Source organism: Leptodactylus fuscus, chromosome 1 (assembly GCF_031893055.1).
Source record: "Leptodactylus fuscus isolate aLepFus1 chromosome 1, aLepFus1.hap2, whole genome shotgun sequence".
NCBI lineage: Eukaryota > Metazoa > Chordata > Amphibia > Anura > Leptodactylidae > Leptodactylus > Leptodactylus fuscus.
The window spans coordinates 363,630,288-363,702,376 of record NC_134265.1 but is presented as its reverse complement, the minus strand read 5'-3'; the positions used below and the strand labels follow the sequence as shown (position 1 = coordinate 363,702,376).

Here is a 72,089-nt window from a genome sequence, read left to right as displayed (position 1 = left end):
AAATTTGTATCATAAAGTAGCTGTGAGACGGAAAAATAGAATAATAGATGAAGTTAGAGTAGGGAGCCGAGATCGTGCAAAGGGGCACAGGCGAGAGAGAAGAGAAAATAGATGTGAGGGGAAAGGGAGGGGGGTACGTGGGGGGGAGGATCAGCCACTATCTCACAGACGAAGGGTTTTGCAAGCAGACCATGTCTTTAGGTACTTGTCATGGGCTCTGGCTTTCCAGCTGGAGAGTTCTTCAAATCTAGAGACCTCATTTACTTTTGAGATCCATTCACTTTTCGTGGGAGAGTCAGGACTAAGCCATTTCCGTGGGATTAGCTGATTTGCAGCTAAAATGAGGTGGGAGACAAGATTTTTCCTCTAAGGCACGTACTCCGAGGAGTGCAGAGAGAGCAGGACCATTTCAGGGGTAAGTTTAAACGAGGTAGAAGTAATCTTACACAGTACATCCTGAATATCATTCCAATAACCCTGTAATAGGGGACAGTACCACCAAATGTGGGACAGAGTACCACTACCCGATTTACATCTCCAGCAAAGGTCAGAGTTAGTCAAATTTAGTTTGTAGAGACGAGCAGGAGTTTGATACCATCTCGTAAGAAGTTTATAGTGTGTCTCCTGGAGGCGAACGCAGGGGGAAAAGCCATGGGAGTGGCCCAGTACTTCCTCAACTTGAGCTGACGATAGAGATACCTGGAGTTCATCCTCCCAGGCGTAAAGAAAGGCAGGTTTGGAATCTCCGGAGAATTGACATATTTAGCGAGGACGAAGGAGGTTTTAGAAAGGCGTTTAGAGTTAGCCAAAAGAAAGCGTTCAAAGTTAGTTAGGTTGTAGCGGAGACTGTTCGCTTTCATCCATTTGTTGACAAGAGCATGAAGGTCAATCTCATCCAAAAAGGAGAGGGGCCGATTAGTGAACATCGTTTCCAGTTTTGGAAAATCCACACCCACCGCGGTATCCAACACATCAATAAGTCTACAGGGCAGCAACCTCACCCATATATGTGGGTACGTATTCGTTTCCCTACTTATAAAACTGGGGATGAGACCAATCGGAACAATCAGGGAGGGAGAAGGAGCAAGGCGGTCCCTAAGCAGACTCCACGTCTTGCAAGCTCCAGGTAAGTTCATCGGCTTGCGCAGGGGTTTCTGTTGCGTGGACAGTTGCTTGACGTGTAGCCTGCTGAATTCTTCTTATTTCAGCCTGAGCTGAAGTTTCTTGACTGTGTGCTAATTTCATTTTTTTTTTTTTGAATGTTGTGAAATATTCGTTTTTTGTTTTTTTCAGCATTGTCACCAATGGTTTGTATCCAGGTGAGTGTGTGGAGACGCTGCGTTCACAGTGAGACTGTGAGCTTCTCTATGTCTGTGTGGACAGCAGCCTGCGAGTGAAGAGAAGCGTTAGTGAGATGAGATAGGATGCATGAGGATGGAGAGAAAGGAGGAAAGAATGTAAGGTACGCAATGTAGGCAGACGTATGCGTAACATTATAAGGGTCCATTGACACAGAGTAATACGGGGTTTTTTTTTTCCGCTGTGCGCTGCGTTACGGAAGCGTTTGCACTGCCTTTTTTACGGTGTGCCTTTGTGGTTGCATGTACGCGGTGTAAAGACGACGGCAAACACACACCGTGAAAAACGCGACGTAACCGCTACCGTAACGCGGCGCTCAGCGTAAAAATATGCATACATTGAGCGCCGCGTTACTGCATGTGAATGGACCCGAATCTTGGTTTTATTCCATTCCTCCATAAAAAATCCACATATGGAGTTAAAAGAATTAGCTCACAAAACAGGGCTACGTTTTTCAGGAACATGTCCGTTAGTGATGTCATGAGGAAGGGACATGTCGTGGAAAGGCATAGCCCTGTTTTTTTAGTTGATTCTTTAAAGTGGATATGTGACTGGAAGCATGAAAGTGTGATGTATGAGAGTGTATATGTAGGACGGGATTTTTACTTGGGTATGTATTGTAGTGGCTTATTTTATTTATACAAAGTGTTTTGTGTGACTTTTTTTTTCCTGTAATTTTGGGGTTTGAACCTGCAATCATGTGATTGCAAGTCCCCATAGACGGCAATCCAAGTGTATTGCCGTGTATGGGATATAGAGTGTTTTACTCTTGCGGGAGCCTTCAGAATGCTCCCGGCTGGCAGCGGAACAGGTCGGCTCCTGCAAGGTCGGCAGACAGGAGCCGGTCTGCAATGTTGAAGGGTTGGGGGTGGGGATGGGGGTGGGGGGGTTAAGTGTTCATGCCTGCAATCAAACTGCATTTTGATTGCAGGCATTAGGTGTAGACGGCAATCGAAGTGGATTGCCGTGTATGGGAGAGTGTGTGTCTTACTATCGCAACTGGTCATAGCCCAGCCGCGATAGTAAGAGTTAAGTAACTGTACACGGAGTCTTGAATATGTGTCACGTTCGTGTCTAAGTCCAGACCCAGATTCCGGACTACAGATTGCACCACAAAGGAAACAGGGGAAGGAGACTACCCTGACACTATGGTGGCTAGCTAGGCCCTGCCTACAGGTGGTGGTCAGCTGTCCCCAAGCTAGCCTTGGCCCCGACAACTCCTGGCTCTCTAGCACGAAGGCCTAGCTGACAGATAGGGCAAGAGCTACAAGAGAGCTAGGGACTGGGGATTCTAAGGTGGTGACTCCTACGGAAATCCGGGTGCAGCTGCAGACAAACAAACAGGATGGGATGTGCTGGACAACGGACACGCAGCACAACACCATACAAAACAAGAGAATGAGGAGAGGGACAGTGGAGAGGTGAGGAAAGGGTTAATACAGGACTGGGGCAAAATAAACTGGAACCCACCTCAAACAACCAGATAGTGCCAAGCAAACAGAAGTGAAGGACAGGGCAGAGTAGAAGTGTGGAGGGGAAAACCAAACTCACACACAAACAACACTCAAACTCCTTCCTAGACAGTTGCAGCACAAGCAAAACACTCCTCCTCCCAGGGCCACGAATTTTAGGTTGGGACAACAAAAACCGGCAATTAGTGGAGCCAGTCCTCCTCCTAATAAAGGCCCCAGAAACCTCCCATAGGATGATGGCAATAATTAACACCTGAGGTTCGATTCCTGGAACCTCAAGTATGCTCAGAGGACTGACACCAAATACCCAAACTGATGGTCCAGTGGCAAAGAAACCACCAGCAGAACACAGGAGCCCGGATCAAATCCCCAATAGAAACACACACCAACATATACAATCAATTAGGTCATGACAGTACCCCCTCCCCCCCTCAACAGGAATCCCCCGGATTCCTGGGCCGAGCCCTATCCGGATATCTCTGGTGTAAGGCAGCCACCAGTCTGGGTGTAGACACCTCAGAAGCCTGAACCCACGAGTTGTTATCCACACCATACCCTTTCCAGGCAACCAAATACTGAAGGGATCCCCTCAAGTACCGTGAGTCGATGATCCGGTAGATCTCGTACTCCCTATCAATATGAAGGGGTGGTGCCACCACAGATGTATCACCTGAAGAGCTCACCTTCTTAAGAAAGGACACATGAAACACAGAATTGATCTTCCATGAGGGGGGAAAGTCCAGTCTGACCGAAACATCATTGATGACCTCAGTCACCGAAAAAGAACCAATAAATTTAGGCCCCAATTTTTTAGACGGAATCTTTAGCTTAAGATTCTTAGACAGCAACCACACTCGGTCACCCACCACAAAGTTTACCTTTCTCCTTTTCCTGTCATCTTAGTTCTACGTGAACAGGCTACCAGATTTCTTCTCACCCTGACCCAGACATCCTCCATCCTATTCGAGAAGGACTCCTCCTCTGGTACTAAGGACTTTACTCCAGAAAAGGGGCCAAATATAGGGTGCTTACCACCGCAACGAAAGAACGGAGAGCAGCCCGCCGCAGAAGAATCGTGATTATTGAGAGCAAATTCAGCCAAAGGCAAGAAATCTACCCAATCATCTTGGTTGTCAGACACCAAACAGCGAAGGAACTGCTCAATATCCTGATTCTTTCTTTCTGTTTGCCCGTTGGACTCGGGATGGTACCCAGAGGAGAAGGATAGATTTATACCCAGCCTGCAACAAAACGCTCTCCAGAACCGAGCCACAAACTGAGAACCCCTGTCGAAAACAATGTCTACTGGAACCCCATGCAAACGGACAATATTTTTAACAAATTCCTTTGCCAGAGTCTTAGCTGTGGGTAGCTTTTGAAAAGGAATGAGATGGCACATCTTACTGAATCTATCCACCACAACCCATATCACTGTGTAACCTTCCGAGCGCGGTAGATGAGTGATAAAGTCCATAGTCAAATGTGTCCAAGGACTACCGGGAACAGGCAACGGGTGTAATAGGCCTGCCGTCTGAGCATGTGAAGCCTTAGACCTAGCACAGACTGCACAGCCACCTCTGCCCTGCACCCTGGCCACCAAAAATTCCTTGTAATTAATCTTTTAGTCTCGGCGACCCCAGGATGACCCGCTAGCCTGGAATCATGACACTCCAGCAACAACTGACCCCGTAAATCTGGAGGAACAAATAATTTACCCCGTGGGGTACCCCTAGGAGCTTTGTCTTGGGCTGCTAGGATCTGAGCTTCTAATTGAGTGTCTAACGCTGCTAGCACAACTCCCCTCTTAAGTACAAACTCAGGTTTATCAGCTTCATGGTTAGGAGTCCCACTCCTTGAAAGAGCATCTGCTCTGACATTCTTAGTACCGGGGACATAGGTGACTGAAAAGTTAAACCTGGCAAAGAAAAGCGCCCACCGAGCCTGTCTAGCATTTAGGCGTTTAGCCACATCCAAATAGACTAGATTTTTGTGATCCGTAAGGACACTGGGACAGCAGGGGAAGCATGTCTGGGGGCATAAAAGTCACTTTATTTCATGGAAATCCCTGTCAGTTTGCGATTTTTGCAAGCTAACTTTTCCCCATAGAAATGCATTGGCCAGTGCTGATTGGCCAGAGTACGGAACTCGACCAATCAGCGCTGGCTCTGCTGGAGGAGGCGGAGTCTAAGATAGCTCCACACCAGTCTCCATTCAGGTCCGACCTTAGACTCCGCCTCCTCCGGCAGAGCCAGCGCTGATTGGCCGAAGGCTGGCCAATGCATTCCTATGCGAATGCAGACTTAGCAGTGCTGAGTCAGTTTTGCTCAACTACACATCTGATGCACACTCGGCACTGCTACATCAGATGTAGCAATCTGATGTAGCAGAGCCGAGGGTGCACTAGAACCCCTGTGCAAACTCAGTTCACGCTAATAGAATGCATTGGCCAGCGCTGATTGGCCAATGCATTCTATTAGCCCAATGAAGTAGAGCTGAATGTGTGTGCTAAGCACACACATTCAGCACTGCTTCATCAAGCCAATACAATGCATTAGCCAGTGCTGATTGGCCAGAGTACGGAATTCGGCCAATCAGCGCTGGCTCTGCTGGAGGAGGCGGAGTCTAAGGTCGGACCTGAATGGAGACTGGTGTGGAGCGATCTTAGACTCCGCACTAGAATGCATTGGCCAGCGCTGATTGGCCGAATTCCGTACTCTGGCCAATCAGTGCTGGCCAATGCATTCTATTAGCTTGATGAAGCAGAGTGTGCACAAGGGTTCAAGCGCACCCTCGGCTCTGATGTAGCAGAGCCGAGGCTGCACAAGGGTTCAAGTGCACCCTCGGCTCTGATGTAGGAGAGCCGAGGGTGCACTTGAACCCTTGTGCAGCCTCGGCTCTGCTACATCAGAGCCGAGGGTGCGCTTGAACCCTTGTGCACACTCTGCTTCATCAAGCTAATAGAATGCATTGGCCAGCACTGATTGGCCAGAGTACGGAATTCGGCCAATCAGCGCTGGCCAATGCATCCCTATGGGAAAAAGTTTATCTCACAAAAATCACAATTACACACCCGATAGAGCCCCAAAAAGTTATTTTTAATAACATTCCCCCCTAAATAAAGGTTATCCCTAGCTATCCCTGCCTGTACAGCTATCCCTGTCTCATAGTCACAAAGTTCACATTCTCATATGACCCGGATTTGAAATCCACTATTCGTCTAAAATGGAGGTCACCTGATTTCGGCAGCCAATGACTTTTTCCAATTTTTTTCAATGCCCCCAGTGTCGTAGTTCCTGTCCCAGGGGAATCGGATTTTGGCGCACTTTACCACGTGGTGTTCGATTCGATTCGAACATGGCGAACACCCTGATATCCGATCGAACATGTGTTCGATAGAACACTGTTCGCTCATCTCTAGTCCTTCTGCCTCGCGGCACCTATCACGCTGTGCTGTGGAGCCAGGAGGAACGCCCCCCTCCCTCTCCTGATAATGCTCGTCTACGGACAAGCTGTGTGAGCAGAGGGAGGGGGCGTTCCTCCCGGCTCCACAGCACAGCGCGATTGGCGCTGCAAGGCAGAAGGACGTCTCTGGCCAATGGTCAGAAACGCCCTTCTGACCATAGAAGAGCTACGGTACCGGGCCGTAAGCTCTTCACACCGGGCACAGATCGGGAAAGCCGACAGTGCGCTGAATTCAGTGCACTGTCAGCTTTCTGGCAGTATATAGAACTGCCTGTGCCCGGACATGGTGAAAGGTCCTCTTTAACTTCAAAGAGCTGTCTTGTTCAAACTTAGCGTCAATAAGGTTCAACACCGAACCACAATCAATAAGGACATCAATCTCCCCCCTGTTACTGCACAGAGAAGATTTGGCCTGAAAAAGAACCCCAGAAGATTTTATAAACGCCAATCTAACCGGACTAGATACAGACGTGTCATTGGGAGAAGTAAGTCTTTCCCTTTTTACATCCCCACCAGGTCTGCGATTAGGACGTTTCTCATAATATTCAATAAAGTGGCCCAATTCTCCACAGTAGAAGCACCGACCAGTCTGACGGCGCCTTTCTCGCTCTCCGTTGCGATTGACCATACCACCTTGCTGCATGGGCTCATGATAAAATTCAGCTGGGCGAGAAAGCTCAGCCGCCCTGAAACGCCAGTCAGTATCCTCAGTTTGCCTCTCCCTGAGACGCCTGTCAGCCCTTATCGCCGACAGCATGGCGTCCTCCAGAGATTCAGGCTTGGAGAGAGCGACCATAAGATCCTTAATCTTATCATTCAACCCAGTCAGGAAAAAACTTTTTAATGCTGAAGAGTTCCAAGTGGTGTCTGCTGCCCACCTACGGAACTCCGCACAGTAGGTCTCAGCGTCAAGGACCACAGCATAGATTCAGCAGTAGACTCCCGATCATATAAAAGATCAAGAGCCCTGAAAAATTCCTCCACAGACTGTAGGCAAGGAGCAGAGGCTGTCTGTGGAGACCCCCTAAGCAGAGACATGATAATGCCAACCTGTTGTAATGCATCACCAGAGGACTGAGGCCTGAGCCGGAAATACAATTTGCATGCATTTTCAAAACGAAAGAAATCCTGCCGGTCCCCAATAAAAAGTTCTGGCAGGCCCACCTTAGGGTCCGTTGTCCAAGGAACGACTACAGGCATTGCTTCCATACGCTTGTCCAATTTGATGACCTTCGCAGTTAGCCTCTGCATCTGTGTCAACACATCTTCCAGGGAGGCCATGATACAACGGACCGATGGGTATTTTCGGCCGGTTTTACTGTCACGTTTGTGTCTAAGTCCAGACCCAGATTCTGGACTACAGATTTCACCGCTAAGGAAACAGGGGAAGGAGACTATCCCTGGCACTACGGTGGCTAGCTAGGCCCTGCCTACGGGTGGTGGTCAGCTGCCCCCAAGCTAGCCTTGGCCCTGACAACTCCTGGCTCTCTAGTATGAAGACCTAGCAGACAGATAGGGCAAGAGCTACAAGAGAGCTAGGGACTGGGGATTCTAAGGTGGTGACTCCTACGGAAATCCAGGTGCAGCTGCAGACAAACAAACATGATGGGATGTGCTGGACAACGGACACGCAGCACAACACCATACAAAACAAGAGAATGAGGAGAGGGACAGTGGAGAGGTGAGGAAAGGGTTAATACAGGACTGGGGCAAAATAAACTGGAACCCACCTCAAACAACCAGATAGTGCCAAGCAAACAGAAGTGAAGGACAGGGCAGAGTAGAAGTGTGGAGGGACAAACCAAACTCACACACAAACAAACTCAAACTCCTTCCTAGACAGTTGCAGCACAAGCAAAACACTCCTCCTCCCAGGGCCACGAATTTTAGGTTGGAACCACAAAAGCCGGCAACTAGTGGAGCCAGCCCTCCTCCTAATAAAGGCCCCAGAAACCTCCCATAGGATGATGGCAATAATTAACACCTGAGGTTCGATTCCTGGAACCTCAAGTATGCTCAGAGGACTGACACCAAATACCCAAACCGATGGTCCAGTGGCAAAGAAACCACCAGCAGAACACAGGAGCCCGGATCAAATCCCCAATAGAAACACACACCAACATATACAAACAATTAGGTCATGACAATATGCTCCCAGCTGTCAGCGGAACAGGTCGGCTCCTGCGAGGTGGGCAGACAGGAGCCGGTCTGCAACGTTGAAGGTATGGGGGTGGGAGGGTTAAGTGTTCATGCCTGCAATGAAAGTACATTTGATTGCAGGCATTAGGTATAGACGGCAATCAAAGGGGATTGCTGTGTTTAGGACAGTATGTGTCTTACTATCGCGGCTGGTCCTAGGGCAGCCGCGATGGTAAGATGTGAATGACCATGCTCGGAGCCTTGAATATGCTCCCGGCTGGCAGCGAAACAGGTCGGCAGGCAGGAGCCGGCCTGCAACTGTTATGGTATGAATGATATGGATGGGTGGGTGGGTTAATTATTAATGTCGGCCATGAGCATCGGGCCTTCGCGTGTGGTCACCACAGGGCAGGAATGTGTGTTACTATCGCGGCTGGTCATAGACCAGCCACGATGGTAAGATTTGAATGACCGGGCTGCCCAGTGGCGTAACTAGGAATGGCGGGGCCCTGTGGCGAAACTTTCACATGGCCCCCCCCCCCCCCCCCCCGGCTGACGCCGAAAACCCCGCACGACCCCACCCCCCGCATTCCTACGCACACTATTACGCTCCATAGTGGCCCCTGCGCACATTATTATACCCCATAGTGGCCCCTGCACACATTATTATACCCCATAGTGGCCCCTGCACACAGTATTATACCCCATAGTGGCCCCTGCACACAGTATTATACCCCATAGTGGCCCCTGCACACATTATTATACCCCATAGTGGCCCCTGCACACATTATTATATCCCATAGTGGCCCCTGCACACACTATTATGCACCATAGTGGCCCCTGCAAACAGTATTATGTCCCATAGTGGCCCCTGCACACAGTATTATGTCCCCATAGTGGCCCCTGCACACAGTATTATGTCCCATTGTGGCCCCTACACACAGTATTATGCCCCATTGTGGCCCCTTCACCCACTATTATGCCCCGTTGTGGACACCCATTAACAATTATTATACTCTGGGGTCTTTTCAGACCCCAGAGTATAATAATCGGAGACCCAGGGGAAGAACACTATAAAAAAAAAAAAAAAACACTGTAACTTACCTGTCTCCCGACTCCCCACTGGCGGCCATCTTCAATGACGTCAGGGACGTCATGTGACCGGGAGCCTGCGTCGCGACGCATAAGGACGCAGGCCCCGATCATGTGACGTCTGAGACGTCACACAAGTAGGCCGAAGCCTGCGCGGAGCCTGGAGAGGTAAGTAACACAGTTTTTTATGTTCAGTTACCTCTCCTGCACTTCCGATCATTATACTCGGGGGTCCGAGAAGACCCCGAGTATAATAGTGCTTGTGGGGCCCGCAGTGTCACTTACTGATCCCGGCCCCTGCCAGGATCGGTAAGTATATAGGGCCCGTTAGCGGCTGGAGTAACTCCAGCCGGAAACGGCCTATTAAAAAAAAAAAAAAAAAAAAAAGCAGCGGTAGCGGCTGCCACCGGGCCCCCAATGTCCCGGGCCCTGTGGCAGCTGCTACTGCTGCTACCACGGTAGTTACACCACTAGGGCTGCCATGAGCATCGGGCCTCCGCGTGTGGAGCCCTGGTTGCTATGGTGACCAGACGGCAGGAAAGTGTCCGCCGTGAGTTTGACAGTGGCGGTGGATGTGGTGGAGGGCCGTGCCGCCGCAAGAAGGTTGCGATGGTGGTCCTGTACGCCTTGGGGCACTGTATACCTGGCGTAAAAGAGGTTTTGATGTTTTTTTTTTTTAATTTTTGAAGGGGGGGAAGTGGTGTTGTAGGCCGGAGGTAATGTAATGTGTCGGATGGCCGGGCGGCTGTGTTGAAAGGCTGGGGCGGAAGACAGAGGAGAAACAGCAGGGCAGCTTATGTGTGTGCTGCGAACTTACCGCTGAGTGTGCAGGCAGTGAAGGTAAGTTGCCGGGTCAGGGATGAGTGTATAATTGCGGCGGTGCGGGCCAGACTGTGTGTGCGCGCTCTGCGGTCTGAGGTGTACGAGGGAACTGTGCGTGTGGCGTCATCAGTGAAGTGCAGTTAGTGTGAGTGGCCAAGCCGTGGCGCACGGCTGTTGAGAAAAGATGGCGGTTGCAAAGCGTCACCTTTGTTACTGTGCTTATCGTGAGTGTGTAAGGTCTGGAAATACATGTAAATGTGACGGAGTGGGGTTAGGGCTACCGTAGAGGCGATAATATGGAGTGTGCAGGTAGTTTGGGGCTGGAAATGCAAGGAAGTGTGTGTGATTGTACAGCTGGGGCTAGGAGTCCTACTTTTGGGACTGTCCTGCTAAGCAGCCATGTTGTTTAGCGGCACGAAATGTAGCCTAGGTTTCAATCCCAAGGAAAAACTATGTTTCTGGAAAATTTGAGGGAAATCCGTCCAGCCGTTTTAGCGTGATTGAGGAACAAACATCCAAACATCCAAACACACTATACTATACTATACTATACTATACTATATACACCACTATATATAAAATACTATATACACCACTATATATACTATACTATATACACCACTATATATTATACTATATACACCACTGTATATACTATACTATATACACCACTGTATATACTATACTATATACACCACTATATATACTATACTATATACACCACTATATATACTATACTATATACACCACTATATATACTATACTATACTATATACACTACTACTATACTATATACACCACTATATATAAAATACTATATACACTACTATATATACTATACTATATACACCACTATATATACTCTATACACTACTATATAGCCTCTCTGCAGCCATGAAATAGCTGTTTTTTAATGTAATTCTCCAAAAATCAATTCGGGAAGAATCAAATCATTTGAGAAATCCGGAGAAACAGCCAAATCAAATTTTTCAAAACTTCACTCATTTCTAGTCTACAGCATAAGACATTGCTTATTGAGGAAATAGTGGATGGAGGATAAGACCACCCGAGCTATCTTAGCCAACGATTTCCAACATGGAAGAAGCTTATCACAGTTTCTAAATTTACTAACTCTTCTCTGCCGCTCTCTGATCATAACCTTCTGTCTCTCACCATCAGTGCCCTCTCCCCTTCACGGGATACCCCTACCCATCACAAATATAGGAATTTGCGTGCTATCGACACCCAGCACCTCTCAGATACTCTACAGTCCTCTCTGTCCCCCATCTCCTTAATCTCCTGTCCCAATCTGGCCACCAGTCACTATAATGAAACCCTTAAAAATGCATTGGATGAGGTGGCTCCCCCCTCCACTTGTAAAGTCCCACATAGGAGGCAGCAACTCTGACACACGCCACAGACACAATTTCTTCAGCGCTGCTCTAGGTCTGCCGAACGTCTCTGGAGAAAATCACGTTCACCTGCAGATTTCCTCCACTTCAAATTTTTTTTTTTTTTTTTAAAGTCTTATTTTATTAAATTTTTACAAATTTTTTACAAGTACAACTAGAAAACAATATCAGAAAAGTAATTGAGAACAAAAATCCACAGTCTAAACTTGTAGTCGAAAAGCGTTAAACAATATTACATTCTGAGTCCAAGAAAAAGAATACAGCAATTATACAGAACAACAAAAATACACATATCAAATCGAGTATCCTGATGAATTGTTCTTTTATACAATCCGCTTATTGTAACCTAAAACAAAATACAGGGAATTGAAAGTTAAGGCACAAAATCTCCGGGTAGAAGACAGAAAATATTGAGGGGGGGGGGATCAAAATGAGCAAATATAATCAGTATTTCCATCCACAGTATTCGACAGTGCAGTTCAAGACTCAAATCTACACCTACTAAATATGTCTTCAGCAGGTCTAAGATTCAACAGACAAAGAGGTTTTCCTATATTGCAGCCACGGGGACCATACTTTCAGAAATTTATGATGCGAGAAGTTAGCCCAACTCGACAATTCTTCGAATCTCGCTACCAGATCCATGGTCGACAGAAATTGTGACATTGGTGGCGCTGAGGTCTGTAACCAGTACAAAGGAATGAGAGACTTGGCGATTTCTATCATGTGGGTCTCTAGGTTAGATTTAGAGGGGGTGAAAGTAGTTGACGGTACAGATAGGCAAACTAATGCTGGTGTCTCCTCCACTTCAAATTTATGCTTAAAACATATAGTTCTGCCCTTTACCTCGCCAAACAAGACTATTTCACCGCCCTCATCTCTTCTCTCTCCAGCAACCCTAAAAGGCTTTTTGAAACTTTTCACTCCTTACTCACACCCAAGGTGCAGACGCCATTCACAGACCTTAGTGCTGATGACCTGGCCACTTATTTCCATGATAAAATTGATAAGATCCGTCAGGAAATTACTGCCCAAGCCCCAGGTGGCATTGATCCCATCACCTACCATAGCAATGATCCCTTCACCAACCGCACTTCAGACTGTCTATTCTCATCTTTTGAACCTGTTACAGAAGAGGAAGTCTCCCAGCTACTTTCTTCATCTCGCCCTACAACTTTCAGTTTCAAAACTTCTCCAATCTCTGTCGCCTGCGGTCACGACTTACCTTACTAAAATATTTAACCTCTCTCTCTCTTCTGGAATCTTCCCATCCTCTTTCAAGCATGCTGTTATAACCCTGCTATTGAAAAAACCCTCCCTGGACCCGTCCTGTGCTGCTAACTATCGACCCATCTCTAACCTCCCCTTCATCTCTAAACTTTTGGAACGCCTGGTCTATTCTCGTTTAATCCGCTATCTCTCTGCTAACCCTCTACTTGACCCCTTACAATCTGGTTTCCGCGCTCTGCACTCTACTGAAACGGCTCTCACAAAAGTCTCCAATGATCTCCTAAAGGCTAAATCCAATGGTGACTTCTATCTTATTATTCTTCTGGACCTCTCTGCAGCTTTTGACACTGTTGACCATCATCTCCTCCTCACTATGCTCCACTCAGTCGGCCTCAATGACACTGCGCTCTCCTGGTTCTCCTCTTATCTCTCAGACTGCACTTTCAGTCTATAATTTGTGGGCTCTGTTTCTTCCCCTCTTTCCCTTGCTGTTGGGGTTCCTCAGGGCCCGGTCCTAGGCCCCCTGCTCTTCTCTCTCTACACAGCCCCCATTGGACAAACCATTGCCAGATTTGGCTTCAGGTACCATCTTTATGCTGATGACACCCAATTATACACATCTTCCCGTGACATCACCCCTGCACTCATACAGAACACCAGTGACTGTCTCTCTGCTGTCTCTAATATCATGTCTTCGCTGTATCTGAAACTAAATCTCTCCAAGACTGAACTACTACTGTTTCCACCATCTAACAGATCTGTCCCTGATATATCCATTGCAGTCTCAGGCCTTACTATAACTCCTAGGCAGCAGGCCTTTCCTCTGTTGGGGGCACAAGACCCCCAGAGCTATGTTGTCTGTAGTTCCAAATTAAATAACAGGCCTGGATAAGCTACACCCATGCTTAAGGCCTGGAGAAATCACAAAGACACAGCTGGTGGTGTATCAAAATGAATTCCACTTTATTGTTACAAAGAGGTAGTTTTTATACAATACAGACAAGAGCAGGTTGGACTATAACATAACATAGTTGGCATAACATGATTGGATGTGGAGTGGTAACATAATCCTAGCCTGTGACCATTGGCTAAAGCCTACTGTAATTTCCATCTCATTATTACTATCCAAACTGGGATAGACTTTCTCATTAAACAAAGCATATATCATGGCAAGAGAGATACGCTGGTCAGACCACTCTAGCCTTGGGGTTAACAATCAATAGACTATAGACATCCTGTGTTTACATCCTCCTTGAAGACTATTAGTTAGATAAGGATTCATTAACATTCCATCTCCTTATCACCTAAAGAAGGGTTTCTCATCTTTGATCTTTTGTTTAAAGTCTCAATAGTACAGCCCATAGCGTCTCCACGTTAATTAGTCTAACCAATTCCTTTATGAGACAAACCTACTTATCTCTGACTGGAAGGACAAGTAATCTCAAACCCCACTTCATGTAATTTATCATATATAATTTCCAAAGATATTGTTGGCCCCCCACACCTTTACCCCTCATATTGAATCACTCGCACGTTCATGTCACCTCCACCTCAAAAACATCTCCAGAATACGCCCTTTCCTTACCAGAGATGCACTAAAGACACTTATTGTCTCTCTGATTCATTCTCCCCTTGACTATGGTAATGCCGTCTTCCCCTCACTAAACTCTCCCCTCTACAATCTATTCTGAATGCAGCGGCCAGGCTCATCTATCAGGCTAGACGCTACAGCGAGGCCTCCGGTCTGTGCCAGTCACTACATTGGCTGCCTATTCATTATAGAATAAAATATAAAGTTATCACTCTCATCCACAAGACTCTCCATAATGCTGCACCTCCATACAGTCATGGCCAAAAGTTCTGAGAATGATACAAATATTAATTTTTACAAAGTCTACTGCTTCAGTTTTTCTAATGGCAATTTGCATCTACTCCAGAATGTTATAAAGAGTGATCAGCTTAACAGCAATTACTTGCAAAGTCAATATTTGCCTAGAAAATGAACTTTATCCCCCAAAACACATTTCAACAGCATTGCAGCCCTGCCTTAAAAGGACCAGCTAACATCGCTTCAGTGATTGCTCCATTAACACAGGTGTGGGTGTTGATGAGGACAGGGCTGGAGATCAATCTGTCATGATTATGTAAGAATGACACCACTGGACACTTTAAAAGGAGGCTGGTGCTTGGCATCATTGTTTTTCTTCTGTTAACCATGGTTATCTCTAAAGAAACACGTGCAGTCATCATTGCACTGCAAAAAAATGGCCTAACAGGGAAGAGTATCACAGCTAGAAAGATTGCACCTCAGTCAACAATCTATCGCATCATCAAGAAATTCAAGGAGAGAGGTTCCATTGTTGGCAAAAAGGCTCCAGGGCACCCAAGAAAGACCAGGACCGTCTCTTAAAAGTGTTTCAGCTGCAGGATCGGTGCAGAGCTTGCTCAGGAATGGCAGCAGGCAGGTGTGAGTCCATCTGCACGCACTGTGAGGCGGAGACTACAAGAAAATGTAGTGCGGGCATGCGCAATCAGCTCTACCCAGGCCCGATGCCTGGCAGAGTGAATTCACAGCCGGAAGACGCCGCGGGGAAGCTGCACGGAGAAGAATTCTAAAGGTAGGAGAAGAACCAGCGTTGATTGGACAACTGTATAGCATTCGGCCAATCAATGCTGGTTCTGCTTTGAACTTTTCCATTTGAATAGCGAGTGGTACTCGATCGAGTACGAGTATTTCGAATACCGCAGTATTCGATCGAATACCTACTCGATCGAATACTACTTGCTCATCTCTAGTTATTATTATTATTATTATTATTATTATTATTATTATTATTATTATTATTATTATTATTATTATTATATCATAAACCACAGTAATATGACATATTTCTAGCTTTCATATAAACTATTGTATTGTATATCCATTATATTATTCCATATGTATCTATAAATATTTAGATGTTATTATATAACATGATCTAATTTACTAATGAGCAAAGAAATTACTGGAGACAATTTATATATTTCATTTATACAGTAGACAAAGAAGAACTTTAATTTTAGTATAATATGGTCTCTAAGTGTTCAGGGTCTATCCCTATTATCAGGAGGTTAATATTCTGCAATTATTTCCTATCTTCTCCCCAGCAGATCAGTTTTTCTGTTCATTTCAGGTCTAAATAAAATAATAAAACATTTTGGGAAAAACACACAAGCTAAAAGTCCAGAACTGGAAGCCATTACTGCAAATATCTCCACGGCCACCATGTATTTCCCTCTGGTGCTCAGATAAGCCGGGATCATGGCCATCCAGACACTACAGAACAGCAGCATGCTGAAGGTGATGTACTTGGCCTCATTAAAACTGTCCGGTAATGTCCTCACCATGAAAGCCAGAAGAAAGCTGACAGCGGCCAGGAGCCCCATATAACCCAACATGGAGTAGAACCAGAGATCTGAGCCCTCATTACACTGAATGATGATCTTCTCAGGATAAGACTGAGTGTCCAGGTCCTGGAATGGGGGAGAAATAGACAACCACAGAACACAGATGACAACCTGGAAGGATGAACACAACCACACTATGGTATAGGGCAGCTTCACACTCAGCCATTGTCTCCAGGGACTTCCAGGATTGGTGGACTTAAAAGCAACACAGACCATAACAGTCTTGGCCAGAAGTGAAGAGACGGCCACTGAGAAGAAGACTCCAAAACTGGTTTCACGTAATCTACAAGTGACATCACTGGGACGACCAAGAAACAAGAAGACAGAGAGGAAGCTGAGGATGATGGAGACCAGGAGGAGATAACTCAGGTTCCGGTTATTAGCTCTAACAATAGGAGTGTCCCGGTAGGAAATAAATATTCCAAATATGGAGACAGTCACAAGACATCCGAAGAGCGAGACGGAGGAAGATACAGAAGCAATGGTGTCATTATAAGAGATGAATTCTATTACTTTGGGCAGACATCGGTCTCTCTTCTCATTCGGCCATTCGTCACTTTCACATTTCATGCAGTTCTCGGCATCTGTAGGTAAAATACATAGCATATCACATGTTATGTAGCATCTACTTAATATCTATCGATGAGATTAAATGGTGTGTAAAATGGGTTTTATGGGCTGTAAGTTGAGAAAGTGGGTGAAAACAACAGAAAAAGTTTAAACTAATGATTAGAGATGAGCAAACAGTAAAAGATTCGATATTCGTTATTCGTTTCGAATAGCCGCTCAATATTCGACTATTCGATTTTTGGCCCTTAGGGTGAGTTGAGCCTTGCACCAGCACGTGTTCCGTAACATCAGGCGGGCCTTAAGTTCTGTGCTAAGTTGCACAAAGTTCCACTTGACCACCGAAGCGTGGACAAGTACATGCGGCCAGGGACGCTGCAACTCAATCGCGGCACACTGGCTGAATGTAGTTGAGGCTGGGACCGGGTTGCAAACTGTGGTGGCCTGCCTTGTCTCCCCACCCAATATTTCTGGCAGGAGTGCTGAAACACTACCCTCCTCCGCTGTTAAATCGACCCCAGCTACGAGCTATAAACGCTGCAACACTGGCGTGGGGAGACATCAGCAGGATGTGCTGAAGCTCATCAGCTTGGGGGACAGACAGCACACTGCCTCCGAAGTCAGGGATGCCATCCCGCATGAGATGGCAATGTTTTTTGCCCAGGTGCAGGTTGGCATATGAGATAATGGCCGGAACCTGATAGCAGATCTAGAGCTTGCCAGATTCAAACACGGTCCACACATAGCCCACGTTTTCAAATTATTGATTCAACGGTTTAGTCTACAGTACCTGGTGCTAGCCTTAATACACTCCAGCAATGCCTACATCTGCCTGAAGCAACGACTGTTGTGCGAGGTCACCACACGCTGAAACCCTAGATACCGTTTGTTGAGCGGGGTGTGTGAGCAGCAGAGACCTTTGATGGAGTTTCTTCTACAAAACCCAAGGGTTCATCAATGTCAGCTCCCTCAGTTTCTGCACCATGAGTTTTCATGGGTGGCAGACTTATGTGAAATCCTATCCCATCCTTTCCACTGGACAAGAAACATTAGCATACGCTCATCACAATTACTGATATGACAGTTGCGTTAAGCAGGGTGCAGGGTACAACGCAGACCAGGCCTGAGCACCAGGAACAGGTGTTACAATGGCTAGCGGATAATGCTTCCAGTTGCTTTTCCAGCAGCCGGTCAGCCACTACCTGCAGTCGTGTTCATACCCAAGAGTCTGCCCCTCCTTCCTCCCAACATGCCCAATCTTCCCAACAGAGTCATCCCACCCTTGTCCCCTCCCAGGATCACTTTTCGGGTCCTTTTACTGTCTCGCCCTCTGTTGAACCACTTCCTGAATCTCAGGAGCTACCAGACGACTTTGTGTGTACTGATGCCCAAACACTGGAGTATCCGCCATCACCTGGCAATTTTGTGGTTGTGGACCCACAACCAGCATTTTCCGTCCTCAGTGATGATGATGAGACATAGTTGCCATCAGGGCATTCTGTTGTCAAGTGCGGTTTGCAGTAAGAGGAGAGTGAGCAATTGGAAGAGGAGTTGGTGAACAACGAGGCCACCAACCCTAAATGGAAATGAGTGATGTATAGTGGGGAAAGCAGTGTAGATGTGGAGGCAAGCCAAGCAGGAAAAAAGGTGGCTACAGACAGAGGCATGACCAGAGGCAGCAAGGCCAAAGATTTTCCGTGTATTAGCCACTCATGCAAAACTCGCCCATGTTGCCAGACTAATTCCTCCAACAGGCTAACAACTGTCATCCGGTCCACACCCACTAGGGGCACACTCTCCAAGGTCTGGGACATGTTAATGACACCTCCTGGCCAAACTACCGCCACTGAGACGCCTAGTGTCACCAGGAGGGACAAGTATAAGCACATGTTGCGGGAGTACCTGGCAGACCCCAGCCCTGTCCTCTCCGATCCCTCTGCACCCTACATTTAGTGGGTCTCCAAGTTGGATTTTTGGCTGGAACTTGCGCTCTATGCATTGGAAGTCCTTTCCTGCCTTGATGCCAGTGTGCTATCGGAAAATGTCTTCAGCACAGCCGGTGGCATCATCACGGATAAGCGCAGCAGGCTGTCAGCTGACAGTGCTGACCAGTTGACGCTAATCAAAATGAGCAGCCACTGGATAGATTCATCATGTTCATTTCCAGCAGTGTCAAGCACCCTGACATGAAGTTTCTCCTCCTCATACTCCTCCACCATCAGCGTTGCACAATTCTGCTCCTACTGGGTTCAATTCACATTAATGCGCCCAAACTCTTCTGGTTAGAGGTTCAATCCACCCCGATTCCCCCAACTGTGCTGGTTAGAAGCTCATTATAAGTCTTGCCAAGTAACACACTGGCACATATGGCTGACTTCATGTTAGGTTGCTTTTCAAGTGACAAAGGCATAGTTCACATCATGGAGAGCAAACAATAATGCATTTTTGCAATCCTCGGCCCCCGGTATAAGTTAAAAATCACATCCTTTGTTCTGGTACAGGAGAGCAAAAGAATTGCACAAATGATATGTAATAATGGAGGCAGGCTAAGCAGCAAAAAAGATGGCTACAGGCTGAGGCGTGGACAGGGGTGATGTATAGCGGGGAAAACAGTGTAGATGTGGAGGCGACCTAAGCAGGAAAAAAGGTGGCTACAGGCAGAGGCATGTCCAGAGGCAGCAAGGCCAAAGTTTTACCATATACTAGCCACTCATGCAAAACTCGCCCATGTTGCCAGACTTATGCGAGATCTCTCCGTGTCTTTGAGGAGTCCACCAAGAGGGTCAGCTTTGACGAATGCATTAGTGATTTTAACAATCCCATTCCTGTGTGTGATGCAAGAATCCCTCATCACCATCAGGGATAAGGCATTGTACGCTGAGGAGTCGGGCATAGGAGCAGAACCATTCCAGCAGAATAGTCAGTGCACACTCCTGTCCGCTTCACAGCGTATATTGATGGAGGAAGTGGCAGATGATTTCATTGTCACACAGGAGGCTAGCAGCACCCCTGGCCAAACTATTGCGACTGAGGTGCCTAGTGTCACCAATTACATGACAAATTTAGTACTATATGACTGTGATATACATACTTTTTTCACCCTAGACCTATATACTATTTATTACCACACACCACCTGCCTCTTTGTGAAGCATTTACCCCCTGTTGTTTATGTGTAATTTATGTTTTCATATTTATTATCACTTAATAAAAATTGTCATTTTATTTATTGTGTTGCTTCTGTCCCTTCTTGGACATAGTCACACTGGCACACATGGCTGACTTCATGTTGGGTTGCTTCTCAAGAGAAAAAGGCATAGTTCACATCATGGAGAGCAAACAATACTGGATTGACCAAAAATTGGATTAAGCTGATATAGCCTGATTGAATTGCTGTGTATCACACTTTGCTTTAGGGGTTAGACCCTTAAAAATTGGATTGAGCTGATATAGCCTGACTAAATTTCTTTCTCTCCCACCTAGGTTTTGGGCGTAAACACCCTGTATATCTGGATTGAGTGTACATAGCCAGACTGAATTTCGGTGTCTCCCACCTAGGTTTTGGGGGTACACACCTCGGATATCTGGATAGTGCGTACATAGCCAGACTTAATTTCTCTGTACACCTGTTTGGGGGTTACACACTGCCTGAAAAGCAATTTTTCACATATATAGCAAGAACTGGCTGCTGTGGATTCCTGCTATTTTTTTTGGGGGGACCCCAGAGAAAAGCTGTTTGTCACGTATATAGCAAGAAGTAACTGCTGTAGATTCCTGCTATGTTTTTTGAGGGACACCCTTAATAAAAGCTGTTTGTCATGTATATAGCAAGAAGTAACCGTTCTGTATCCCTGTTTTACACCGTCCGGGGAAAGTTGGACTGATGTCCCTGCAGTGTATAGCTCTGAGAAGAGCTGTTGGTTTTCTTCTTTAGTTCTTGCCTCCCTATCTGAAGGTAATCGCTATCTAGCCCTCAGCAGATATGTTTCTCTCCCTATGTCTGACCGCAAAAATGGTGAATAGGACGGCGGCTGTGCTTATAAATTCGTAGGTCACATGTTTTCGGCAGCCAATGGGTTTTTTCAATTTTTTTCACTGCCTCCGTTGTCGTAGTTCCGGTCCCACCTCCTCTGCACAGTTATTGGAGCAAAAAAAAACACCAGGAAAGGTGGGAGGGGATACAAATTTTTACTGCGTATGCTGCGTGGTATTTGATTGGGAACGAATACTTCGAACGGCCTGATATTCGATCAAATACCTATTTGATCGAACGGTGTTCGCTCATCTCTACTAATGATAATTTTCCTTTGAACACATATAAATATAAACTTGTTTCATGCGAGCCCAGATCCCTGATACCATAAGGGATGAGGACTTGGTGACAGTGGGTGGGAGGTGAATGTTCCTTCTGGCCATTGTTAATCTAAATTATATATGGGGGGACTAAAGGAAAATTATACTGTAGGTGGGGGGATACTTGGTAGCATACTGAGGAGGCACAATAATGGGGCATTATACTGTGTAGGGGAATTAATGTCCCATTAGTGCCCTCTGCAGTACAAAGTTTCTTAAGTGGTCACATTGTAATGCCACATTATCCTCCACACAGTGTAATGCCAAGTTAGTGCCCACCACACAGTATAATGTCACATTAGTGCCCACCGCACAGTATAATTCCAAATGAGTAAACCCTGCACAGTATAGTGCCACGTTAGTCATCACCCGCACTGTAATACCATGTTAGTTGACCTGGCCTAAGCCTATTTTTTTTTCTATGAACCTGGGATGTGTGATATAGTCAGATGCGTCTTTGTCTGAAAAATACCATAAATACTGAGTGTGTTCTGCTCGGACCTTTACTTGATGGTGGACCCCAGTTAAAGGACCTTTACTAAAAGTAGTGGGGTACCCCTGCTCTTTTGGCCTCAGCAGCCCACTATGCCTAGCGGACCATCATGGTAAAAACTGATGATTTTTTTAGTAAGTTTTGGCATCAATTGTAATGACTAAGGGATACAAAACGATAATGATGTAACTGATATGTGTGAACATACCCTTAGGCACAACATGGCTGCTCTGCTCTTGCCTTTGCCTATAAGTCGAATAGCCTGTTCCACAAACCAGTCAATTTCAGGTCTGAATTTTCCAAAACTATCAAACGCGACAGTTATACAAGATTGTGGCAGATATTTGTCCTATAGAAACCTATGGGAACATTACGGTGGGCGTTTGTATGTCTTGTCTGATAAACTGCACACAAATCAGACTCTATGTGAATAAGGAGTTACTAGGATGAATAATAGGTAGAGATGGGAGAGAATAAGGAGATTCATTAGATAAATATTCTTGAGGTTTGTCCGTCAGGTTAGTTTTGGGCCAGAAGTGCTATACAAAACTTTTGGAAAATTCATCTTGAATCTGGTTTGATCTGAACTTGTTTGCTCATCTGTAATAAGTGATGCATGTGTAGTTATACAGAAGTGTCCTGTACTATGTAGAGGGAGTCAGTCAGCAGGATCACGAGGCTTTATCTAGAGGTGTCTGATATCTAGGAACATTCTGGGGTTCAGAGGTTGATGAGATTTCTTACAAAGAAAAGTCATTTGTCTTTTTTTTATTTTGAATCATGGAGATTTTGGGAGATTTCTAGTTTTGTGTTATAGATGATTTATTCTCTAGAGTAAGATGGAACAAGCGACTGAGAGAATTGGTGTTTTATCAGTCCCAAAAAGAAGGTGAAGTCTGGTTTAGGTTTTATGGTCGTCTTGGAAATGAATTATATTAATACAAAAACTGTTAGTGATAAGAACACTGAGTATAACAAAACCAGAATGATTCATTGTGCCAGTTGTGGTCTGTACACCCCCCAGAAAATACTCACACTGGTAAGACAGTACTACCACTCCTACTAGAACATCATCACACTGGTAAGACAGTACTACTACTCCTACTAGAACATCATCACACTGGTAAGACAGTACTACTACTCCTACTAGAACATCATCACACCTGTAAGACAGTACTACTACTCCTACTAGAACATCATCACACTGGTAAGACAGTACTACTACTCCTACTAGAACATCATCACACTGGTAAGACAGTACTACTACTCCTACTAGAACATCATCACACTGGTAAGACAGTACTACTACTCCTACTAGAACATCATCACACCTGTAAGACAGTACTACTACTCCTACTAGAACATCATCACACTGGTAAGACAGTACTTCTACTCCTACTAGAACATCATCACACTGGTAAGACAGTACTACTACTCCTACTAGAACATCATCACACTGGTAAGACAGTACTACTACTCCTACTAGAACATCATCACACTGGTAAGACAGTACTACTACTCCTACTAGAACATCATCACACTGGTAAGACAGTACTACTACTCCTACTAGAACATCATCACACTGGTAAGACAGTACTACTACTCCTACTAGAACATCATCCACACTGGTAAGACAGTACTACTACTCCTACTAGAACATCATCACACTGGTAAGACAGTACTACTACTCCTACTGGAACATCATCACACTGGTAAGACAGTACTACTACTCCTACTAGAACATCATCACACTGGTAAGACAGTACTACTACTCCTACTAGAACATCATCACACTGGTAAGACAGTACTACTACTCCTACTAGAACATCATCACACTGGTAAGACAGTACTACTACTCCTACTAGAACATCATCACACCTGTAAGACAGTACTACTACTCCTACTAGAACATCATCACACTGGTAAGACAGTACTACTACTCCTACTAGAACATCATCACACTGGTAAGACAGTACTACTACTCCTACTAGAACATCATCACACTGGTAAGACAGTACTACTACTCCTACTAGAACATCATCCACACTGGTAAGACAGTACTACTACTCCTACTAGAACATCATCACACTGGTAAGACAGTACTACTACTCCTACTAGAACATCATCACACGGTAAGACGGTACTACTACTCCTACTAGATCATCATGTACACTGGTAAGACAGTACTACTACTCCTACTAGAACATCATCACACTGGTAAGACAGTACTACTACTCCTACTAGACCATCATCACACTGGTAAGACAGTAGTACTACTCCTACTAGAGCATCATCACACTGGTAAGACAGTACTACTACTCCTACTAGAACATCATCACACTGGTAAGACAGTACTACTACTCCTACTAGAACATCATCACACTGGTAAGACAGTACTACTACTCCTACTAGGATATCATCACACTGGTAAGACAGTACTACTACTCCTACTAGATCATCATGTACACTGGTAAGACAGTACTACTACTCCTACTAGAACATCATCACACTGGTAAGACAGTACTACTACTCCTACTAGACCATCATCACACTGGTAAGACAGTACTACTACTCCTACTAGAACATCATCACACTGGTAAGACAGTACTACTACTCCTACTAGAACATCATCCACACTGGTAAGACAGTACTACTACTCCTACTAGAACATCATCACACTGGTAAGACAGTACTACTACTCCTACTAGAACATCATCCACACTGGTAAGACAGTACTACTACTCCTACTAGACCATCATGTACACTGGTAAGACAGTACTACTACTCCTACTAGAACATCATCCACACTGGTAAGACAGTACTACTACTCCTACTAGAACATCATCACACTGGTAAGACAGTACTACTACTCCTACTAGAACATCATCACACTGGTAATACAGTACTACTACTCCTACTAGAACATCATCACACTGGTAAGACAGTACTACTACTCCTACTAGAACATCATCACACTGGTAAGATAGTACTACTACTCCTACTAGAACATCATCCACACTGGTAAGACAGTACTACTACTCCTACTAGAACATCATCACACTGGTAAGACAGTACTACTACTCCTACTAGAACATCATCCACACTGGTAAGACAGTACTACTACTCCTACTAGAACATCATCACACTGGTAAGATAGTACTACTACTCCTACTAGGACATCATCACACTGGTAAGACAGTACTACTACTCCTACTAGAACATCATCACACTGGTAAGACAGTACTACTACTCCTACTAGGACATCATCACACTGGTAAGACAGTACTACTACTCCTACTAGAACATCATCACACTGGTAAGACAGTACTACTACTCCTACTAGAACATCATCACACTGGTAAGACAGTACTACTACTCCTACTAGAACATCATCACACTGGTAAGACAGTACTACCACTCCTACTAGAACATCATCACACTGGTAAGACAGTACTACTACTCCTACTAGAACATCATCACACTGGTAAGACAGTACTTCTACTCCTACTAGAACATCATCACACTGGTAAGACAGTACTACTACTCCTACTAGAACATCATCACACTGGTAAGACAGTACTACTACTCCTACTAGAACATCATCACACTGGTAAGACAGTACTACTACTCCTACTAGAACATCATCACACTGGTAAGACAGTACTACTACTCCTACTAGAACATCATCCACACTGGTAAGACAGTACTACTACTCCTACTAGAACATCATCACACTGGTAAGACAGTACTACTACTCCTACTAGAACATCATCACACTGGTAAGACAGTACTACTACTCCTACTAGAACATCATCACACTGGTAACACAGTACTACTACTCCTACTAGAACATCATCACACTGGTAAGACAGTACTACTACTCCTACTAGAACATCATCACACGGTAAGACGGTACTACTACTCCTACTAGATCATCATGTACACTGGTAAAACAGTACTACTACTCCTACTAGAACATCATCACACTGGTAAGACAGTACTACTACTCCTACTAGACCATCATCACACTGGTAAGACAGTAGTACTACTCCTACTAGAGCATCATCACACTGGTAAGACAGTACTACTACTCCTACTAGAACATCATCACACTGGTAAGACAGTACTACTACTCCTACTAGAACATCATCACACTGGTAAGACAGTACTACTACTCCTACTAGGATATCATCACACTGGTAAGACAGTACTACTACTCCTACTAGATCATCATGTACACTGGTAAGACAGTACTACTACTCCTACTAGAACATCATCACACTGGTAAGACAGTACTACTACTCCTACTAGACCATCATCACACTGGTAAGACAGTACTACTACTCCTACTAGAACATCATCACACTGGTAAGACAGTACTACTACTCCTACTAGAACATCATCCACACTGGTAAGACAGTACTACTACTCCTACTAGACCATCATCACACTGGTAAGACAGTGCTACTACTCCTACTAGAACATCATCACACTGGTAAGACAGTACTACTACTCCTACTAGAACATCATCACACTGGTAATACAGTACTACTACTCCTACTAGAACATCATCACACTGGTAAGATAGTACTACTACTCCTACTAGAACATCATCCACACTGGTAAGACAGTACTACTACTCCTACTAGAACATCATCACACTGGTAAGACAGTACTACTACTCCTACTAGACATCATCACACTGGTAAGACAGTACTACTACTACTCCTACTAGAACATCATCCACACTGGTAAGACAGTACTACTACTCCTACTAGAACATCATCACACTGGTAAGATAGTACTACTACTCCTACTAGAACATCATCACACTGGTAAGACAGTACTACTACTCCTACTAGAACATCATCCACACTGGTAAGACAGTACTACTACTCCTACTAGAACATCATCACACTGGTAAGATAGTACTACTACTCCTACTAGAACATCATCACACTGGTAAGACAGTACTACTACTCCTACTAGAACATCATCACACTGGTAAGACAGTACTACTACTCCTACTAGAACATCATCACACTGGTAAGACAGTACTACTACTCCTACTAGATCATCATGTACACTGGTAAGACAGTACTACTACTCCTACTAGAACATCATCACACTGGTAAGACAGTACTACTACTCCTACTAGACCATCATCACACTGGTAAGACAGTAGTACTACTCCTACTAGAGCATCATCACACTGGTAAGACAGTACTACTACTCCTACTAGAACATCATCACACTGGTAAGACAGTAATACTACTCCTACTAGGATATCATCACACTGGTAAGACAGTACTACTACTCCTACTAGAACATCATCACACTGGTAAGACAGTACTACTACTCCTACTAGATCATCATGTACACTGGTAAGACAGTACTACTACTCCTACTAGAACATCATCACACTGGTAAGACAGTACTACTACTCCTACTAGACCATCATCACACTGGTAAGACAGTAGTACTACTCCTACTAGAGCATCATCACACTGGTAAGACAGTACTACTACTCCTACTAGAACATCATCACACTGGTAAGACAGTAATACTACTCCTACTAGGATATCATCACACTGGTAAGACAGTACTACTACTCCTACTAGAACATCATCACACTGGTAAGACAGTACTACTACTCCTACTAGACCATCATGTACACTGGTAAGACAGTACTACTACTCCTACTAGAACATCATCACACTGGTAAGACAGTACTACTACTCCTACTAGAACATCATCACACTGGTAAGACAGTACTACTACTCCTACTAGATCATCATCACACGGTAAGACGGTACTACTACTTCTACTAGATCATCATGTACACTGGTAAGACAGTACTACTACTCCTACTAGAACATCATCACACGGTAAGACGGTACTACTACTCCTACTAGATCATCATGTACACTGGTAAGACAGTACTACTACTCCTACTAGACCATCATCACACTGGTAAGACAGTAGTACTACTCCTACTAGAGCATCATCACACTGGTAAGACAGTACTACTACTCCTACTAGACCATCATCACACTGGTAAGACAGTAGTACTACTCCTACTAGAGCATCATCACACTGGTAAGACAGTACTACTACTCCTACTAGAACATCATCACACTGGTAAGACAGTACTACTACTCCTACTAGAACATCATCACACTGGTAAGACAGTACTATTACTCCTACTAGGATATCATCACACTGGTAAGACAGTACTACTACTCCTACTAGATCATCATGTACACTGGTAAGACAGTACTACTACTCCTACTAGAACATCATCACACTGGTAAGACAGTACTACTACTCCTACTAGAACATCATCACACTGGTAAGACAGTACTACTACTCCTACTAGAACATCATCACACTGGTAAGACAGTACTACTACTCCTACTAGAACATCATCCACACTGGTAAGACAGTACTACTACTCCTACTAGAACATCATCACACTGGTAAGACAGTACTACTACTCCTACTAGAACATCATCCACACTGGTAAGACAGTACTACTACTCCTACTAGAACATCATCACACTGGTAAGATAGTACTACTACTCCTACTAGAACATCATCCACACTGGTAAGACAGTACTACTACTCCTACTAGAACATCATCACACTGGTAAGACAGTACTACTACTCCTACTAGAACATCATCACACTGGTAAGATAGTACTACTACTCCTACTAGAACATCATCACACTGGTAAGACAGTACTACTACTCCTACTAGAACATCATCACACTGGTAAGACAGTACTACTACTCCTACTAGAACATCATCACACTGGTAAGACAGTACTACTACCCCTACTAGATCATCATGTACACTGGTAAGACAGTACTACTACTCCTACTAGAACATCATCACACTGGTAAGACAGTACTACTACTCCTACTAGACCATCATCACACTGGTAAGACAGTAGTACTACACCTACTAGAGCATCATCACACTGGTAAGACAGTACTACTACTCCTACTAGAACATCATCACACTGGTAAGACAGTAATACTACTCCTACTAGGATATCATCACACTGGTAAGACAGTACTACTACTCCTACTAGAATATCATCACACTGGTAAGACAGTACTACTACTCCTACTAGACCATCATGTACACTGGTAAGACAGTACTACTACTCCTACTAGAACATCATCACACTGGTAAGACAGTACTACTACTCCTACTAGACCATCATCACACTGGTAAGACAGTACTACTACTCCTACTAGAACATCATCACACTGGTAAGACAGTACTACTACTCCTACTAGAACATCATCCACACTGGTAAGACAGTACTACTACTCCTACTAGAACATCATCCACACTGGTAAGACAGTACTACTACTCCTACTAGAACATCATCACACTGGTAAGACAGTACTACTACTCCTACTAGAACATCATCACACTGGTAAGATAGTACTACTACTCCTACTAGAACATCATCACACTGGTAAGACAGTACTACTACTCCTACTAGAACATCATCACACTGGTAAGATAGTACTACTACTCCTACTAGAACATCATCCACACTGGTAAGACAGTACTACTACTCCTACTAGAACATCATCACACTGGTAAGACAGTACTACTACTCCTACTAGAACATCATCACACTGGTAAGACAGTACTACTACTCCTACTAGAACATCTCTCACACTGGTAAGACAGTACTACTACTCCTACTAGAACATCACCACACTGGTAAGACAGTACTACTACTCCTACTAGAACATCATCCACACTGGTAAGACAGTACTACTACTCCTACTAGAACATCATCCACACTGGTAAGACAGTACTACTACTCCTTTATGTTGGAGAGACCGGACAACAGCTTAGACTGCGTATGAACTCACATCGCCATACTATTAAAGAACAAAGGATTGACCTTCCCGTGTCTAAGCATTTTTGCAGTGGGGACCACAACATCGCCGATCATATGAAGATTTTGATTTTGAGAGGGAACTTTTCTTTTTTTTTTTTTTCTTATGGTAGAGTTGGAAGGGACCTCAAGGGCCATCGGGTCCAACCCCCTGCGAGTGCAGGTTTTCCTAAATCATCCCAGCTATATGTTTATCCAGATTCTGCTTGAAGATTTCCATTGATGGAGCGCCCACCACCTCCCGTGGCAGCCTATTCCACTCTCTCACTACCCTCACTGTCAGAAAGTTTTTCCTAATGTCTAATCTGTATCTCTTCCCCTTTAGTTTCATCCCATTGCTTCTTGTACTTCCTTGTGCTAATGAGAATAGGGTAGATCCCTCTGCACTGTGACTACCTTTCAGATATTTGTAGACTGCTATTAAATCTCCCCTCAGCCTTCTCTTCTGCAAACTAAACAATCCCAGTTCTTTTAGCCGCTCCTCATAGGACATGGTTTGCAGACCTTCCACCATTTTGGTTGCTCTTCTCTGGACTTGCTCCAATATATCGATGTCTTTCTTGAATTGAGGCGCCCAGAACTGTACACAGTATTCCAGGTGTGGTCTGACCAGGGAAGAGTACAGCGGAATAATGACCTCTCTTGATCTAGATTCAATGCTTGTCTTAATACATCCCAGAATTTTATTCGCCTTTTTTGCAGCAGCACCGCACTGTTGGCTCATGTTGAATTTGTGATCTACTATTATGCCCAAGTCCTTTTCCCCTATGCTATCACTTAGTTCTATTCCTCCCATACTATATAGGTTTTTTACATTTCTGTTACCCAGATGTAGAACTTTGCATTTGTCCCTGTTAAATCCCATTTTGTTCGCCTCAGCCCATTGTTCCAGTGTGTCTAAGTCCTTTTGAATACACTCTCTCTCCTCTCTAGTGTTGGCTATTCCTCCTATCTTCGTATCATCTGCAAATTTTATGAGTTCCCCAATAATTCCATCGTCCAGATCATTTATAAAGATATTAAAAAGTACTGGGCCCAGAACAGAGCCCTGCGGCACCCCGCTTTTGACTTTCTTCCAGTTGGATGTGTAGCCATTTAGTATTACTCGTTGTGTCCGATCATTAAGCCAGTTGTGAATCCACCTAACTGATTTTTTGTCAAAGCCATACTTAATCATTTTTTCAATAAGAAGGTTATGTGATACTTTATCAAATGCCTTACTGAAGTCAAGATATACTATATCCACGGCATTCCCTTGGTCCAACCATTCAGTGATTTTGTTGTAGAAGGAAATCAGGTTAGTCTGACAAGATTTATTGGTCATAAAGCCGTGCTGGCTCTGGTTAATTAATGCCTTCCCATCCAGGTACCGAAGTAAATGTTCCTTAACAATTTGCTCAAAGATTTTTCCTGCTATCGAGGTCAGACTTACCGGCCTGTAATTTCCTGGATCGTCCCTTTTCCCCTTTTTGTAGATGGGGACAACATTTGCCCTTCAGATCAAAGAGGGAAAGGCGCATAAATGAGTATAAGTTCATGACACTGCTTCAGACACTAGAGTGTGGACTTAATGCATCACAGGGTTTCATGTCTTTTTACAGTAACGTGTGAACTGATAAGGACCTGTAAGTGTTTACATTGTCTCTACCAATTACTAACAACCCCCCCCTTCCTCCTGAACTCTAACACCTTTTGTGCCTGCTCTGTATATATACATTCATCCTTCAAAAATGTTTTTAAATTTACTTTGAGAAAGGAGCCAAGCGTTCCGAAACGTCGTAATTTGTCATCATTATGAGATAGCCATTAAAAAGGTATCAACTACTGAAGATCAACAAGTTTTCTTGTTTTTTTTTTTTATATTTCTAACCCACTGGCTAACATGGTACAACAACAAACATTTTCCTTATACTAGAACATCATCACACTGGTAAGACAGTACTACTACTCCTTCTAGAACATCATCACACTGGTAAGACAGTTCTGCTGCTACTACTAGAACATTATACACACTGGTAAGACAGTACTACTACTCTTACTATCATATACCGGTTATATTGGAGACCTCTCCTTCTGAACATGGCACGCAGTCATAGCAGCAGGCGTGAATTGTTGGTCCTGCTATCTTCCTGCTTCCTGGTACACATGGCTCTGAGCAGCGGGATACTGGGACCTGAATGAGAAGACAAGAACCTTTAGTGGAGTGACACAGAATGGACATGTATGATAGAAGTACTGAGGTGATCTCGGAGGGTGGACTATAGAAGGTAAAGTGTCCATTCATATAAAGTAGATCATTCTGACCTCTTTATAGGTATCTGGATGGAGAAGGGTTAATGATCAGCTATTAGTGGTGGCTACCTGCTATGGCGTATACATGGGTCATTCTATGGGAAGGGGATAAGAGATCAGAATTTTTGTATATGTCAATGCATAGTGTGTTCAGACAGGAAGCCCTTATAAATGAGAATATCATATACTCGTGAAATTCAGTCCAGGAGTATACTGTATATGAGCACTTTCCATTACATACATATAACTGGATGACACTATGCCTGATTCCTGAGTGGTGTTGGCTGAATCTCTCAAGTTTTGTTTTGTGTTCCACCAGTTCATTCCCAAGACTGACCTGTATGAATGTGTTCCTAATTTACATTATAGCTTCCCAAATGAACATTAGAACCAGTATACTGTATCTTCATAGGAGCCCCAATGAACGTTTGTTAGTGCCACTATACCATAAAGCAGGAGGTGATGAAGGACTGGTGTAAACTGTCTTAGTTGTATTTTGTTAGAGCCATTATTCTGTATCTATGTAGCAGCCTAAATAAATGTTCCTTACAACCTCTATAGTATAGCGCAGTGGTTGGTGCTGGATTGGTATAAACTGCCCTAATGTCTTTCTTAGGGCCATTATACAATATCTATATAATAAACCTAACAGAAGTTTATCAGGGTCGCTATACACCTCCCCCTGCACCACACGCTGCACTTGATCAACAGTGGTTAGCAGCATTTCACGTTACTCCCCAGTTGTCTATGTAATTGATGGAATCCATGATTGCCAGAGAAGGGGTTCATTGCAGTGTTGTCATAATTCACCTCTTGACAGGAAGGACCTCTTCAGCCATAGTAATGGCTGCTGTCTGACAGCAACTCTTACTAAGGTTGTTGTTAGTGCTATTATCCTAGCACTCACTGCCATCAGGGGTACCGGAAACAGTTTGCTATGGTTGAGTATCTGACCATCTAGTGATGAATGGATACTGGAACATGTGCAAACAAGTGGTGCAACTGGGAAAGCCAAAAATCCTGAGCGTTACCATTCTAGTTATGTCAGGCTTCTGCTGCTTTGGGTGGCTATGAAATACCAGGAAGACGCCAAGTGCTTTTCTTTTTTAAAAATAAATAATTGAAAAAATAACTACCTCGGAACAGTTGGCGATCCCCATGGACTATCTTATATACAAGAGAAAATGGATGAAGATGAGGGACTGGTCTGTGTCATGGTGTTCCTTGAATTCCAGGACTTTATAAGAAGGAGAAGAACTCTTTGTGGATACAGATGTGGGGATATTTCACAATCAGAGGAAGAGTTTATAGCTTACTTGTGTGGAGATGATGATAATGATGGCAATGTCAACCACACTGGCTTAAACCAAATAACAGGGTCCTGGGTGCATGCACACACTTACAGGCATAAAAGACTATAGGGTTCAATGCTTACACATTGACAAGTGTATTCTTAGCATGAAGGAATGCGATAAGTTATGCATTGCAGTACCTTTAAACCCTTGCTATAAACCCAAATTGAGGGAATTTTTACTTCCCTCTACATATTTTGAAGATATTCTGTATATCTAGCTTTCCAAAGTTTTTAGTAAGATGACTACCAGTGTCAGTCACATGTCTGCCCAGGAGGCCTCCACCCATTCCCAGGCCATCTCACTCATTCTCCTCTGGCAATGCTACAGCTACAAGAAGTAGAAGGAAAATAAGCAGAACCAGCAACATCAGCAGTCACTACCATATCTAGGTCACTGGCAGCAGATTGTGGACCAGCTTTGCTATCAAACCAGTTTGGCTTGTGGTTAACTCTAAGGACCTTATCACAGCAGTATGTATGCACACAGATTCAACTCAGAAACCACGTAACAAACAAAACAGATAGACACCAGGATAAAACAGAATTCATGAATGTTCACATCATATTCCTCAGCCAGAGTGGGACTAAAGGTATAAGGAAATTGTGTCTACAGGTCTTAAATAGATATAGACACTGAGGGATAGGCGGGAGGAAATAAGCAGGTACAAAACCAATAATTAAAAAGACAGGAGAAGAAACACAACAGAGGTAGTAAATAAACTAGGTCTACTAGGAGGTTCAATCGTACCTAGAGTTCTCCTATTTTCCAGCAGATAACTTTGAAACCATGGAGTTCTGAACCAACATTTTGGTATTCTGTGCTGCTAGTGGAGGCATAACACCTAGGCAGACTAACCTGTCCACCATATGTGTGTGCAGCAACCCACTGGGATTACTGCAAAATGTATTTAGTTCATGTACAGTGTAGGAAATAACTATTTGATCCCTTGCAGATTTTTTAATTTTAAGGGTGGGTTAATTTAACAGTGAGATGCTTTTTGTAGTTGTTGATGAGGCTTGCGCACATGTCAGGAGGAATTTTGGTCCACTCATTAGGTTTTTGAGGGTTGTCAATTGGCAACTTGGACCTTCAGCTCCCTCCATTAGTTTTCTATGGGATTAAGGTCTGGAGACTGGCTAGGCCACTCAATGACCTTAATATGCTTCTTTTTGAGCCACTGTTTTATTGCCTTGGCTGTTTTGAGTAGTCTATGGTGCATTTAGATGTGAGTTTAGAATCATTATACATTGGTAAAAGCCATCTTCTTCCTCCTCCTTCTCCTCCTCTTTTCAATTTCAGCTTTTTTACAGATGGTATTACGTTTGCTTCAAGAATTTTATTGAATCCATTCTTCTCTCACCTATGAAATGTTTCCTATGCCATTGGCAGCCCCACAACCTTAAGCATGACTGAGCCAACCCCATGCTTAATGGTTGGAGAGATGTTCTTTTTTTGAAATTATGTGCCCTTTTTACTGTGAAAATACCTTTGATCATTGTGGTCAGAGTTCTATTTTAACCTCATCGGCACACTGGGACGTGTTTCCAAAAGGCATCAGGCTATGGTGAGGACGCACAAGAGGTTTACTACTGGAGTTTTCTATGAATGCCATACTTGTGCAGGTTTTGCTGAACATTATAACAATTTTCCACAACTCCAGAGTCTGCTAAATCTTCCTGAAGGTCTTTTGCAGTCCAGTGGCAGTTCTGATCTGCCATTCTCACAATCCAACGAGCAGCTGTCTCTAAAAGTATTCATGTTCTTCCAGATCCTATCTTGACCTCCACTGTTCCTCTAGCTGTCATTTCTTAATTACATTTGGAATTGAGGAAAGGAAAAATTGAAAACACTTTGTTCTTATTGTCTTCTTATAGCCTTCTCCTGCTTTGTGGGTCTCCACCATTTTCATTTTCACAGTGCTCAGCAGCTGCTTAGAAGAAACCATGGCTGTTGTTTTTCGCACAAAGTTTGAGGAGGCGGACATGGATTTATAAAGCTGTAAAACTTGCATCACTTTGCTTTTCCTAATGATAATAGTGAACAAGCCATAACCTGAACTGACTAATGAAGTCAAAGTTATCTGAGCACTCAAATCTACAAACGTTCTCAAACTTTTTCCCCTTTTCAAACAAAATAAATCACTGATATTGTTTAAAGTTATAGACAAATGAGTTTAATTTGTAACTTTATAGATCATTTCATTGTCAACTTGCTTAACTATTTACAATAACAGTCATTTTGACCAGGGGCGTTGAAAACTTTTGCATGCCACTGTAGGTCTCCAATATCCTTATCTCTTCTCTCTATCTTATAAAAATTAATTCTTGTCTGTCTGTCTGTCTGTATACACAGATCAGCACACAGTATCACATGCCAGAGGATTAGATACACGGGTCTGCACACAGTCCCACACACCAGAGGATTAAATACACACTTCTGCACACAGTTCCACACACTGAAGGATTTGATACGTGCATCTGCACACGGTTTCACATGCCGAAGGATTAGATACAGGCGTCTACACACAGTTCCACACTCCAGAGGATTAGATACGTGCGTCTGCACACATTTGTACACTCCATAGGATTAGATACACGCGTCTGCACACAGTTCCACATTCCAGAGGATTAGATACGCGCATCTGCACACAGTTGTACATGCCATAGGATTAGATACACGCGTCTGCACACAGTACCACATGCAGTAGGATTAGATACGCGCGTCTACACATAGTTCCACACGCCAAAGGATTAGATATGCACGTCTGCACACAGTACCACACGGGGGAGGATTAGATACGCGCGTCTACACACAGTACCACATGCCATATGATTAGATACGCGCATCTGCACACAGTACCACATGCCGGGGGATTGGATACACGCGTCTACACACAGTTCCACACGCCGTAGGATTAGATATGCGCCTCTTCACACAATACCACACAGGGGAGGATTAGATACACGTGTCTTCACACAGTTGTACACGCCATAGGATTAGATACACGTGTCTGCACACAGTACCACATGCCATAGGATTAGATACGTGCATCTACACACAGTACCACATGCCGTAGAATTAGATACATGCGTCTACACACAGTTCCACACTCCAGAAGATTAGATGCGTGCGTCTGCACACAGTTGTACACGCCATAGGATTAGATACACGCGTCTTAACACAGTACCACATGCAGTAGGATTAGATACGTGCGTCTACACAAAGTTCCTCACGCCGAAGGATTAGATACACGCCTCTTCACACAATACCACACAGGGGAGGATTAGATACGTGTGTGTGCACATAGTACCACACTTTGGAGGATTAGATACATGCCTCTGCACACAGTACCACAAGCCAGAGAATTAGATACGCATCTCAGCACACAGTATCACACGGGGGAGGATTAGATATGCGGGTCTGCACACAGTACCACACGGGGGAGGATTAGATACGCGCGTCTACACACAGTACCCCATGCCATAGGATTAGATATGCGCATCTGCACACAGTACCACATGCCGGGGATTGGATATGCGCGTTTACACACAGTTCCACATGCCGTAGGATTAGATATGCGCCTCTTCACACAATACCACACAGGGGAGGATTATATACACGTGTCTTCACACAGTTGTACACACCATAGGATTAGATACACGGGTCTGCACACAGTCCCACACACCAGAGGATTAAATACGCATTTCTGCACACAGTTCCACACACTGAAGGATTTGATACACGCGTCTGCACACGGTTCCACATGCCAAAGGATTAGATACAGGCGTCTAGACACAGTTCCACACTCCAGAGGATTAGATACGTGCGTCTGCACACATTTGTACACGCCATAGGATTAGATACACACGTCTGCACAGAGTACCACATGCCGTAGGATTAGATACACGCGTCTACACACAGTTCCACATTCCAGAGGATTAGATACGCGCGTCTGCACACAGTTGTACACACCATAGGATTAGATACACGCGTCTGCACACAGTACCACATGCAGCAGGATTAGATACGCGCGTCTACACATATTTCCACACGCCAAAGGATTAGATACGCACCTCTTCACACAATACCACACAGGGGAGGATTAGATACGTGTGTGCACACAGTACCACACTTTGGAGGATTAGATACATGTCTCTGCACACAGTACCACAAGCCAGAGAATTATATACGCGTCTCAGCACACAGTATCACACGGGGGAGGATTAGATACGCGTGTTTACACACAGTACCACACGCGGGAGGATTAGATATGCGCATCTGCACACAGTACCACATGCCGGGGGATTGGATACACACCTCTACACACAGTTCCACACGCCGTAGGATTAGATACGCGCCTCTTCACACAATACCACACAGGGGAGGATTAGATACACGTGTCTTCACACAGTTGTACACGCCATAGGATTAGATACACGCGTCTGCACACAGTACCACATGCCGTAGGATTAGATACGCGCGTCTACACACAGTACCACATGCCTTAGGATTAGATACACATGTCTACACACAGTACCACATGCCATAGGATTAGATACACGTGTCTGCACACAGTACCACATGCCGTAGGATTAGATACGTGCGTCTACACACAGTTCCACACGCCATAGTATTAGATACGCGCCTCTTCACACAATACCACACAGGGGAGGATTAAATACGTGCGTCTGCACACAGTACCACACACCAGAGGATAAGATAAGCGTGTCTGCACACAGTACCAAATTCCGTAGGATTAGATACGCACGTCTGCATACAGTATCACATGCCGTAGGATTAGATACTCACGTCTACACACAGTTCCACATGCCGTAGGATTAGATACGCGCCTCTTCACACAATATCACACAGGGGAGGATTAGATACGTGCATCTGCACACAGTACCGCACGCCAGAGTCATTGGATATGCGCGTCTGCACACAGTTTCACTTACTGGAGGATTAGATACGCGTCTCTTCACACAATACCACACGGGGAGGATTAGATATGTGCATCTGCACACAGTACCACACCAACAAGGATTGGATACTTACATCTAAACACAGTACTACACAGGGAAGGATTAGATACAGCTTTACTCCAGGTATCCATAACAACTGATCACAGGTTTTTCACTGACATCCAAAATGAGATACACATAATCACATGACGCTTATGGACATACACACAAACCACATACAAAATACACCAGGGCAAAACTGGACAATTCTTATGGGGCCACTACACAAACATAACATGTAATATACCCGTGCAAAGCCGGGTCCTCCCTCTAGTCTATATTATAAAAATTGAATTTCTGTCTGTCTGTCTGTTCTCTAATGCGAACCAAATGACTGGACCGATCTTCACCAAATTTGGTACAGAGATACTTCAGATATTCGGGAAGGTTTAAGATGAGACTCCAACTCACTGGGACGTACCATTGCTGAGATACAGCATTCCAAACACAGTGCCCCCCCTCCTTAGCCAATACAAACCTGCAAGACTTTCACTCATATTCCAACTGCAATACACACGGTCACTCCACATGCACAATACAACACTGATATCCAAACTGAGATACACGCATCAGAGGATTAGATACACAGATCAGCACACAGTATTACACACCAGAGAATTAGATACACGGGTCTGCACACAGTCCCACACACCAGAGAATTAAATACGCACTTCTGCACACAGTTCCACACACTGAAGGATTTGATACGTACGTCTGCACACATTTGTACACGCCATAGGATTAGATACACGCATCTGCACAGAGTACCACATGCCTTAGGATTAGATACACGCGTCTACACACAGTTCCACACTCCAGAGGATTAGATACGCGCGTCTGCACACAGTTGTACACGCCATAGGATTAGATACACGCGTCTTCACACAGTACCACATGCAGTAGTATTAGATACACACGTCTACACACAGTTCCACACGCCGAAGGATTAGATACGCACCTCTTCACACAATACCACACAGGAGAGGATTAGATACGTGTGTGTGCACACAGTACCACACTTTGGAGGATTAGATACATGCCTCTGCACACAGTACCACAAGCCAGAGAATTAGATACGCGTCTCAGCACACAGTACCACATGGGGGAGGATTAGATACACGCGTCTACACACAGTACCACATGCCATAGGATTATATACACACGTCTGCACACAGTACCACATGCCGGGGGATTGGATACATGCTTCTACACACAGTTCCACACACTGTAGGATTAGATACGCACCTCTTCACACAATACCACACAGGGGAGGATTAGATACACGTGTCTTCACACAGTTGTACATGCCGTAGGATTAGATACGCACGTCTACACACAGTACCACATGCCGTAGGATTAGATACGCGCGTCTGCACACAGTACCACATGCCGTAGAATTAGATACGCGCGTCTACACGCAGTTCCACATTCCAGAGGATTAGATACGCGCGTCTGCACACAGTTGTACACGCCATAGGATTAGATACACACGTCTGCACAGAGTATCACATGCCGTAGGATTAGATACACATGTCTACACACAGTTCCACACTCCAGAGGATTAGATACGCGCGTCTGCACACAGTTGTACACGCCATAGGATTAGATACACACGTCTGCACAGAGTATCACATGCCGTAGGATTAGATACACATGTCTACACACAGTTCCACACTCCAGAGGATTAGATACGCGTGTTTGCACACAGTACCACACGGGGGAGGATTAGATACGCGCATCTACACACAGTACCACATGCCGGGGGATTGGACACGCGCGTCTACACACAGTTCCACACGCCGTAGGATTAGATACGCGCCTCTTCGCACAGTACCACTCAAGGGAGGATTAGATACAGGCCTCTGCACACAGTACCACATGCCAGAGTCATTAGATACGCACGTCTGCACACAGTTTCACTTACTGGAGGATTAGATACGCGCCTCTTCACACAATATCACATGGGGAGGATTAGATATGTGCATCTGCACAAAGTACCACACCAACAAGGATTAGACACTTGCATCTAAACACAGTACTACACGGGGAAGGATTAGATACAGCTTTACTCCAGGTATCCATAACAACTGATCACAGGTTTTTCACTGACATCCAAAATGAGATACACATAATCACATGACGCTTATGGACATACACGCAAACAACAAACAAAATACACCAGTGCAAAATTGGACAATTCTTATGGGGCCACTACACAAACATAAATTGTAATATACCCGTGCGAAGCCGGGTCCTCCCTCTAGTTTATTAATAAAAAATAAACCATTTTTTAATAGGAAAATATACAATTCCTATTGATATTCAGGCTCCAGGAATAAGTGACTCAAAAAAAATTCTGCTCAATGAGGAGTGTGAATTTTGGTATTCTTTGAAATGTTGTGACAAAGATATTTTACATTGACCTGTCTTGATATTATAAATATACAACGCTAGTCTTTTCTACAATATTCTTGATTAGAGATAGGCGAACATTTCACATTTAGTTTCGAGTAGCTCGGGTCCCAGATTAATTTGGGGTGTGACAAGTTTGGTATGACCTATCTATAAAAAAGAAGTATATATGGCACATGTATAATATTGTGTATGCTGTTCTCATACATGTGCACATGATCACTTATGGGAATTTATCAAGTGGTGAGTCCACCTATAAGAAATCTCTTTTCATTTTTCGCTATGCATAGTCCTCTCTATGAGGCATAAAATAAGGAAAGGGCAGACACACGGTGGTGACATCACAGTAACACCCATACCAACTTAGAAAATCTTCAGTTTGGTGGTAAGTGTATTAGTAGGCTCCATTAGTCCCTGATGAAACATGTCGGGGATGTCTATTTAGGTTTTATGATTCAGGTCTTTGGTGTATCTTTATATGGCTATGTACTACAGACATTCCTTAAAAAACTTTTGGAGAGAATTGGTAGCAAATTTGTGTCTGTTGAGAAAAACACATTGGAGACTCATAGAACTGAGCAAGAACTTTCCAATTGTATTTATTTATAAAATGATACAAATGTTAAGGATTGGTGCACGTTAGAGATGAGCGAACAGTAAAATGTCCGAGATTCGATATTCGTTTCGAGTAGTCCCTCAATATTCGACTACTCGAATCGAATATCGAATCCTATTATACTCTATGGGGGGAAAATGCTGGTTTCAGGGGTAGGCAACGTTCGATCAAATTATACTTACCAAGTCCACGAGTGAGGGTCGGGCTGGATCCTCCGAGCAGTCTTCTCCTTGCAGCATCCCCGCGGCCTCTTCCGGCTCTGAATTCACTCTGCCAGGCATTGGGCCTGGGCAGAGTCGACTGCGCATGCCCGCACTACAAGTGGCATGCGCAGTCGGCTCTGCCCAGGCCCGATGCCTGGCAGAGTGAATTCAGAGCCGGAAGACGCCGCAGGGAAGCTGCACGGAGAAGACTTCTAAAGGTAGGAGAAGAACCAGAGTTGATTGGCCGACTGTATAGCATTCGGCCAATCAATGCTGGTTCTGCATCAAACTTTTACATTCAAACAGTGAGTGGTACTTTATCGAGTACGAGTATTTTGAAAACCGTAGTATTCGATCCAATACCTACTCAATCGAATACTACTCGCTCATCTCAAGTGAACGTATTAGTGTAAGAGAATAGAACTGATATAGGTGATGTTTAAAAGGGTTTATTGACCCCTAAGTGGAAGTGCACATAATGGAAAAGGAAGAGGAATTCCCAATAATTTCCCCCACCGTTATCCATCAGTAGTTAAACCTTGCTGGGATGCCTGTGGCATCAGAAGGGACTTTTGAGCAGTGGAATCCGCAGCAAGAGTGACAGGGTGCATACTTCTTCAGTGTCCTGCTGTGATCTCTGCCTCCCATTCACAATAACAGTGGGCAGAATCTGCCCGCGGATTCAATGATGGAATTTGCCTCCAATGGGACTGCAGGAGGCTTTGTTACCTGTAACAAGTAATATAATAATGTATAATAAAAGGCTTCTTACCTCCTGTGTCTGTCTCCATGTTATAGACGGGGTATCTATGTGAAGCTTCTGACCACTGACAGCCCATGGGGTAACATTTCCTATTTCAATCCCATGTGTGGCCTTATTTGAGAATATCCAGTTTATTATCTTATATCCATGTACGGCTTCCCCCCACTCATTAAAGTAATAGGAAGGTCCCATTGGATCCAGTGGACTCTCCATCCTCTGTAGGTGGCGCTGTAACTTCCGTCTATATTGTGTAAGTCCGGTTATTGGATTTTCTGGAGATTTGTCTTTTATAAACAAGAATATTTCATGTAGAGCTTTGGCCAGAACTTCTATTGCATTATACAATCTTGGAGTGACCCCCGATGAAAGGAAATTCCTCAGACTTGGTAGTCTATCATCTTTAAAGTAGGAATCTCTATCCACATTTTCATATAGCTTCTTACGCATTTTTAACATCCACTTATCAGAATCATTGTGAGATATCTTAAGTTTTCTTATCACATCTTCCACTGCTAACAAAGGTGGTGATGAAAGATCCACAGATAGACTTACATTTATGGTTGTGTACCACATATCTGAAAAGACAGAATTAGAGATCAAGGACGGAGATAAGATGAGAGTTTTCTTCTCCAATCCATGATTATACGACCCTAATATAAATTGTAATTCCCAAATGAAGGTCCCGCACATTATAATGACGCTGACTTGTGAAATGCTTAAAAAATGTAAAATCTGCTTTTTAGTTGATGCATTTTTTATTGTAATTTTCATGGTGAAGGCGACACAGATCCCGCGCTCTCTCAGGTACTTTGTCAGTATCTGCAGTTCTTTCTCTCCGGTATCATCATCTGATACAAAAATCCCAACCCAGGTCCAGCCAAAGTGCTCCAACAGTTCGGTGACCACCATATTGTGGATGTGGCTATTTTGGACTGTCCGGAAAACATGTGGATAGAGGAGTCGATCAGATAATGAGGGGTCGGTGGCTCCATAGCTGATCTGTACAAGACACAAGAGACAACAATCATTATTTACAGACTGGGTTTAGTCCATTTGTACAGAGGTTTTAGAGAGGAAAAACTGAAAGCACAAAACACAGGGGTGGCCGGGGTGTTGTTTAATATAGAAGGATCTCCACCTGTGCTGAGGACTACTCCAGATCTGCCCTGGACCACACATATGTCAGAAACATACAGTACACTCTGTCTTCTTTTATGGTGTGTTCCCCATTTACCTTTGCTGCCAAACTAGATTGAAGATTGAACCTAAATTGAAGAGCTGAAGTTCACATAACTACTGTGGTTAAGGGGACGTTGTCACTCCTTAGGGAGAGACCACCATATAGGTGCGTGGAGACTCATCAAGCCTTTAGCACTCCACTTTGTAAAGGACCATGGGAAGATTATGCAAATCTGTCTTCCATGATGTAATTAGGCAGTCAGATGCTTGCCTCAGTATTGCAAACCAATAGAGGGCGCTCACTGGAATGTGCAAGCCTATCTTCCCTGATGTAGTTGGGAAGACAGAATTCCAGTGAAATAACCCAATAAAGGTTGCTCCCTTTTTGGGTTTGCTCCCTGTTTGGCATGATGCAAAAGGGAACAGCCTTTATTGGGTTATTTCACTGGAATTCTGTCTTCCCAACTACATCAGGAAAGATAGGCTTGCACATTCCAGTGAGCGCCCTCTATTGGTTTGCAATACTGAGGCAAGCATCTGACTTTCTAATTACATCATGGAAGACAGATTTGCATATTCTTCCCATAACTACTGTGGCCAATCACAATCGTCAGCAGTCATATGCACAGTACCAGAGACATCATCACCGCACAAGAGCAAAATGGTTTGGAACTGATTTCAACACAAATTTTCCAAAACGTTTGGGTCTTAATGCAACAAAAACTCTAGGACTAGTGGAGCACAGATTACAGCATTATAGGAGAGGACTAGTCTGGAGCACAGATTACAGAAGTATAGGAGAGGACTAGTCTGGAGCACAGATTACAGAAGTATAGGAGAGGACTAGTCTGGAGCACAGATTACAGCATTATAGGAGAGGACTAGTCTGGAGCACAGATTACAGAAGTATAGGAGAGGACTAGTCTGGAGCACAGATTACAGAAGTATAGAAAAGGACTAGTCTGGAGCACAGATTACAGCATTATAGGAGAGGACTAGTCTGGAGGACAGATTACAGAAGTATAGGAGAGGACTAGTCTGGAGCACAGATTACAGCATTATAGGAGAGGACTAGTCTGGAGCACAGATTACAGAAGAGGACTAGTCTGGAGCACAGATTACAGAAGTATAGAAAAGGACTAGTCTGGAGCACAGATTACAGCATTATAGGAGAGGACTAGCCTGGAGGACAGATTACAGAAGTATAGGAGAGGACTAGTCTGGAGCACAGATTACAGCATTATAGGAGAGGACTAGTCTGGAGCACAGATTACAGAAGTATAGGAGAGGACTAGTCTGGAGCACAGATTACAGAAGTATAGGAGAGGACTAGTCTGGAGCACAGATTACAGCATTATAGGAGAGGACTAGTCTGGAGGACAGATTACAGAAGTATAGGAGAGGACTAGTCTGGAGCACAGATTACAGCATTATAGGAGAGGACTAGTCTGGAGGACAGATTACAGAAGTATAGGAGAGGACTAGTCTGGAGCACAGATTACAGCATTATAGGAGAGGACTAGTCTGGAGCACAGATTACAGAAGAGGACTAGTCTGGAGCACAGATTACAGAAGTATAGAAAAGGACTAGTCTGGAGCACAGATTACAGCATTATAGGAGAGGACTAGCCTGGAGGACAGATTACAGAAGTATAGGAGAGGACTAGTCTGGAGCACAGATTACAGCATTATAGGAGAGGACTAGTCTGGATCACAGATTACAGAAGTATAGGAGAGGACTAGTCTGGATCACAGATAAAAGCATTATAGGAGAGGACTAGTCTGGAGCACGGATTACAGAAGTATAGGATCGGACTAGTCTGGAGCACGGATTACAGCATTATAGGAGAGGACTAGTCTGGAGCACAGATTACAGCATTATAGGAGAGGACTAGTCTGGAGGACAGATTACAGAAGTATAGGAAAGGACTAGTCTGGAGCACGGATTACAGCATTATAGGAGATGACTAGTCTGGAGCACAGATTACAGAAGTATAGGAGAGGACTAGTCTGGAGCACAGATTACAGCATTATATGAGAGGACTAGTCTGGAGCACAGATTACAGCATTATAGTAGAGGACTAGTCTGGAGCACAGATTACAGAAGTATAGGAGAGGACTAGTCTGGAGCACGGATTACAGAAGTACAGGAGAGGACTAGTCTGGAGCACAGATTACAACATTATAGGAGAGGACTAGTCTGGAGCACAGATTACAGAAGTATAGGAGAGGACTAGTCTGGAGCACAGATTGCAGCATTATAGGAGAGGACTAGTCTGGAGCATAGATAACAGCATTATAGGAGAGGACTAGTCTGGAGCACGGATTACAGCATTATAGGAGAGGACTAGTCTGGAGCACGGATTGCAGCATTATAGGAGAGGACTAGTCTGGAGCACAGATTGCAGCATTATAGGAGAGGACTAGTCTGGAGCACGGATTACAGCATTATAGGAGAGGACTAGTCTGGAGCACGGATTGCAGCATTATAGGAGAGGACTAGTCTGGAGCATAGATAACAGCATTATAGGAGAGGACTAGTCTGGAGCACGGATTACAGCATTATAGGAGAGGACTAGTCTGGAGCACGGATTACAGCATTATAGGAGAGGACTAGTATGGAGCACGGATTACAGCATTATAGGAGAGGACTAGTCTGGAGCACGGATTACAGCATTATAGGAGAGGACTAGTCTGGAGCATAGATTACAGAAGTATAGGAGAGGACTAGTCTGGATCACAGATTACAGAAGTATAGGAGAGGACTAGTCTGGAGCACAGATTACAGCATTATAGGAGAGGACTAGTCTGGAGCACAGATTACAGAAGTATAGGAGAGGACTAGTCTGGAGCACAGATTACAGCATTATAGGAGAGGACTAGTCTGGAGCACGGATTACAGAAGTATAGGAGAGGACTAGTCTGGAGCACGGATTACAGAAGTATAGGATCGGACTAGTCTGGAGCACAGATTACAGCATTATAGGAGAGGACTAGTCTGGAGCACAGATTACAGCATTATAAGAGAGGACTAGTCTGAAGCACAGATTACAGCATTATAGGAGAGGACTAGTCTGGAGCACGGATTACAGAAGTATAGGAGAGGACTAGTCTGGAGCACGGATTACAGAAGTATAGGAGAGGACTAGTCTGGAGGACAGTTTACAGAAGTATAGGAGAGGACTAGTCTGGAGCACAGATTACAGCATTATAGGAGAGGACTAGTCTGGAGCACAGATTACAGCATTATAGTAGAGGACTAGTCTGGAGCACAGATTACAGAAGTATAGGAGAGGACTAGTCTGGAGCACAGATTACAGCATTATAGGAGAGGACTAGTCTGGAGTACAGAGTACAGAAGTATAGGAGAGGACTAGTCTGGAGCACAGATTGCAGCATTATAGGAGAGGACTAGTCTGGAGCACAGATTACAGCATTATAAGAGAGGACTAGTCTGAAGCACAGATTACAGCATTATAGGAGAGGACTAGTCTGGAGCACAGATTACAGCATTATAATAATATAACAATAATACATTTTATTTATATAGCGCCAACATATTCCGCAGCACTGTACAATTTATAGGGTTCAGATACAGACATACATAACAAAGAACGTCATTTCACACAATGGGATTGAGGGCCCTGCTCAAAAGAGCTTACAATCTATGAGGTAGAGAGGATGACACAAGAGGTAGCAGGGGCGGCATTGCTTATACAGTGTTCAGACAATTTTGTGCATTAGGAATTGTTATAGGCTTGTCTGAAAAGATGCGTCTTTAGTTTGCGTTTGAAACTGTAGAAGTTGGGAGTTAATCTTATTGTCCGGGGTAGAGCATTCCAGAGAAGTGGTGCAGCTCGGGAGAAGTCTTGTATACGAGCGGGGGAGGTTCTGATAATAGAGGATGTAAGTGTTAGGTCATTGAGTGAGCGGAGAACACGGGTTGGGCGGTAGAGAGAGATGAGGGAGGAAATGTAGGGAGGTGCGGCATTATGGAAAGCCTTGTGGGGGAGGGGGAGAACTTTATATTTTATTCCATAATGAATAGGCAGCCAATGTAGTGACTGGCAAAGACCGGAGGCATCGCTGTAGCGTCTAGCCTGATAGATGAGCCTGGCCGCTGCATTCAGAATAGATTGTAGAGGAGAGAGTTTAGTGAGGGGAAGACGGATTAGTAAGGAGTTACAGTAGTCAAGGCGAGAATGAATCAGAGAGACAATAAGTGTCTTTAGTGCATCTCTGGTAAGGAAAGGGCGTATTCTGGAGATGTTTTTGAGGTGGAGGTGACATGAACGTGCGAGTGATTCAATATGAGGGGTGAAGGAAAGGTCTGCGTCAAATATGACCCCGAGGCAGCGGGCCTGCTGCCTAGAAGTTATAGTAAGGCCTGAGACTGCAATGGATATATCAGGGACATTATAGGAGAGGACTAGTCTGGAGCACAGATTACAGAAGAGGACTAGTCTGGAGTACTGATTACAGCATTATAGGAGAGGACTAGTCTGGAGCACAGATTACAGAAGTATAGAAAAGGACTAGTCTGGAGCACAGATTACAGCATTATAGGAGAGGACTAGTCTGGAGCACAGATTACAGAAGTATAGTAGAGGACTAGTCTGGAGCACAGATTACAGCATTATAGGAGAGGACTAGTCTGGAGCACAGATAAAAGCATTATAGGAGAGGACTAGTCTGGAGCACAGATTACAGAAGTATAGGAGAGGACTAGTCTGGATCACAGATAAAAGCATTATAGGAGAGGACTAGTCTGGAGCACAGATTACAGCATTATAGGAGAGGACTAGTCTGGAGGACAGATTACAGAAGTATAGGAGAGGACTAGTCTGGAGCACAGATTACAGCATTATAGGAGAGGACTAGTCTGGAGGACAGATTACAGAAGTATAGGAAAGGACTAGTCTGGAGCACGGATTACAGCATTATAGGAGATGACTAGTCTGGAGCACAGATTACAGAAGTATAGGAGAGGACTAGTCTGGAGCACAGATTACATCATTATAGGAGAGGACTAGTCTGGAGCACAGATTACAGCATTATAGGAGACGACTAGTCTGGAGCACAGATAAAAGCATTATAGGAGAGGACTAGTCTGGAGCACAGATTACAGAAGTATAGGAGAGCACTAGTCTGGAGCACAGATTTCAGCATTATAGGAGAGGACTAGTCTGGAGCACAGAGTACAGAAGTATAGGAGAGGACTAGTCTGGAGCACAGATTACAGCATTATTGGAGAGGACTAGTCTGGAGCACAGATTACAGCATTATAGGAGAGGACTAGTCTGGAGCACAGATTACAGCATTATAGGAGAGGACTAGTCTGGAGCACAGAGTACATCATTAAAGGAGAGGACTAGTCTGGAGCACGGATTACAGCATTATAGGAGAGGACTAGTCTGGAGCACGGATTACAGCATTATAGGAGAGGACTAGTCTGGAGCACGGATTGCAGCATTATAGGAGAGGACTAGTCTGGAGCACAGATTGCAGCATTATAGGAGAGGACTAGTCTGGAGCACGGATTACAGCATTATAGGAGAGGACTAGTCTGGAGCACGGATTGCAGCATTATAGGAGAGGACTAGTCTGGAGCACGGATTGCAGCATTATAGGAGAGGACTAGTCTGGAGCATAGATAACAGCATTATAGGAGAGGACTAGTCTGGAGCACGGATTACAGCATTATAGGAGAGGACTAGTCTGGAGCACGGATTACAGCATTATAGGAGAGGACTAGTATGGAGCACGGATTACAGCATTATAGGAGAGGACTAGTCTGGAGCACGGATTACAGCATTATAGGAGAGGACTAGTCTGGAGCATAGATTACAGAAGTATAGGAGAGGACTAGTCTGGATCACAGATTACAGAAGTATAGGAGAGGACTAGTCTGGAGCACAGATTACAGCATTATAGGAGAGGACTACTCTGGAGCACAGATTACAGAAGTATAGGAGAGGACTAGTCTGGAGCACAGATTACAGCATTATAGGAGAGGACTAGTCTGGAGCACGGATTACAGAAGTATAGGAGAGGACTAGTCTGGAGCACGGATTACAGAAGTATAGGATCGGACTAGTCTGGAGCACAGATTACAGCATTATAGGAGAGGACTAGTCTGGAGCACAGATTACAGCATTATAAGAGAGGACTAGTCTGAAGCACAGATTACAGCATTATAGGAGAGGACTAGTCTGGAGCACAGATTACAGCATTATAATAATATAACAATAATACATTTTATTTATATAGCGCCAACATATTCCGCAGCACTGTACAATTTATAGGGTTCAGATACAGACATACATAACAAAGAACGTCATTTCACACAATGGGATTGAGGGCCCTGCTCAAAAGAGCTTACAATCTATGAGGTAGAGAGGATGACACAAGAGGTAGCAGGGGCGGCATTGCTTATACAGTGTTCAGACAATTTTGTGCATTAGGAATTGTTATAGGCTTGTCTGAAAAGATGCGTCTTTAGTTTGCGTTTGAAACTGTAGAAGTTGGGAGTTAATCTTATTGTCCGGGGTAGAGCATTCCAGAGAAGTGGTGCAGCTCGGGAGAAGTCTTGTATACGAGCGGGGGAGGTTCTGATAATAGAGGATGTAAGTGTTAGGTCATTGAGTGAGCGGAGAACACGGGTTGGGCGGTAGAGAGAGATGAGGGAGGAAATGTAGGGAGGTGCGGCATTATGGAGAGCCTTGTGGGGGAGGGGGAGAACTTTATATTTTATTCCATAATGAATAGGCAGCCAATGTAGTGACTGGCAAAGACCGGAGGCATCGCTGTAGCGTCTAGCCTGATAGATGAGCCTGGCCGCTGCATTCAGAATAGATTGTAGAGGAGAGAGTTTAGTGAGGGGAAGACGGATTAGTAAGGAGTTACAGTAGTCAAGGCGAGAATGAATCAGAGAGACAATAAGTGTCTTTAGTGTATCTCTGGTAAGGAAAGGGCGTATTCTGGAGATGTTTTTGAGGTGGAGGTGACATGAACGTGCGAGTGATTCAATATGAGGGGTGAAGGAAAGGTCTGCGTCAAATATGACCCCGAGGCAGCGGGCCTGCTGCCTAGAAGTTATAGTAAGGCCTGAGACTGCAATGGATATATCAGGGACATTATAGGAGAGGACTAGTCTGGAGCACAGATTACAGAAGAGGACTAGTCTGGAGTACTGATTACAGCATTATAGGAGAGGACTAGTCTGGAGCACAGATTACAGAAGTATAGAAAAGGACTAGTCTGGAGCACAGATTACAGCATTATAGGAGAGGACTAGTCTGGAGCACAGATTACAGAAGTATAGTAGAGGACTAGTCTGGAGCACAGATTACAGCATTATAAGAGAGGACTAGTCTGGAGCACAGATAAAAGCATTATAGGAGAGGACTAGTCTGGAGCACAGATTACAGAAGTATAGGAGAGGACTAGTCTGGATCACAGATAAAAGCATTATAGGAGAGGACTAGTCTGGAGCACAGATTACAGCATTATAGGAGAGGACTAGTCTGGAGGACAGATTACAGAAGTATAGGAGAGGACTAGTCTGGAGCACAGATTACATCATTTTAGGAGAGGACTAGTCTGGAGCACAGATTACAGCATTATAGGAGACGACTAGTCTGGAGCACAGATAAAAGCATTATAGGAGAGGACTAGTCTGGAGCACAGATTACAGCATTATAGGAGAGGACTAGTCTGGAGCACAGAGTACAGAAGTATAGGAGAGGACTAGTCTGGAGCACAGATTACAGCATTATAGGAGAGGACTAGTCTGGAGCACAGATTACAGAAGTATAGGAGAGCACTAGTCTGGAGCACAGATTTCAGCATTATAGGAGAGGACTAGTCTGGAGCACAGAGTACAGAAGTATAGGAGAGGACTAGTCCGGAGCACAGATTACAGCATTATTGGAGAGGACTAGTCTGGAGCACAGATTACAGCATTATAGGAGAGGACTAGTCTGGAGCACAGATTACAGCATTATAGGAGAGGACTAGTCTGGAGCACAGATTACAGAAGTATAGGAGAGGACTAGTCTGGAGCACAGATTACATCATTATAGGAGAGGACTAGTCTGGAGCACAGAGTACAGAAGTATAGGAGAGGACTAGTCTGGAGCACAGTCAGGGGCAGATCCTTGACCAGGCGTTCTGGGCAACCACACGGGGCTCCACGGCCCGGACCTAGCAAAATGCAGCTTGTGTCGGTTGTATAGAAGCGCGAGGCCCGTAAGGGGGTATTCACATGTCCCTTACTCACCAGTTTTCGCTGCTGTAAACTCTTCTTTCTTCCTGTTTTTTTTGCATCAATTGGTGGGCAGGGTTTCATATGCAAAGCCATCGGCGAGATGACGTCACTTCTATGCCGCTGGCCTTGCGTGCGCGCTCCCGATGCAGCTAGGCATCGGACATACAACTCTATAAATAGATGGTGATACCAGTCCCCCAGCCTTCACAAACCTCACTCATTTCCCCCTCCTCTATCTGAGAGCAGGAAGCTAGGTCACATGTGTGGTGCAGACACAGAAACTAGTTTAAAAAAAAAGCCTCAAAAATGCATTTTTAGGGTAAATTTTTTCAAAAAATCCTGCGGGGGTTTCCCCCAGACCCCCTATTGCCCAGGGCCCCGCAAAGCCTGGATCCTCCACTGCTTATTGGATATATATTGTGCACATTACACATCTATCATAGTCTCATCATACCTGAGGATATCCATATAGTCCGAGGATTTGTGCTGCTGGAATAGTGGTAGATGAGTGGTGGTCTCCAATGATACCGGCCAGCTGGCCATGCCCCCTACAGGAGTAATTAGGTATTACCGTATCCGGACCAGACAGGAGATGTAATATACGGTGTACCGCCACTCGTCCATCTAGGCAGGAGTCATAAATATGGTATCCCAGTGTAATATTGGGTAAAATGTCAGGATTCTTGTTAATAAGATGTATGGCAAAGTTCACAATGTCAAGATGTACAAATCCCTCAAACGTTACCCTGTAAAGAAAGATGTAGTCACATGAGTTGCCTTATAAAGAAGTATATGCCCCCTTCCTTATTATTCCCCAGTTTGGAGAGGTGACCTCCCCTCTCTGAGCCAGTGTGATGGTATATAGAAGGGCCCTGATGGTAATGCGGCCACGACTCAGGCGTGCAGGTACTAGTGATAACCAGCAGCTTCCAGATGGGGGCGGTAGTTCACAGGTAAATCCCTCTGTTTTGGTCATAGGAGGCTGTCCAGATATGTTTCAATCTCTGTGACATCAGTCTATAATTCTTCCTCCTCCTCCTCCTCCTCCTCCTCCTCCTCCTCCTCCTCCTCCTCCTCCTCCTCCTCCTCCTCCTCCTCCTCCTCCTCCTCTCATGCCTTTGCCAGTGCAGGACAATGGGGGTTATAATAGGGCAAGGAGTCCTGAAGGGAATCTGGATTCCTGGAGAATAGGCCAGAATGATTCGCTCCTGACAGGATCCTTCGTTGCTCCTCCTGGTACGGCTGACAAGTGTTCAATACAGACAAACAAATGAATTCTCTGATTCCGGGCTGTCTCTGGATGAGTCGGGGGCGATGAATAATCCTCCTAGAGGCCGTACTGGCGGGTGTACAAGTCCATTCTGAGTCTTCCCTCTGCACAGCTCAGCATGAATTGTACAGGGTCCCTGCAAACCCTAGACTGGCCTGGAACGGTCACCGGCAAGACTAAAGTGTTTGAGCAACCCCAACCAGTGGTCTGTGATCAGCCGGGGCTGAAACAAGACTTTAAACTGCGGGGGGCGGGGGGCGGGGGGCGGGGGGCGGGGGGGGGGGGAGCTGCAAAACAATGAAATATAACACTGAACACAGAAGAGGGGAAATACCAACATAACCGGGAGGCAAAAACACAGACAATAGCAGCACTCCAGGATGCTGCACAATTACACTGTAGAGCTGTATACTGTAAGAGAGGTCACACTATATACTGTATACTGTAAGAGCGGTCACACTATATACTGTATACTGTAAGAGCGGTCACACTATATACTGTATACTGTAAGAGCGGTCACACTATATACTGTATACTGTAAGAGCGGTCACACTATATACTGTATACTGTAAGAGAGGTCACACTATATACTGTATACTGTAAGAGCGGTCACACTATATACTGTATACTGTAAGAGCGGTCACACTATATACTGTATACTGTAAGAGAGGTCACACTATATACTGTATACTGTAAGAGAGGTCACACTATATACTGTATACTGTAAGAGAGGTCCCACTATATACTGTATACTGTAAGAGGGGTCACACTATATACTGTATACTGTAAGAGCGGTCACACTATATACTGTATACTGTAAGAGGGGTCACACTATATACTGTATACTGTAAGAGCGGTCACACTATATACTGTATACTGTAAGAGGGGTCACACTATATACTGTATACTGTAAGAGCGGTCACACTATATACTGTATACTGTAAGAGCGGTCACACTATATACTGTACACTGTAAGAGAGGTCACACTATATACTGTATACTGTAAGAGGGGTCACACTATATACTGTATACTGTAAGAGCGGTCACACTATATACTGTATACTGTAAGAGCGGTCACACTATATACTGTATACTGTAAGAGAGGTCACACTATATACTGTATACTGTAAGAGCGGTCACACTATATACTGTATACTGTAAGAGCGGTCACACTATATACTGTATACTGTAAGAGAGGTCACACTATATACTGTATACTGTAAGAGAGGTCACACTATATACTGTATACTGTAAGAGAGGTCCCACTATATACTGTATACTGTAAGAGGGGTCACACTATATACTGTATACTGTAAGAGCGGTCACACTATATACTGTATACTGTAAGAGGGGTCACACTATATACTGTATACTGTAAGAGCGGTCACACTATATACTGTATACTGTAAGAGGGGTCACACTATATACTGTATACTGTAAGAGCGGTCACACTATATACTGTATACTGTAAGAGCGGTCACACTATATACTGTACACTGTAAGAGAGGTCACACTATATACTGTATACTGTAAGAGGGGTCACACTATATACTGTATACTGTAAGAGCGGTCACACTATATACTGTATACTGTAAGAGCGGTCACACTATATACTGTATACTGTAAGAGGGGTCACACTATATACTGTATACTGTAAGAGAGGTCACACTATATACTGTATACTGTAAGAGAGGTCACACTATATACTGTATACTGTAAGAGGGGTCACACTATATACTGTATACTGTAAGAGAGGTCACACTATATACTGTATACTGTAAGAGCGGTCACACTATATACTGTATACTGTAAGAGCGGTCACACTATATACTGTATACTGTAAGAGCGGTCACACTATATACTGTATACTGTAAGAGCGGTCACACTATATACTGTATACTGTAAGAGAGGTCACACTATATACTGTATACTGTAAGAGAGGTCACACTATATACTGTATACTGTAAGAGAGGTCCCACTATATACTGTATACTGTAAGAGGGGTCACACTATATACTGTATACTGTAAGAGCGGTCACACTATATACTGTATACTGTAAGAGGGGTCACACTATATACTGTATACTGTAAGAGCGGTCACACTATATACTGTATACTGTAAGAGAGGTCACACTAAATACTGTATACTGTAAGAGAGGTCACACTATATACTGTATACTGTAAGAGAGGTCACACTATATACTGTATACTGTAAGAGAGGTCACACTATATACTGTATACTGTAAGAGAGGTCACACTATATACTGTATACTGTAAGAGCGGTCACACTATATACTGTATACTGTGAGAGAGGTCACACTATATACTGTATACTGTAAGAGCGGTCACACTATATACTGTATACTGTAAGAGCGGTCACACTATATACTGTATACTGTAAGAGAGGTCACACTATATACTGTATACTGTAAGAGGGGTCACACTATATACTGTATACTGTAAGAGCGGTCACACTATATACTGTATACTGTAAGAGCGTTCACACTATATACTGTATACTGTAAGAGCGGTCACACTATATACTGTATACTGTAAGAGGGGTCACACTATATACTGTATACTGTAAGAGCGGTCACACTATATACTGTATACTGTAAGAGCGGTCACACTATATACTGTATACTGTAAGAGAGGTCACACTATATACTGTATACTGTAAGAGGGGTCACACTATATACTGTATACTGTAAGAGCGGTCACACTATATACTGTATACTGTAAGAGAGGTCACACTATATACTGTATACTGTAAGAGCGGTCACACTATATACTGTATACTGTAAGAGCGGTCACACTATATACTGTATACTGTAAGAGAGGTCACACTATATACTGTATACTGTAAGAGCGGTCACACTATATACTGTATACTGTAAGAGAGTTCACACTATATACTGTATACTGTAAGAGAGGTCACACTATATACTGTATACTGTAAGAGCGGTCACACTATATACTGTATACTGTGAGAGAGGTCACACTATATACTGTATACTGTAAGAGCGGTCACACTATATACTGTATACTGTAAGAGCGGTCACACTATATACTGTATACTGTAAGAGCGGTCACACTATATACTGTATACTGTAAGAGAGGTCACACTATATACTGTATACTGTAAGAGCGGTCACACTATATACTGTATACTGTAAGAGGGGTCACACTATATACTGTATACTGTAAGAGCGGTCACACTATATACTGTATACTGTAAGAGGGGTCACACTATATACTGTATACTGTAAGAGCGGTCACACTATATACTGTATACTGTAAGAGAGGTCACACTATATACTGTATACTGTAAGAGCGGTCACACTATATACTGTATACTGTAAGAGAGGTCACACTATATACTGTATACTGTAAGAGAGGTCACACTATATACTGTATACTGTAAGAGCGGTCACACTATATACTCTATACTGTAAGAGCAGTCACACTATATACTGTATACTGTAAGAGCGGTCACACTATATACTGTATACTGTAAGAGAGGTCACACTATATACTGTATACTGTAAGAGCGGTCACACTATATACTGTATACTGTAAGAGCGGTCACACTATATACTGTATACTGTAAGAGAGGTCACACTATAGAGCTGTATACTGTAAGAGCGGTCACACTATATGCTGTATACTGTAAGAGTAGTCACACTATATACTGTATACTGTAAGAGCGGTCACACTATATACTGTATACTGTAAGAGAGGTCACACTATATACTGTATACTGTAAGAGAGGTCACACTATAGAGCTGTATACTATGTACATACAGGGCACACATATAGAAGCCTGTACTCTATGGATAGACTGGTGACGTTATATCTGCAGACCTCTCACTATTCTCCGGACTATTTATGGACAATGTGTATAAGACAGTAGGACTTACCATCTGCAATGTATTTGTGGGGAATTCTTCATTCGTTGTGGTCGTTCATCGTGTGCATTTCTATGGAGTGTAAACAATACACCAATGTTCAGATCTCCATTCCGGTAAGGTTCTGCTATCACATCACCAATCATTTCTCCAATTTTCAGATCACAGATTGATTGTGTGAAAGAAAACCATGGAAGTAATAGCAAAGGTATAGAGCTGAACATCATCTTGTGGCAAGTGTGCAGTGAGGAGGATGATGCTGATGATGATGCTGATGATGATGATGATGATTCTCAGTAAGACATGATGGATAGAAGCAGTGAGCCCAGCAGTGACACAGACAGCATGGCCCCCAGGATCAGGACATGCTATATGGTGACTGCTCTCATCTCCCCTCCTTTTATACAGTATGATGGGATAGATGTTACATTCTCTGCTCTAATCGCACATTATTCTGGATCTGCTCCCGGAGGATTGTGCTCTGAACTGTCTTTACTACAGAGAATTTTCGAAGAAGAATAAGCAGAAATAACCATTCCCATGACTGCGTACCTGATGCAGAAGATTAAATGGTTCATGCTACCTCACCACACTCTGTTGCTGGGTCAATGTATGGTCTCCTATGGCTGCTACTACCTCCACATTATATTACATTTGATACTCTCATGCTGCTGCCGTCTCCGTGCTCTGCCATTGGGTGACTGTATCATCTCACAAAGCTGCTTTCACATCCTCACTTTGCCACTGCGTCACTGTATGGCCTCTGGATACTTCTGCCACTGGTTCACTGTATGACCTCATAAGGCTGCTGCAATTTCTACACTCTGTAACTGGGTCACATTATGGCCTCCTGATGCTGCTGTTACCGCCCCACTGTGTCACTGTATGTGATTCTCCGTGTGTTGCCACATCATAACTCTGCCAATCGATAACTGTATAGTCTCCTCAAGCTGCTGTCACTTCCATGCATTGCCACTGAGTCACTATATGGCCTTCTCATGTTGCTGCCATATCCTCACTCTAACACTGGGACACCATATGGCCTCCTAAGGCTGCTGCAACCTCCATACTATACCACTGGGTCACTGAATTTACTCATAAGGCTACTGCATCCTCCACACTCTGCCACTGGGTCACTGTATGGCATCATAAGGCAGCTGCAACCTCCACACTCTGCCACTGAGTTACTGTATGGCTTTACAATACTCTTCCAATGTGTTACTGAATGGCCCACACAAGCTGCTGTCACCTCCAAACATTGACAGTGAGTCACTGTATGGTCTACTCACGTTGCTTCCACATCCTAAGTCTTCCACTGGGACACTATTTCCACATAAGGCTGATGCAATTCCCACACTCTGACTTTGGGTCACTTTATTGTCTCTTCATGCTTCCGCAAACCAGGCACTCTGCCACTGGGTCACTGCATGGCCTCCTTTCGCAGCTGCTATCTACACACTTTGCTACTGGGTCACTGTATGGCCTTCTAATATTGCTGTCACATCCACACTCTGTTACTGGATCACTGTATAACCTCATAAGACATCTTAAGACCCTTTACACTATATCACTGAATAACAGCCTGGCCTCTTCACACTTCTGCCACTTCCAACTCTGCCACTGGGTCACGGTATGGCCAAATAAGACTGCTGCATCCTTCACACTCTACCAATAGGTCACTTTCTAGCCTCTTAAGGCTGCAATCTGCACACTCTGCCACTGCGTCACTGTATGGCCTCATTAAGCTGCTGCCACATTTTCACTTTTCCACTAAGTCACTGTATGGCTTTATAAGCCTGCTGAAACCTCCACACTCTGCCACTAGGTCACTTTATGGCCTCCTGATGCTGCTGCCCCCTCCACACTCTGCCACTGGATGGTCTCATAGGACTGCTGCAAACTTTATACTCTGCCAAGGGGTCACTGTGTGGTCTTCTAAAGCTGCTGTCACCTCCACACATTGCCACCGAGTCACTTTATGGCCTTTTCACATTGGTTCCACAGCCTAACTCTTCCACTGGGTCACTTTATGGCCTCATCATGCTGATGCAATCTCCACACACTTGCCTTTGGGTCACTATATGGCCTCCTCATGCTTCTGCAATCTACACATTCTGCCAACTGGGTCACTGTATGGCCTCCACATGCTGCTGCCACATCCTCGCTCTTCCCCTGGGTCACTGTATAGCCTCATAAGACTGCTGCAACCTCCACACTGTGCCACTGAGTCACTGTTTGGCCTTCTCACATTGCTGCCACATATTCACTCTAAGTCTGGGTAACGTTATGGTCTCATAAGGCTGCTGCAACCTCCAAATTCTGCCACTGGGATGCTATATGAACTCCTCATGCTGCTCCCACATCCAAACTCCACCACTGGGTCACTGTATGACCTCATAAGGCTGCAATCTCAACACTCTGCCCCTGGGTTATTGTAAGAAATCCTCACTGCTGCAATCTCTACAGTCTGCCACTGGGTAACTGTTTGCTCTCTTCATGCTGCTGCAATCTACACAATCTGCCACTGGTTCACTGTGTGGCCTTGTAATGTTGCTGCAACCTCCACACTCTACCACTAGTTTACTGTATGGCCTCCTCAAGCTTCTGAAATCTACACATTTTGCCACTGGGTCACTGTAGAGCCTCCTTATGCTGCTGCAAACTCCAAAGTCTGCCACTAGGTCACTGTATGGCCTTGTCACACTATTGAAGCCTCCAATCTGCTACTGGGTCACATAATGGCCCAATAAGGCTGCTGCCACCTCCAAACTCTGCCACTGCATTACTGCGTGGCCTCAACATTGTCAACATGTTGCTTTGACGCCCTTTTCACTCTGTACTCAATAAACAAAGAAGCACCTTATAGACCAAGAGAGTCTACCAATAGAGGCCATCTGCCAGCGCGAGTGAGGGCGCTGGCAGATGGCCTTTTAAAGGCATGAAAACTTTGCCCCTATCATTAGCATAACAAATCAGGAACGGGAATCTATACACACACTCCGGCCGACTGCCATCGAAACAGCAGGCTTAATTGCACGTGTCGGTCACCAGCCAATTGCGCATGGCTTGAGGAGGAGTCCCAAAGGATAGGCATGCCCCTCTATGTCTTTAGCGTTGATAACAGCCTATTAGAGATGAGCGAACAGTAAAATATTCGATGTTCATTATTCATTCCAAATAGCATCTCAATATTCGACTATTCGAACGAATATGGAACCCCATTATAGTCTATGGGAGAAATTTTTTGTTTCAGAGGATCCCACCATTCGACTCAGGAGGGTCACCAAGTCCACTATCACACCACAGGAAATGATGCCAACACCTCTAAAATGCAACTGGGACAGCAGGGGAAGCATGTCTGGGGGCATCTAACACACCAAAGACCCTCTATTACCCCAACATCACAGCCTAACAACTACACACTTTCCACATTCCAAAAAACCTCTATCAAAGTGGGAAAATACCTGGAAACCTTCTTTACTCCCCAAATGGATGGACACAAACCCCAATTTAAGCTCAAAAAAACATTAACAAGCACCCCTTTAAATCACGTTGCCCATGACAACCACAGATGGAATAGACAATGGGAAATCTTTCAGTCCCCACCCTGACCTGTCATTGTGGATGTGTGAGATGTGGTGAGACCTTCCAAAATTCACTGTCCTGGCCCTTAACATGAGCCCTTCCAAATTAAGTTACAGGCCCTTAAACTGAGCTACCAGCAGAGATTGAGGCCCTTCAGGTGACTTCAGCCTCTACCTGCAGAGTTTTAGGCCCTTTAAATTAGTTCAGCCTTGCACCAGCAGAGATTTGTTGCCCCTTTGGGTGAGTGGAGCCTTTCAACTACAAAGCTTTGGGCCCTTGAAGTGAGTAGAGCCTTTAGAAAGCAGTGTTTGTGGCCCTTGGAGTGAGTAGAGCCTTTAGAAAGCAGTGTTTTTGGCCCTTGGAGTGAGTGGAGCCTTTAGAAAGCAGTGTTTTTAGCTCTTGGAGTGAGTGGAACCTTTCAACTACAGTGTTTTTTGCCCTTGGAGTGAGTGGAGCCTTTAAAAAGCAGTGTTTTTGGCCTTTGGAGTGAGTAGAGCCTTTAGAAAGCAGTGTTTTTAGCTCTTGGATTGAGTGGAACCTTTCAACTACAGTGTTTTTGGCCCTTGGAGTGAGTGGAGCCTTTAAAAAGCAGTGTTTTTGGCCCTTGGAGTGAGTGGTGCCTTTAGAAAGCAGTGTTTTTGGCCCTTGGAGTGAGTGGAGCCTTTAGAAAGCAGTGTTTTTGGCCCTTGGGTTGAGTGGAGCCTTTCAACTACAGTGCTTTTGGCCCTTGGAGTGAGTGGAGCCTTTAGTATGCAGTGTTTTTGGCCCTTGGAGTGAGTGGAGCCTTTAGAAAGCAGTGTTTTTGGCCCTTGGAGTGAGTGGAGCCTTTAGAAAGCAGTGTTTTGTGCCCTTGGAGTGAGTAGAGCCTTTAGAAAGCAGTGTTTTTGGCCCTTGGGTTGAGTGGAGCCTTTCAACTACAGTGTTTTTGGCCCTTGGAGTGAGTGGAGCCTTTAGTAAGCAGTGTTTTTGGCCCTTGGAGTGAGTGGAGCCTTTAGAAAGCAGTGTTTTTGGCCCTTGAAGTGAGTAGAGCCTTTAGAAAGCAGTGTTTTTAGCTCTTGGAGTGAGTGGAACCTTTCAACTACAGTGTTTTTGGCCCTTGGAGCGAGTGGAGCCTTTAAAAAGCAGTGTTTTTGACCCTTGGAGTGAGTGGAGCCTTTAGAAAGCAGTGTTTTTGGCCCTTTGAGTAAGTGGATCCTTTCAGCTACAGTGCTTTTGGCCCTTGGAGTGAGTAAAGCCTTTAGAAAGCAGTGCTTTTGGCCCTTGGGGTGAGTGGAGCCTTTCAACTACAGTGTTTTGGGCCCTTGGAGTGAGTAAAGCCTTTAGAAAGCAGTGTTTTTAGCCCTTTGAGTAAGTGGATCCTTTCAGCTACAGTGCTTTTGGCCCTTGGAGTGAGTAAAGCCTTTAGAAAGCAGTGTTTTTGGCCCTTGGGGTGAGTGGAGCCTTTCCACTACAGCGCTTTTGTCCCTTGGAGTGAGTGGAGCCTTTAGAAAGCAGTGTTTTTGTCCCTTGGAGTGAGTAGAGCCTTTAGAAAGCAATGTTTTTTGGCCCTTTAGGTGAGTGGAGCCTTTCAACTACAGTGCTTTGGGCCCTTGGAGTGAGTGGGGCCTTTAGAATGCAGTGTTTTTGGCCCTTGGGGTGAGTGGAGCCTTTAGAAAGCAGTGTTTTTGGCCCTTGGAGTGAGTGGAGCCTTTATTTAGCAGTGCTTTTGGCCCTTGGAGTGGGTAGAGCCTTTAGAAAGCAGTGTTTTTGGCCCTTTGAGTGAGTGGATCATTTCAACTACAGTGCTTTTTACCCTTGGAGTGGGTACATCCCTTAAAAAGCAGTGTTTTATGCCATTTTGGTGACTAGAGCCATGCAGCAGCAGTGTTTCATTTTTTGGCCCTTGGGGTGAGCCCTAAAAAATTATATTTCAGGCACTTGGGGGGAGCCCTAAATAATTAAACTTCAACCATTTGGGAGTGAGCCCTAAAAAATTGAGTTGTAACCCCCTGGGGGGGGGGGGGGAGAGAGATAATGGAAATATATATATATATATATATATATATATATATATATATATATATATATTATATAAAAAAAAAAAAATTGCATGCAGAATTAGGGGCTGGGGTTGTAGGAGTATGAGGAGGAGTATGAGGAGGAAGAGTAATTTGTTTGCTGACTGAATTTCTCCAGTACCTGGACTGTGGAGTGGATATACAGCTGGGTATCCACATCCTAGCCCACGTCCCCTGCTCATGATGACGAAGGACATCTACAGTAGCTGGACTGTGGACTAGACACCTAACTGGGTATGCACATCCACGTCCTCTGCTGCTACTGACGAGAGGCACTGCTGGCAGCCCCTCTCCAGTACCTGGACTGTGGACTACACACCCAGCTGGGTATGCATGTCCACGTCCTCGCCCACGTCCCCTGCTGCTACGCTGCATGATTTTCTAGCTAGCTAACGATTTATTATTGAGCTCTGAAAAGATCTGTTATTATTGACAATTTCTGCCTAACCAAAGCCCTGTATCGCACTGACAGTCTGACACCGCACTCTCCCTATCACTCCAAAACTGAAATGACACAAATAGGGCGGTGGCCGTTCTTATGAATGGGAGGTCACATGTTTTCGGCAGCCAATGTTTTTTTTTCAATTTTTTTAACTGCCTTCGTTGTCGTAGTTCCTGTTCCACCTCCCCTGCGCCGTTATTGGTGCAAAAAACGCGCCAGGAAAGGTGGGAGGGACACAAATTTTTATTGTGTATGCGGTCTTGTATTAGATGGTGAACAAATACATACATAATGCCTATCCGTTAACATTCGCACTGAGTCTAGTTCACATTGCTCTGGATCCGAGCTTAGTTATGAATGTCCTTGGGTGTTATCTATTTAGGGGGGAATCACTACACAGCGTGGCGTCCAACAATTGTTGGACTACATGCTGTGTAGTGAATAGGATCCTTTTTAAAATCCAATCTCCAAATGATCGGAAATTGGATTTTAAAAATGATCCTGAAATGTCAAGATCGGCTCAACCCTAAGTGCTGGTCGATGTAGCAGTGTCCGATGTAGCAGTCTGACACAGCAGAGCTGGACCTGCTACACACTCAGCTCTGCTGCATCGGACTGATACATCGGACACTGCTACATCGGTAGAGCTGGGTGTGGAGCAGGTTCAGCTCTGCTTCATCTCGGCATAGGAATGCATTGACCAGCGTTGATTGGCCGAATGCTGTACTTCTGCCTGGTGTGTGGGCTGGTCAGCATACATGCATGCTGTATCTATGGGTATGTAGAAAAACTTTTCAGCTATTATGTTTCCTGCTCCATGCAGTCTATCCCTTACTGGTGTTTTGATTGACCATATGCATTTGCTTTGTGACTATTCCACCCTTGCTGGCTGGACTAGCCAGCTATGAGTATATAGATATGACTGTGGATACATCTGATATCTGACATATTGTATACAAATTGGATTGTCCCTTTTTGCACAAGCCATGGATTTGTCACTTTATGACATATGTTAGGGATTATCTTATTATTTTTTACTTTGCCTAACTTTTTCAGATGCATTGGAGCATTTAACCCATTGTTTGATATATACACACCCTTTACTTACTGAACCTGCCCTCATACCTACCTGTTGGTAGAATATGTCCTGTCACTTTTTAATATGTTGTCCCTTGTCTTTTGTAATTAATAAATAATAAATTTTATGATTATTGGTAGCATTTTCTTTCCGTTTCTTTTGTTTACCCCTTGTGTTGGGCTTGAAAATGCATGCATACTATGACCTCATACTGGGTATTCTCACTAGATGTGTCAATTATTGATCTTTTATACCCTTTCCTCATGCTTGTGTATCTGCTTCATCTCGGCATAGGAATGCATTGACCAGCGTTGATTGGCCGAATGCCGTACTTCTATATGGCATTCGGCCAATCAATGCTGGTCAATGCATTCCTATGGGAAAAAGTCAGCTCCGGCATATCACAAGCTGACAGGGATCTTGACATAATAAAGGTACTTGATGACCCCAGGCATGCTTCCCCTGCTGTCCCAGTTGCTTTCCAGGGTGTTGGCATCATTTCCTGGTGTGTCATAGTGGACTTGGTGACCCCTCCTGAATGTTGGGATCCCCTGTAGCGAAGCATTTTCTCCCATAGACTATAATGGGGTTCGATATTCATTCGAATAGTTGAATATTGAGCGGCTATTTGAAAAGAATATCGAATTTTGAACATTTTACTGTTCGCTCATCTCTTATGAATACCAATGTCGATTTGATGACACTCTTGTAAGTTATTGCGCAGACTACAAATCATTAGAGATGAGCAAATGCCATTCAATCGAATAGGTATTCGATCAAATATCATGGCGTTCAATGTATTCGTTCACAATCGAATACCAGGCGACAACCCATTGGCTGCCGAAAACATGTGACCTCCCATTCATAAGAACGGCCGCCGCCCGATTCACCATTTTTGCCGTCAGACATAGGGAGAGAAACATATCTGCTGAGGGCTAGATATCGATTAGCTTCAGATAGGCAGGGAAGAACTAAAGAAGAAGAACCAGCAGCTCTTCTCAGAGCTATACACTGTAGGGACATCAGTCCAGCTTTCCCTGGACGGTGGAAAACAGGGATACACAACAGATACAAGTTCATATATAGCGGAGAAACAGCTTTCATTTTTCAGAATAGCCAGAATCCACAGCAATTACAAGTTCATAAATCTGGAAAAAGCCTTGAATTTTTTTTTTTTTTTTTTTTTTTTTTGGGGGGGGGGGGCTGAAACATAGCAGCAATCCACAGCAATTACAAGTTCATATAGCGGTTACTTCTTGCTATATACGTGCAAAGCAGCTTTTCAGGCTGTGTAACTCCAAAACAAGGACACAGAGCAATTAGGTCAGGCTATGTACGCTCAATCCAGATATGCAGGGTGTGTAACCCCAAAACCTAGGTGGGAGAGACAGAATTTCAGTCAGGCTATATCAGCTCAAACCAATTTTTAAGGGTCTACCCCTTGTATTTTTCATTTATTCCTGTGACATTATTTCAACCAATAACTCAAGCAGTACAAGCACCGGACACTGGTACTAGAACACTGAAAACTGCTCTATAAATGTAGTACAACTGCAGCCATTACTTCTCCGCCCTTTTGAGGAAACCCGCACCATTCACTTGATATACTTTCAAGGCTTTTTCTCTTCTCTTTTGCTGTAATAGACAAATCTACTGAAGTTCCTTTGGGAGCTCAGAGGAGGTGGCCTCAGTGCTGAGAAACACATCTGATGTCCCTTGGTGATATGCATTAAGAGAACCATCAACCAACCAAGTGTAGTCAGCTAGCATAGCAGCGAGCATGGCTAAACGCAGAGAAAAAAGGTGTACCAGTTCCAGGGATAGTAACTTCAGTGCTGCAGTTGCCAATGGACGGTCACACCAGATGTTCGGATTTTCCTTCATTAAAGTTTCCTTATACTTTAGGAAATAAACTTGTGAGGGTGAAAGGTTGAGAGATATGACATCAAACAATCCTTAACTGTACTTGTGTGACTGGGAAGAAAGCCACCAGTTTCCATTGAGAATAGGTAGACATCAGCGACCTGAGTATCAAATATATTGTTTAGTATCACACCATATTGAGGGGAAGTGGTTCAACAGAGGGAGAGACAGTAAAAGGACCCGAAAAGAGATCCTGGGAGGGGGCAAGGGTGGGATAACTCTGTTGGGAAGATTGGGCATGTTGGGAGGAAGGAGGGGCAGACTCTTGGGTATGAACACGACTGCAGGTAGTGGCTGACCGGCTGCTGGAAAAGCAGCTGGAAGCATTACCTACTAGGCAATGTAACACCTGTTCCTGGTGCTCAGGCCTGGTCTGCATTGTACCCTGCACCCTGCTTAACACAGCTGCCATATCAGGAATTGTGATGAGCGCATGCTAATGTTTCTTGTCAGTGGAAAGGATGGGATAAGATTCCACATAAGTCTGCCACCCATGGAAACTCATGGTGCAGAAACTGATGAAGCTGACTTTGATGAACCCTTGGGTTTTGTAGAAGGAACTCTATCAAAGGTCTCTACTGCTCACACACCCCGCTCAACATACGGTATCTAGGGTTTCAGTGTGTGGTGACCTCGCACAACAGCCGGTGCTTCAGGCAGATGTAGTGTTGCTATACTGTATTGAGGCTAGCATCAGGTACTGTAGACTTGCCAAAGTGGGATCAAAAGCGCCTCACTTTAACCAGTAGCTTGTGAAAATTGGGGTAAGTTGTTAGAAACCGTTGCACCAATAATTTGAACATGTAGGCCATGTGTGGACCGTCTTTGAGTCTGGCGAGCTCCAGATCTGCTACCAGGTTCCGACCAGTATCACATATGCCAACCTGCACCTGGGCCCAGGTGCAGCAGGGCAAAAAACATTGCCATCTCATCCAGGATGGCATGCCTGACCTCAGAGGCAGTGTGCTGTCTGTCCCCCAAGCTGATGAGCTTCAGCACGGCCTACTGACGTCTCCCCACGCCAGTGCTGCAAGGTTTCCAGCTCGTAGCTGGGGTCAATTTAACGGCAAAGGAGGAGGAGGGTGATGGTGTTTCAGCACTTCTGCCAGGAATATTGGGCAGGGAGACAAGGCAGGCTGCCACAGTTTACGACCCGGTCCCAGCCTCAACTACATTCAGCCATTGTGCTGCGATTGAGATGCAGCGCCCTGGCCGCATGCACTTGTCCACGCGTCGGTGGTCAAGTGGCACTTAGGGCCCACCTGATGTTACGGGACACGTGCTGGTCAACATCTGGGTCCTCAGTCCAATCCACTGCATCAATCCAACACAATAAGAGTGATGGTTCTGGAACCACCATTTTAGGGGCTAAGAATTTTAAAGGGGCTAACACTCTGCTGGTCAAGGTTCAACTAAACCAAAGGGACTAAAACTCTGCAGGTAGAGGCTGAAGTCACCTGAAGGGCCTCAATCTCTGTTGGTAGCTCAGCTTAAGGGCCTGTAACTTAATTTGGAAGGGCTCATGTTAAGGGCCATAAAAGTGAATTTTGGAAGGTCTTACCACATCACACACACACACACACACATCCACAATGACAGTTCAGGGTGGGGACTGTTGGATTTCCCATTTCCTATTCCATGTGTGGTTGTCATGGGAAATGTGATTTAAAGGGGGGGCTTGTTAATGTTTGTTTAGCTTAAATTTGGGTTTGCGTTGTCGGGGGAATCATAATACCCCAGAGATATGCTGTCTGTAAAGGAAAATTAATTAACAGGCCAAGATCGGCTACAGCCATTCTTAGCCTGGAGAAGCACAAGACACATGGTGGTGGTGTATCAAAATGGATTCTGCTTTAATGGTGGTTAGAACAAAGTATATATCACATGGCATAGACAGAACAGGATTGGCTAGTATAATTAGCATACATCCATTGGTGGAGAAGTTTGTAACAATAGCCCTGATGCATATCTATTGGATAAGAAACTGGAGAGAGGTCACCCCCCCTGAGGACTCTAAAATGGAGTCTTGTGAGCACATGGTCTGGTGACCGCATGGTCACACAAAATGGCAGCCATCAGCACATGTCTCAAATACACACCCTAGATGTCTATCTCATGGTATTCTAAAGACAATAGGCATCCTGTTGGAGACAATTAGCTTAATTACCCTTCTCTTGTCCCTTTATCTTAAAAAGGGTCTTTGGTCTTTGATCCTTTCCTAACAATGCCCGTGGTTCCTGCCGAACTGTCTCCATTTTAATTAGTTTCTTTGTAAGATAGCACAGTGCATAGTGTCTTGCATAACCAGTCTGGCAAGATCCAAACTGCATCTCTCTGGGAGAGAGATGGACAGATAGAATAATTGCTGCCTCTACCTCTATACATAATTTTTCATAAGATATTATTAGCCCCCCCACAGCGTCCATCCAATTGGGGAGGAAAGAAGGTTTCCAGGTATTTTCCCACTTTGATAGAGGTTTTTTGAGTGTGGACAGTGTGTAGTTGATAGGCTGTGATGTTTGGTTAAAACAGTGACTTGGGCTTGTTAGATGCCCCCAGACATGCTTCCCCTGCTGTCCCAGTTGTATTGCAGAGGTGTTGGCATCATTTCCTGTGGTGTCATAGTGGACTTGGTGACCCTCCTGAGTTGAATGGTGAGTCCCCTGAAATGAAGCATTTTTCCCCATAGACTATAATGGGGTTCGATATTCGATCGAATAGTCGAATATTGAGCGGCTATTCAAAACGAATAACGAATATCGAATATTTTACTGTTCTCTCATCTCTAATTTTTATGCCTTTTTTGACAAGGAGGTGTGCTTGGTGTGAAGGGCGTGGGGCGGTGTGACTTCATGCAAAGCTTGTTTGGTGTAAGATATGATAATAAGCTCAGTAATGTCTCTAGAATTTTGGTAGGTCGAAATATGTAAACTTGATCAATCTGATACATTTGTAGGTTGTCTAAGGCTACACCAGCGGTGAACCTGTCCCTTTCGCCGCCCGAGGCGAACGACAGAAAGCCGCCTCCCCCCCCCCCCCCGGGAGGAGGGGGCGGCCGGAGGGGTGGAGCAGAGGGGGCGGGGCTTAGTGGTGTTCGCAGGCAGAGAGCAGGCACGGAGAGGACCTGCTCTCTGCCTGAGCGTGAGGGGAGGCCGCTGGAGCAGCGCTGCTCCAGGGGCCTCCCCAATCCACCGCTCGGTGCTAAGCCAGTCCAGGACAGCTTGTCCTGGACTGGCTTAGGTAAGCAAAAATGCCGCCCTCCCTGGGGCCCTGGCATAGCGCCGCCTGAAGCGGTCGCTTCAGGTCGCCTCATGGGAGGTGCGGCGCTGGGCTACACTATATATATCTTCAAATAAAATAAAGACATTTGCCTCGGTGTGTTTTGATTGTTTTTGTGGTGTTTTTAGGGGCATTTTTAACTTTATTTTTATTTATTTCATATCATTTGATCAGAAACCTGAAGACCCGCTACACACCAGAAGGAGCACATGAGATTTACTAGAGCTTTTCAGGTTGTACTTATTATCTACCCTCACCCTTTATCGATTGTAGATCAATGTGCCCACTGTTACCCCAGAGCATCTTGAGGTGTCTATAGGCCTGATTTTGAAGTTGTCACCTAGTCGACCAGGAGAAGCTTTCCATGCAGTAAGAGTAGTGGCTGTATTGCCACTTCTCCTACAGTGTCAACTTGGAAGCCCTTGTAGACACAACTTGGGGACTTGTAGACACATTACGTAAGCAGCTTGAGCACCCCCATTAGTGTCTGGTGAGAAGATGCAGCTTGGGGTAATTTCCAGCTTCCAGACGGTGTTACCAGAATATATTACTTAGAGGTCCCAAACTTACTTTCAATTGTAAATCTGTGATCTCCAGTTAGACAAGTTCCACATCACCAAGGACCACTTCTGAATTTCTTCCACCAACCTCAAACAGGGGGATATTCCAGCCAGACAGTTTATAAGTCTGCATCGTGTTGTACAACCTTGGGGCAATACTCCTAGGTTTTTAACCCTTGTACTATGGGGTTGTTCTTGTTGAGGGGACTCCTACTCCCGTGTCCCCAGCTTCTCAATACATCTTTCAAGATTAAAAAGGACACATTCCCACATTGATTTTGGAGCTGGATGTTAAATCCACCAAAGCTTCTTGAACTACCTGGTCTACACAAGCCACAAAAATTATCATCCTGTGAACCTGGAAAGACACAGACCCATCTATAATCCACCAATGGCGGAAAAACATTCAAGAAATGAGGAACTGATTGACTGGAAGTCTAATACCTTAAAGAAAGCTTCTTCAAAACACAAAGTCATTGAATCACTTATCATTAGAGATGAGCAAACAGTGAAATATTCAAGATTCGATATTCGTTTTGAGTAGAGCCTCAATATTCGGCTACTCGATCAAATATCGAATCCCATTATAGTCTACGGGGAAAAATGCTTGTTTCAGGGGAAACCACTATTAGACTAAAGGAGCGTCACCATGTCCTCGAATAGCAGGAGGAGAGTGTTTAGGAGGAGCGCTGTGCAGTTAAAGCGCACGGACCCCATTATAATCTATGGCAGGTGTGCCCAATATGTCGATCCCGATCTACTGGTACATCGCAAAGGACGTATGGGTCGCTCGCGGGATGCAGGGATCCCTGGTGTCTGCTTGTTCACAGTGCAGGCTGAGAGTCATCTCTGGACACTGGCAGGCGGGGCTGCCGCAGCCCCAGCCTGCCAGTGTCCAGCGATAACTCTCAGCCTGCGCTGTGAAGAAGCAGACAGCAGGGATCCCTGGACAGCCACAGAACGCCGCTGTCTCCTGCTGTCACGATCCACATGGCCCCGTCCACATGCCCCGCCCTGCCCACAAGCCCGCCCGGCCCAGCCTATAGTCCCGTCCCGGCCCCGCCCACAGGCCTGCCCCGGCCCCGCTCTAGTAGATCGTTTGCCTTGGTCAGCTAATAAAGTAGCTCACACGCTGAAAAAGTGTGAGCACCCCTGGTCTATGGGGTCCATGCTCTTTAACTGCACAGCACATGCAGTTGCGCTGATAAAAAGTAAAAAGTAAGCTCCCTCGTAACCGCAAGCTGCCAGCTCTCCCGACCAGCAAAGTCGAGCATGCGGCAAATTAATGCTGGTTCTGCAGCAGGCTTGACCTTGCTAGTCAGGAGAGCTGGCAGCTTGCTGTTACGAGGGAGCTTACTTTTTCTCATACGAATGAATTGACCAGCGTTTATTGGCCAGTGTACAGCATTCAGCCATTCAGCGTTCTGCCGGAGGCTCGTCTGTGAGAAGGTGAAGTCTAAAATCAGACCACAATGGAGACTGCTGTGGTCCGATCTTAGACTCTGCCTTCTCACAGACACTCTATAGCATTCGGCCAATCAACACTGGCTCTGAATCGAATATTTACTGCGAATAGCTAGTAGTATTCGATCAAGTACGAATATATTGAATACCGTAGTATTAGATTGAATACCTACTCGATCGAATACTACTCACTCATCTCTACTTCTCATGTCTCCAGAACAAACCCATGACCTTCCCGGTCTTGCACTGAGCTCACGTATTCCTGGACCTGACAAATAATAATAAAGACTTATTCTATTCCAAGAAATAACAATGTCACAGAAACGATTCATTATAAACTATCAGGAACAAGGAGGAAACTGGACAAATCGGACATTGACAGTGGTTTTGTTTTTGAAAATTCTCATGTTTTGTTCTCAGGTTTTGGTTGAAAAACAAAAAAACATTTCTGATGGTGTTAAATACAGATTTTACATAAGTGTTACAATATATAAAAATTACATTAATACACTCGAAGAAAAAAACCAAACACTAGAGATAACATTCCTGCAATTGTGGCCTCAGTAGTGTCAGGGGTTAATGTGAGTGATGACAGTCTTTGTACAGGGCTGTGGAATATGTCTGTGGTATATTCT

The 72,089-nt window shown here is 44.5% G+C and overlaps 1 protein-coding gene across 1 annotated transcript; it reads right to left on the bottom strand.

The window, feature by feature from the left end:
* Positions 1-16,123: 16,123 nt before the first annotated feature.
* Positions 16,124-53,248, bottom strand: LOC142187139 (vomeronasal type-2 receptor 26-like). The gene is made up of 5 exons (XM_075261454.1): positions 53,229-53,248; positions 52,343-52,634; positions 42,450-43,439; positions 31,828-31,951; positions 16,124-17,022 (listed from the first exon to the last, which is right to left on the bottom strand). Exons 1-5 carry the CDS (start codon positions 53,246-53,248, stop codon positions 16,124-16,126), a joined length of 2,325 nt encoding a protein of 774 aa, XP_075117555.1.
* Positions 53,249-72,089: the final 18,841 nt, after the last annotated feature.

Coding starts and splice junctions, on each gene's coding strand:
- LOC142187139 (XM_075261454.1), bottom strand. CDS start 53,248: ATGGACTTGTACACCCGCCA. Junction 43,440..52,342: donor GACTATATGGATATCCTCAG/GTATGATGAGAC, acceptor TGTCTTGTACAG/ATCAGCTATGGAGCCACCGA. Junction 31,952..42,449: donor CATGGAGACAGACACAGGAG/GTAAGAAGCCTT, acceptor CTTCTCATTCAG/GTCCCAGTATCCCGCTGCTC.